Below are 72,089 nucleotides of genomic sequence, written 5' to 3'. Positions count from 1 at the left end.
TCCACACTATTACCCAGAGTTTCAAGGTTCATATCTCCAGAAATACATTGATATATCACACAGGTGTCCCTGTTATGAGAAGAGACTCACAGGAGTGAACCAGTATTCTCTGGATAACAAAGAATCGAGAGGGAACATGATTCAGGTCTTTACACAAATAGGTGCATTAATAATGTTGATGTAAGCAGGTTGTATAATAGGAGACCATGACTGCAGAATTTGAGGACACAAGTATATTTCCCACAGAAAATTAAATTTGTGGGATACATTCCAAGCAGAAGAAGATAATGGGGCCGAAATTCAGTGTAGCCAGAAAGCTGGTCGTGTTAAGGCCATTTTTTCCCAATTAGCGCCACAAAATTTGCGGCGGCCATTGGATCCAAATTCAGCTTTTTGACTACAAAATGTGTTCCAGTCTTATTAGCCTTGCAAAGCTGAAATTTGCAGTATTAATTGGGGTGTTATTCCCACGGGAAATTCACCCTAAGGGTGATGTGGCAGCTGCCATTGCAACATAGGCGCGAGGGAACAAGCATATCAGTGCTGTTTTGGAGAGGATGGCTGCAGCTCTGCAAGAGTCGACGGAGCATCTAAGCGCTGTCATAGCTGGTGGCTTTCAGACTGTGGCTGTTCACATGTAGTCTCAGCTGGATGCCCCCCGAGACCTTAGTGCTGCTTTCGCGGCTGGGTCCATCACAGGGTCCACGGGGGACCTTCTGGTGTGGCGCCATGGCACTGACCTGAGCTCCCTCAGATTGGTGGCGATGGTATTGTGACTTACTCAGGCTCCTCAGGCCAGGATACGAATGATGCTCTCCCCCCGGCTCGCAGCATTCCTGGCCCCAGACCTGTCACTCCACTAGTGCCTCCACGCATGACTCACCCAAGCCAAGCCAGACTGAACCCTCCCAGGAGGGCTTTGACCAATCTCCAGCCAGCCTTTCCAGGCCCAAAGCTGCTCGAAGGTGTCCCAAGGATATCTGCAGCTTCCAATAAGGGAATTGAGGGTTATGGTGAGCGGGCGGGTAAGTGGAGTTGAGTCCACGGCCAGATCAGCCATGATCTTGTTGAATGGTGGAGCAGGCTCGAGGGGCGAGATGGCCTACTCCTGTTCCTAATTCTTCTGTTCTTATGTTCACACAAGGAAGACAGCAGCCTTCCCAGACCCATGAGTCAGCCACAGGGGAGACACTGAGGTGAAGTTACAGTTTAGACACGCGTAAAAGGGGTTAAAAGGAAATGCACAAGGGTGGTAAATGATGTTTATATGTTATTTTTCTGCACTATTTATTGTTCTGGTAGTTGTTTGGATATATATTGATTATGTGTTAAATCTTTATTTTTCGCACCTATATCTGGGCTGCTGAAGAATGTGAGTTGGGCATCATCATCATCATCATCATAGGCAGTCCCTCGGAGTCGAGGATGACTTGCTTCCACTCTAAAAGTGAGTTCTCAGGTGACTGAAGAGTCTAAAGTGGGAATTACAGTCTCTGTCACAGGTGGGCAAACAGTGGTTGAAGGACAGGGTGGTTGGGGAGCCTGGGTTGACACACGCTCCTTCTGCTGTCTGCGCTAGGTTTCTGGTTGCTCTCGCCAATGAGACTCAAGGTGCTAAGTGCCCTCCCGGAAGCTTTTCCTCCACTTCGGGCGGTCTTGGGCCAGAGATTCCGAGGTGCCGGTGAGGATGTTGCACTTTATCAAGGAGGCTTTGTGGGTGTCCTCGAAGCATTTCCTCTGCCCACCTGGGGCTCGCTTGCCGTGTCGAGACTCTGAGGAGCGATTGCTTTCAGAGTCTCGTGTCAGGCCCGCAGACGATGTAGCTATCCCCATGTCGAGCTGATTGAGCAGGGTCAGTGCTTCGATGCTGGAGATGTTGGCCTGGGCGAGAACACTGACGTTGGTGCATCTGTCCTCCCAATGGATTGCAGGATCTTGTGGCAGAAGCGCTGGTGGTACTTCTCCAGTGCTTTGAGGTGTCTACTGGAAATAGTGGAGGCCCCGGCCTGCGAGAAACCGTCAGCGGCAGGTCGGGGCCATAAAAGGAGCGGCGTGCGGCCCAGGGAGCAGCGTGGAAGCAGGCCACTCACTACAAGGTACAGCGGGAGCTGGTGCAGGAAGTCAATGGCAGCGAAGAGTGACGTCAGCAAGGTCCAGGTGGTGATTGGAGCATGGGCAGATGCAGCAGGAGTGACAAGAGGGGCGAAGGAGCTGTGTGAGACTGTGAAGGGATGTGATCAGGGCCCAGGGGAGGCCTGAATTTGGGGCCAGGGGCCCAGGGGCAGCACGGGCCAGCCCACTCTGTGACATGTGTGCACACTAGTTCCGTGCAGCAGAGCAGGTCTCCAGTTGGGTAATCCTTGTCACTGGGTCAAGAGCTAGCTCTGTCAAACCCATGTGGTGGCTGGTGTGCAGGCACCTTCCACCCTTGAGGATGTAGTTCGGGTTCTTCATTTGAAACACCTGTGAACTCATCCTTTTTTTGGGGTGGAAGCAAGTCATCCTCGTTTCGAGGGGCTGCCTATGATGATGATGGAAATAGTCCACGTCTCTGAGCCATATTGGAGGGTGGGTATCACTGCTGCCCTATAGACCATAAGCTTGGTGCCAGATTTGAGGTCCAGGTCTTCAAACACTCTCTTCCTCAGGTGACCGAAGGCTGCGCTGGCACAATGAAGGCAGTGTTGGACCTCGTCATCGATGCCTGCCCTTGCTGACAGTAGGCTCCCGAGGTATAGAAAATGATTCACGTTGTCCAAGGCCTCACCTTAGATTTTGATAACCATGGTGGGGGTTAGTGCTTTGTGGCAGGGTCAGTTTGGCAGAGGACCTTTGTCTTACGGATGTTTAGTATAAGCCCTATGTGTTCATATGCCTCGGTGAAGGTGTTGACGGTGGCTTGAAGTTTGGCTTCCAAATGTGCGCAGACAAGCGTTGTCTGCGTACTGTAGTTCGATGACAGAGGATGGGTTGACCTTGGATCTCGCCTGGAGGCTGCAGAGGTTGAACAGATTCCCATTTGTTACCGCACAGTATGCTGAGCTGGGACGACATTTCCAGTCTGAGCCCCTGAATTGAGATTTCTGTTTTCTCTCTGTGAATCTCGGGATCACTATTTCCCTCTCTCTCTCTAGTTTTTTCCCCTTTTCTCTTTCTCTATTCCTATTTCTCTCTCTCCCAATCAAATGTTCTCTTTCTGTTTCTCATTCCCTTTCCTCACCTATCCCTTTCTCCTTTCTATTTTTCTCCCTTCCTTCTCTCTCTCTCTCTCTCTCTCTCTCTCTCTCTCTCACCCTCTCACCTTTCCCTCCCTCTCCCTCTCCCTCCCTCTCTCTCTCTCCCTCTTTCTCTCCCTCTCTCCCTCTCTCACTCTCTCTCTTTTCCTCTTCCTCACCCTCTCTCTCACCTCCTCTCTTTTCCTCTTCCTCTCTCTCCCTCTCTCAACCTTTCTCTTTCCCCACCCTTTCTCCCTCCCCTTGAGTGCGGATTCTGTGCTGAACTCCTCCGGTCCATTGAAGAGGCTCGTGGACTTGTTGCTGAGCAATACCGAGATGGCTGCAGGATCTCACACCTTCCGGAGCTCCCTGATCTCCCCCTGATGATCTCTTACCGGACTTCTCAGTGGGACCAACTCAGCTGCTATTACTTCGAGTATTCTGGGGAGCTTCCAACCCATCCTCAGGTTTGGATCTTACCTTCTTGTCTCTCTCCGCTCCCATGTCTCTGAGATCTCTGCCACTCTGCACTAGCCCTGAAAGCTGACGGGGGCACCATCAGCTGAAGGGACGGTTTTTTTACACTGAAAATGGATCCTGGGGTAGAGCAGCAGCGGTGCGCACTTTTAACGTGTCACTACCACCGCAAGTCCCGCACCGCCTCGAGAGTCGGCGGTGGCCCTCAACGCTGCAAGATCTCCCGGGCCGAATTTACATCGGGGCGCCCAGCTGAGCCCAAAGCGATGGCCATTCGATTTTGACGAATGGCCGCCACAAACGGGCAGTAACGGTCCTTCCCGGGACCGTGAATTTCAGGGCCAATGCTTTTTAACTCCTTTTTAAAAGATCTGAATAAATATACGTTTAAGAACGGGTGCAATAGTTTATAAAAATAGACAAAGTTGACCAACTATAAAACATGCACTTCAGGGCCATGAATGAGTCATCTCTAAATTTTAGCCACTCAGTTTTGTCAACTTGGATTAATACAATTATTTTTTTTTTCCTGATTACATTTGGAGATCAGACAAAAATGTCATAGAGTGACTTCTTCTTGGAGATGCACCTGCAATTAGTTGCCTCCCTCAGATGATTGAGTAGGCTGCACAAGGCAATTAGTACGTGAGGCAAGGTGGGAGGTCGGGGGGGCGGGGGCGGTATTGAGCTTGATGAGTCGATTACAATTTTGTCATTCCATTCTTAATGATTTTATGTAAGACCTTTATGGCGATGTTTGCCCCCTTACAATACAATCAAGTGGCGTGGAGTACAATTCATAAGCCACAAGCTAATATTCTGATACCATTCAGAAATTAGCCTAAATGGTAAAGCTTCCCAATTTCAATCAGAAGAATTTTGTATGTTTCTGACTTCCATTCTTGATAAGTACAAACCTCTCGTATAAGCAGTAGATTTATGTCTCATTAACCATTTGCCAACAGCTGAAGCCTGTATTTTGGCAGGCTAGCTTCAGAATTATATATATATGTGTGGTGTCTGAGATTCCTGATGGATGTAGGGGCATTCTCCCTGACACAGTCTCAAAATTCTGTTGCAAATGTGTCTTTTTTCTTTTTTTTCTTATTTATTTATTTTCAGAAATCAAAAAGATTTGTTTGAAATATAGGTTAATGAGCATCTGAAATAAAAAAGATAGGTTAATGTTTTAGTTGGGACCGTTTATCAAAACTAGATATTTTGACAAAGGGTCCCAGCCAAAACAGCAACCTATCTTTCTCTTTCTCTTTCAAAATCTGACCAAACCTATCTCCAGCTTTATTTTTATTTCAGATTTCTGGCACACATATTTTATTTCTTCTTTTTATCTATTTTATTGTCTTACCTGTATGAGAAATAGATGACAGCTTGATCAATACTTATCAATGGAATAGTATGCTTGCTGTGAATCTATTCTCCATTACTGGTTTACAATTATACTACAAATTTATTTTACAAAATGATTCCAAAAATAACTGTTTCCATTCATAATTTTTTTTATTATAGCTCCCCATTTTTCTTTGACCTCTCTCAGAATGTTTATCTTTATTGACTCTCTGTAACTCAACATGGCGACAGACAAGAATCCGACAGATTAATAAATATTGTTTGTGTGCAAAACTGCCACATTATTAGCCAATCAGTACCTGAGAACATGTGCATGCTTTAACAACTGCAGTGAACAGTCTAGATTCTCTTTTCTGATGTTATCCATTGCACAATATTGTGGAAAAATTGTGTCCTGTATAATTAATAACCAGAATATAGGAAACAGCTACAGACAGAACAAGTCATTTTTAACAGTAATCTGTCACTAAAATGAAAAATGTTAACCTTGTCATACTCACCAGTACAGAGGAGAGAAATGCTCCTTCATAACTCACCCTTGGTTACCCACGGTTATGGTTACCCATAAATCCTTAACAGAATAGCCAAGACACATTGCCCATAAATTATTCATACTGTATCAAAGGACATTTTCCACAGAATAAATCGAGCTTCAGACTGTAACAATTGAAAGTACATATATGTTAACATAGGCTAATATATTGACATTTAGACAAACTCTTTTTTAATAATAAATTTCTTTCTTTCAGAATAACCCATTTAATCGATGGGGCAGAAATTCTGAGGAGGGCTTCCCATGGGCAAATCAAGAAAAAATAGAAATAAAATGCGTACTTACCAGAAGCTGCTGTGCCCGCTGGAACTCCCGATCCACAGGCTTCCTCGCCCTGCGTCGCGCAGCGTGTGCACGTCGGGACATCTGCAGGACGTGAATGAGAAAAACCCCAAAATGCACAAACACTATATAAAACATTTAAAAAACACATCACACAATAAACTAATAGAAATTAAAAATGTTACACATGTTTTTTGAAGAAAAAAAATTCCCGATTTTAAAAAAAAGTTAGGGTTAGGGTTTAAAATAACATAAATGTGTGTTTTTATTTTTATTTTAATCATGTTTTTTCTATGTTTTTAAATGCTTACACCTGTAAAAGTAGGCTTTTGCCTGCTTTTTCAGGCGCAAGAGTTTTGAGGACAATTAGCCAATCGATATCTAAGAACAGCTTCAGTGAACAGAATCCTTTCCTTGATGTTGATATTCAGTGCCAAAATTGAACAAAATATTCTGTTCCTGAGCACTGACATTTCTTGCAAACATTTCAAAAATCTGCCCTCTCCCAACAAACCCATATTGTGTTGCTAAGCTTGCAGTTTATTTGCTTCATGGGATCTTTGCTTAAGAATTCACAGCTAAATATTTGCTGTAAAGAACTAGCTAGCTTATTAGAAAAGGTTTAACAATCAAACTGAACCCTACCAGTTCATTCACCAGCTTCACAGCTGCATGCCTCCTTCTGGAGAACGTGGACTCAATTAACTGGGGTTTTATTGGGCCTGAAATCCCAGTTCTGGTCTTCCCGCGGGCATTCGTCTGTAAAAAAGAAAAGAGAACCGCATCTACCTTTTGCTCCTCTGCACTCCAGCGATCCCTATCTGACCCTTTTCTTCCCGTGCTTCGCAGCGTGTTCACATCTTCAAGATGTGGAGGGAGAAACTGGAGTCACATGGCACTGGACAGCCAATGAAGGTAAAGTATTCACATTCATAATAATGGGAACTCCGTAAGTAGGAGTTCTCATTATTATGAATGAGAACCCCCATTAAAAAAGCACCTCACATATTTAACATTCATTTAAATTAAAGTTAATGAGATGTGTTAGAAAAAATATATATATTTGGATTTTGTTTTAAGTGTTGTAATTCAGGTTTAAAATAAACTTACTTTAGAGGACAGGGTTTTTAACATAAAAATGTGTTTTTAAATGTTATTTTTAGATGTTTTTATATATGTTTTAAAACTATTACACTGGTAAAAGTAGGCTATGTGCCTGCTTTTACCAGGCGCAAGAGTCTGAAAGACATTCGCTGGGCAAGAGATGGGAAAATAGCCCAATCTCCCTTGCGTGAATGTCCTTCTCCCAGAGATGCGGAAGATCTATCAAGCTAAAACTTGACGGATCAGAAAAGCCCGTTTTCGGTGCATGCGCATTGCTGCCGAAAACTGGCTTAATGCCTTCCCGGGTCCGTGTGCATTCCATACAGACCCAGTGAGGCCGCAATTTCAGGGCCATTGAGTCTTGTGACCATCATATGACTGGCTAAGCTAATCACAGTGCAACAGCTCCACAAACCTGTGTGCATGCTTACAGGTGCATACATTACAATACTGTTTTTCAAAGCAAAACAACAGAAGGTATGACTAAAACAGTATAAGTGATTTTCCAATTCATTGATTTAGATATGAGATTGGTTGTTAAATCTCGCAATTGCACAATCTTGTACCAGCTTTGCTTGTTGAGAATAGTCCAGTTGTACAATTCCTCATGGACCAAGGACCATTTATTGAAACAAGCCAATTCTTCTAGAGGCTTATTCATAATACCTTATCTCATTTAATAGCACTATTGAGGCAGTGTTTGCAACGTATCAAAATGCTTGGTTCAAATACATTTCCAACCTATTTATTAGTCCTGTATGCTGTTACATTGAAAAATAAATTTGTTTTATTACAACTATGCTATTCCCCCAGATCATTAAAAAAGATCTATCTTATGATTATCTATCTTCTAATAACTAGTTTGAACTTTATCAAACTACTAAGATAAATTAAAAATGGCACAGATTTTATTTTTATTGCCTTCAATATCCAGTCTCTGTAGGCCTATTTATCTAAGTATAGTGTTTACTGCAAGAACTATGACAAACTTCATTACTGCTCAAGAATAGAATAACATTATTGAGGCAGGCTTAAACGACAATGAGGATTTATTGAGGGAATGACTTCACCTACTGTGATATGGAAAACATATTTTGTTTTGAATACTAATGATCAATAGGTGTACATTTATCATGCAGCTATTGTCTTAATTAAATTGAGTTGATTTGATTGCTTATAAATCAAATTACAGAAAGCCATTGCTGCCATAAAAAATAGATTGTGCCTACATATGTAATGTCATGTGAGCCTGTTCCTTTCGGGGAAATGAGTTTTTGCACTACAGCAATAAATAACAATAAACTAGGTACAGAATATAAAGTCAAGCACATCAGTGAAAAAAAAGTAACTATTTACATTCAGATACTCTGGATATGTAGATTTGCAGATTTTCAGCTTCCTAATATAATAACTACTTTTTTTTTTAATTGCTGGATCGTTACTCTTCCTTTTCTCCCTGTGCTACTCATCGCTGTCCCTCTTCCTTCAGCTAGAATTGCAGAACAGTTCAGACTACGAAGTTTTACACTTCCCTCACAATCTGAAGGAATTGGAGAATTCTCTCCACAATATTGAGTCATGCTGAAAGTTCATCGACTTGAAATGTTAACTTTGTTTCTCTCATAACAGATGCTGTCTGACCTGCTGAGTATTTCCAGCATTTTCTGCTTTTATTTCAGATTGCCAGCATCAGCATTATTTTGTTTTTGTTCCCTCACAAACGCTGTTGCTACTGCTCCGTAAGCAGCCAGCAAGGTACAACAAGGCCTCAGGAGCAAATGGAATCCCCGCCGAAGCAATAAAACATGGCAGAGAAGCACTATTGGTGCGAATACACAAATACAGACACCTTGGGATATTTTACTACATTAAAGGTGATATATAAATAAAAATTATTATTTTGTTATTATTATTAACCCATTGCTCTTATTTAGAAGGAGGAGAGCATGCTAGGGATCTCAGAGATGCCGTGACCATCATCAATGAAGGGGACAAGTCCGATGGTGGTAATTACAGAGGAGTTACCCTGTTGTCTGCCACAGGGAAAGGCATTGCAAGAATTCTCCTCAATCATCTTCTCCCTGTGGCTGAAGAGCTCCTCCCAGAGTCACAATGCGGATTCCGCCCACTAAGGGGCATAATGGACATGATCTTCACCGCGCGTCAAATTCCACAGAAATGCAGGGAGCAGCATCAACCTCTGTACATGGCCTTCTTTGACCTCACAAAGGCCTTCGACACTGTCAACTGTGAGGGATTATGGAGCACCTTCCTCAAGTCCAGCTGCCCTGAAAAGTTTGTCACCATCCTTCACCTGCTTCAGGATGACATGCAAGACATGATCCTGACCAATGGATCCACCACAGACCCAATTCATGTACGGACTGGGGTCAAGCAAGGCTGTGTCATTGCACCAATGCTCTTCTAAATCTTCCTTGCTGCAATGCTCCATCTCACCCTCAGTAAGCTCCCTGCTGGAGTGGAGCTAATTTACAGAACAAAAGGGAAACTGTTCAACCTCCATTGCAGATCCAAGGTTGCCCATCCTCTTGTCATTGAATTACAGTATGCAGATGACACTTGCATCTACACACACTCGGAGGCCAAATTCCAAACCACTGTCTTACAGATGTTTGCTGTAAGGCCCATGCTCTCGTGCCAAGTGTACGAGAGCATGGGCCTTACACTAAACATCTGTAAGACAAAGGTCCTCTACCAACCTGCCCTTGCCACACAGTACTGCCCCCCGATTATTAAAATCCACGACGAGCCCTTGGACAACTTAGACCATTTTCCATACCTCGGGAGCTTACTGTCAACAAGGGCAGACATCGATGACGAAGTCCAATATCACCTTCAGTGTGCCAGTTCAACCTTCAGTCACCTGAGGGGGAAAGTGTTTGAAGATCAGGACCTCAAAACCGGCACCAAGCTCATGGCCTATAGAGCAATAGTGATACCCACCCTCCTATATGCTTCAGGGACATGGAATGTACAGCAGGCACTTCAAATCACTGGAGAAATACCAAGATCCTGCAAACCCATTGGCAGGATAGGCGCACCAATGTCAGTGTTCTCGCTCAGGCCAATATCTCCAGCATCGAAGCATTGTCCACACTCGATCAGCTACGCTGCATGGGCCACATCATCCCCATGCCCGATACGAGACTCCCAAAATAAGTGCTCTACTCGGAGCTCCGACACGGCAAGCAAGCCCCAGGTGGGCAAAGGAAATGCTTCAAGGACATCCTCAAAGCCTCCTTGAAAAAGTGCAACATCATCACTGACACCTGGGAATCCCTGACCCAAGAACACTCAAAGTGGAGCAGAAACATCCGGGAAGGCGCCGAACACCTCGAGTCTGTTTGCCAGGAGCAAGCGGAGGCCAAGAGCAAACAGTGGAAGGAGGGCATCATAACCCAAGCACCCAACCAAACCGTCCCTTCAACCAACATCCCTTCAACCACCATCTGCCCCACCTGTAACAGAGACTGTAGGTCCCACATCAGACTCATCAGTCACCTGAGAACTCATTTTTAATGTGGAAGCAAGTCATCCTCGACTCCGAGGGATTGCCTAAGAAGGACACAATTCAGGGGGGGAGGCCATAGTGACAACATCTGTTTTTCTTCGCCCCATCCCCCTCGTCCCTCAGAAGAACACCACTTTTGTATGTGACAACCCACCTGCTGGCCTGACACAACTTATCCAGTTGATTCAAACAGACTGAGCGAGATGCAAATCTGGCACTCCAAATTAATGATCTTCCAACCAGAAGTCAAGCATTCACTTCCTTGAACCATCATGCTGCATGTTCTACACACCAGTTTTAGTATGTTTCAGGACCAAGGAGGAACAAAGGGATTTGGGCATCCAGGTACATAAGTGACTAAAAGCTAACGTGCAGGTACAAAAACCAATCAAAAAGGCTATTGGAATGTTGCCTTTATCTCAAGAAGGTTGGAATACAAAAGTGAAGAAGTTGTATTTCGATTGTGCAGAGCCTTGGTCAGACCCAATCTGGAGTACTGTGTTCAATTTTGGGCACCGCATCTCAGGAATGGTATATTGGCCTTGGAAGGGGTACAGTAGATTCACCAAAATTATGGGAGGGGTTAAAGGTTAAATCATGACTACAGGTTGCATCAATTTGGCTTGTATTCCCTTAAGTTCAGAAAGTTGGGGTGATCTTATTGTGCTGTTTGAAATAATAAAGGGATTCAATAGGATAGATGCAGAAAAAATATTTCTTCTGGTGGGAGATTCCAGAATAAAAGGGCATAATCTTATAATTAGAACTAGGCCATTCAGGAGTGAAATTTGGAAGCACTTTTTTGCAAAAAAGGTAGTGGAATTTTACAATTCTGTACCTCACAAAAGGTAGTGGATGTTGAATCAATTGATATTTTCAAGACTGAGATTGACTGATTTTTATTAAGAAGATCAAGGGATATGGATCAATGACAGGAAAATGGAGTTGAGGTAGAGACCAAAATTGAGTTGGTTGAATAGTGGAACAGGCTCGAGAGACTGAATGGACTACTCCTGTTCCTATGTTCCTAAGGTTGTGGAATAACTGTTGATATTAGAAACATGGTTAGAATAATTTTAATTTAGCCATAACTATAATTTTATATATAAAATGATTAATGAAAAATTATATTTAAAACATTTTAATGTGGAAAATGGTATATTTCCCCCCCCCCCCCCCAATTTGTTCCACTTCTGTCCTGAAAGGTGCTGATTCTGTTTTCCAGCACACCACTGAAGTAAGTATTTTTATGTTGAGTTTGTCAGGCTATTACACCATGAAGAACAGCATAGACCAGTCTGATTCTGTTCTCACCTGATACTCACACATATACAATTTACAGCAAGAATCCCTGGATAGCAATCAGGAGCAGAAACAATTTGTAACACTTGTAACAACATACAGGTAGCAATGGCACCAAATCCTTTGTGGGTTCCACCAGCCTCTCACTGTTGCTCTGGCAGGAGATCAGGGGAACGTTCAAGAAAGTGCATGGAATTTCAATGCCTTCCTCTGTAAATTTGGTAGGAGATCGACAGAGTTCCCCAAAAATGGTGTGAATGGCTGCTACTGCCCAATTGCACCATTTCTCTGGGATTTCAACTGGTCTCTCACTGCAGTTACAGCAGGAGACCAGAAGAACACCTATATAATTTCCAGGCACTTTAATGCAAAGAACAAGCTAACAAGAGATAGGAAGATTATGTGAGAACAGGAAACTTTAATGGGAAACTTCAATCAACCTAATAAAAACATGGGAATATCCAACTGATTTAGAGTCAGAGTTTGTAAATGTAATACATGACTACTTCATGACCCAATGCATCAAGGAGCACATGAATCGAATGCTTATCTTGATCTACAATTTATAAAAGACTCAGAAAATGTACACAAAATGGAAGTCATGGCACTTCTTGGAGACAGCAACCACAGAATGATAAATTAAGCATGAACTGTACGGCATAAATACCTAATACCAGAAGCTAGGTATATAACTTTAAAATGAAATAAAATGAGGGAACTATTAAAGTGAATAGATTGTGAGAGATTGTTGAACAACACTTCAGTAGAAGACAAGTGGATTATCTTTAAAGGCTCCTGGTTAAGCAACGCCTCAATTTCAAAATTTGCATCCTTGTTTTCAATTCCCTCCATGGCCTTGCCCCTCCCTATCTTTATAATCTCCTCCAGCCCCACAACCCACTGAGATGTCTGTGCTCCTCTAGTTCTGCCCTCTTGAACATTCCTGATTATAATTGCTCAACCATTGGTGACCATGCCTTCGGCCCTAAGCTCTGGAATTCCTGCCTAAACCTCTCCACCTTTCTCCCTCTCATTCCTTCTTCAAGACGCTCGTTAAAACCTACCTCTTTGACCAAGCTTTTGTCACCTGCCCTAGTTTCTCTATGTGGTTCGGTATCAAATTATTTGTCTCATAATACTCCTTTGAAATGCCTTGGGACATTTCACTATGTTAAATGCACTATATAAATACAAGTTGTTGTTGTTGTATAATGTTATGCATGCAGGATAAATACATTCTCAAAACCGACAAGCTCAGACTAAACAAAAATGACCCTAAACAGATAAACAAAGTAAATGTAAAATAAAGATGGAAAACTGTTCAAATCCTGCAAGGAAAGAGGAGACCACTGGGATGAATAGGTTAAAAAGGTGCTCAGAGTGGCAAAAAGAGACATAGTTAAAAGCATAAAAGCTGAGGTTAAGAATGACATTATATTATTTTTCAGTACCACAACAGTAAGAGGGCAGTCAGAGAAGTGAAATAGAACAGATACAAATGGGCTCAGAATTCAGGATACGCACAAAATAGTAAATATTCTGAATGAATACTTTCTCCAAGTATTCACAAGGGAAGAAAGTGTAACCTCAAACAAAGGTATCTCAAGTAAAATCAATGACTTCATTATAAATAAATAGGAAGTCCTAGAAAGGCTAAAGGGGCTCAAAATAAACAAATCCCCATGGATAAATGGTACTTATCCAAGAGTGCTGAGAGAGACTAGAGAACCGATTTATGAGTCACTGACAATCATTATTAAGGAGTCAATAGACCAATGGATTGAAAACAGGCTAATTTGGTGCCCATATTCAAATAAGGTGACAAAAAGACAACTACAAAACCATTAGTCTTACTCCCATTCCATGTGAAATAATAGAATCAATTATCAAGAGTAAACTTGAAGATCATCTAACAATCTAGTAAACAGCAGTCAACAAAGGGAAGATTCTGCCTGACCAATCTCCTAGTTTTCTTTGAGGAACTAATAATCCAAGTGGACTGTAGTAAGTCCAATGATGTGGTGTACCTCGACATCTACAAAGTCTTTGATAAAGTTCCACACAAAAGGCTATTGATTAAATTTAAAGTTGTGATGATTCAGGGAAATCGCTAAGTGTTTAAAAAAAACTGGCTGAAGGGTAATAAACAATGTGTACCCATTATAGGAGATATATAGGGATGTTGGGAACTACTGAGTAAGGTAGCCCAAGGTTCAGTATCAGGAACCTTACAATTTCTAATGTACATCAATTACTTAAACTTCTGTAAAATTTATAGAGGATACCAAACTAGGAGGGCAGTGGAATTAGAAGAGGCAATGCAGAAATTAAATAAGTTGGAAAAGATACATAAGTGGTTGGAACAATAGTTGATGAAATTTAATACAAACAACTTTAAAGCGCTACACATAGAAAGAAAAATAAATATGCATTATCCATGAATGCTTTTGATGTAGCTAAGGTTGAAGTTGAGAAAGGCCAAGGAGTTTTGTAGACTCAATGCTGAACATGTCGAACCAAGGAGCAATCAACAAAGCCAACAGGATATTCAACCACATAGTCAGAACAGTAGAGCATAGGTCAGAGGAGGTAATGATCTAATGTTATAGTGTGTGGTCAGACTGTACTGTGAATATTGCATCCAGTTCTGGTTGCAAAGAAACAGCAGAGATATTCAAGTAATGGAGGCGGTGCAGTAAAGAGCCTTGAGGTTGATCCCTGGTGTCAGGTGTCTGAGTAATGAAGAAAAACTGGAAATACTTGGGCTTTTCAAACTAGAGATGTCTGAAAGGTGATCTTGCAGCAGTGCCCTAAGCTCTGGAATTCCCTCCGTAAATTTCTCCACCTCTTTACCTCCTTTAAGACGCACCTTAAAACCTACTTCTTTGACCAAGCTTTTGGTCATCTACCCATATTTCTCCTTATGTGGCTCAGTTTCAAATTTTGTTTAATAATAATCCTGTGAAGTGCCTTGGGACATTTTACTATTATATAAATACAAGTTGTTGTTGTATAAAAGATAGTTGATGATATAGAAAATAGTTAACCCCAAATAATTTTATAACTGATATCAGGAAGTCATTCATACAAAGGGGCCGAATTTGATCAAGACCTCTGCCCGCCCAAATGCGCCCAAAGTGCCGCCGATGGCCGCCGAGGTACCGGATGGTACTTTGGACGGGATATTCATCACTGAGGTCCCTCGAAGGTCGGCGGGCGGCAAGTGAATGACGTACCTCGCCAATCTGGGCGGCAGCGGGCGTGAGGTCTCATTCTCGGCAGAAAAGGCAGCAAGCACTGCCGAGGATGGCATCGGGCCCATAGAGGGTCGACCAGCTGAAAAAAAAACATCAGGAAGAAAATTTAAAAACTATCGGAAGACCTTCAGAGGACCCCATCCAGGTAAGTCGCTGTGGAAAAAAAATATATAAAATGTTCACTAACCTTTTCTTCAGGATCTTCATACTTACTGTAAGGGGACAGACCAGCCTCCAGCCAGCGGTCGACCCTCCGTTCTAGCACCGACTCCTGCCGACTCCCGCCTGCATCAATATGGGAGTTCGGCGGACGGGAGGTCAGTTGTGCCACTCGGCCGTCCGCTGATGTCAGCGGGTGGTTCCCGGTGGCTCTCCCCGCCCGCCCGCCCGCTCCAGGCCACAAGGCCACATCAAAAGTGGCACTAGGTGGATCTTGCAGAGGAATGTCGGCGGCAGTGGACGGCTGTCAACGGCAGTGGGCGGAGAGTTGATCAATTTCGGCCCCAAAGTTTGATTAATATGTAGAACAGACTTGCAGGTGGAGTAGTGGAGGCATATATCGTGGACTCAGATGGACCAAATGATCTTGCTCATCCATAATTAGCTTGTGAACTTGAGATTTTCTATTTTCATTAGATATATTTTTTCACAGTTTTGTGGTGCTTTGCACTGTCATCATATAAGAAATCAAATGATACAAACAGGAGCAGATCCAAATTTGGAACATTAATCCCAATAGGCTCTATATTAAAAAAAATGTCAGTCAGAATCAGTAACCACTGACACCTGTTTCAAGAGAACCTTCACAGAAGAAGTCTCATCATATAATTCAATCCACTCACTGTTGATGCATTTCTAATGTCTTCATTACATGTCACAAATTATCACCAGATTACATAAAATACCAGAGCACAATTAGGTGACAATTTTGAAAACCCAATAGGAAGCAGGGAGAGACTTGAAGCGTGAATTGAACACCCGAGGAAAATTCACCCCTAAAACAGAAGACAGGAATAGGGTAGGCACTCGATTTATTAGACAGGGTTTTCCAACAGCTAACATCACTGATACAACGGATGGTTTATTCACATTTTTTAACTGTTAATATTGATGACAGAAAACCACATGTAATAAAGCCACAAACTTCTGTTAGGGTGCCACTGCATGCAAGCAATTTGTAACCTCATGGCCCGGCATATTCCTCACTCTACCATTACCAACAAGCAAGGGGATCAACCCTGGTTCAATGAGGAGTGCAGACCATGCCTGGAGCAGCACCAGGCATATTTAAAAATGAGGTGCCAACCTGGGGAAGCTGCAACACAGGACTACATGCATGCTAAACAGTGAAGCAGCATGCTATAGGCAGAGCAAAGCGATCCCAAGAACAACGGATCAGATCAAAGTTCTGCAGTCCTGCCACATCCAGTAGTGAATGGCGGTGGACAATTAAACAATTAATAGAAGGAGGAGGTTCCATGAACAGCCCCATCCGCAATGATGGTGGAATGGCATGTGAGAGCAAACGACAAGGCCAGAAGTGCCGAGTGGATGATCGAGCTCTGCATTCTCCTCAGTTTGCCACCATCACAGAAGCCAGTCAGCAGTCAATTCGATTCACTCTACATGATATCAAGAAACAGCTGAGCATGCTGGATACAGCAAAAGCTATGGGCCCTGATAACATCCCGGCTGTTGTGCTGAAGACTTGTGCTCCAGAACATGCCTTGCCTCTAGCCAAGCTGTTCCAGTACAGCAGCAACATTGGCATTTACCCGGCAATGTGGAAAACAGGTATGTCCTGTTCACAAAAAGCAGGACAAATCCAATCCAGCCACTTACTGCCCCATCAGTCTACTCTCAATTATCAGCAAAGTGATGGAAGGTGTCATCAACAATGTTATCAAGTGACACTTACTCACCAATAACCTGCTCACTGATGCTCAGTTTGGGTTCCTCCAGGATAACTCGGCTTCAGACCTCATTACAGCCATGGTTCAAACATGGACAAAAGAGCTGAATTCCAGCGGTGAGGTGAGAGTGACTGCCCTTGACATCAAGGCAGCATTTGACTAAGTGTGGCATCAAGGAGCCCTAGTAAAATTGAAGTCAATAGGAATAAGGGGGATAATTCTCCACTTGCTTGACTCATATCTAGCATAAAGGAATATGATTGTGGTTGTTGGAGGCCCCAGGACATCGTTGCAGAAGTCCCTCAGGCAGTGTCCTCGGCACAACCAACTTCAGCTGCTTCAGCAATGACCTTCCCTCCATAATAAGGTCAGAAGTGGGGATGTCCGCTGATGATTGCACAGTGTTCAGTTCCATTCGCAGCTCCTCAGATAATGAAGCAGTCCATGCCCAAATTCAGCACAACCTGGATGGATTTCAAGCTTGGACATTCGTGCCACACAAGTGCCAGGCAATGATTATCTCCAACAAGTGAGAGTCTAACCACTGCCCCTTCACATTCAATGGCATGACAATCGCCGAATCCCTCACCATCAACCTCCTGGGGGTCATATTGCCCAGAAATTTAACTGGACCAGCCACGTAAATACTGTAGTTACAAGAGTGGGTCTGAGGCTGGATATTCTGCGATGAGTGTCTCACCTCCTGACTCCCCAAAGCCTTTCCACTGTCTACAAGGCACAAATCAGGAGTTAGATGGAATACTCTCCAATTGTCTGAATGAGTGCAATTCGAACAGCACTCAAAAAGCTCAACACCATCCAAGGCAAAGCAGCCTGCTTGATTGAAATCTGATCCACCATCTTAAACATTCACTCCCTCCACCACCAGCGTACTGTGTCAGCAGTGTGTACCATCTACGAGATGCACTGCAGCACCTCCAGGCTTCTTTGACAGCACCTCCCATACCCACAACCTCTATCACCTAGAAGGACAAGGGTAGCAGGCGCATGGGAACATCATCACCTGCAAACTCCCCTCCAAGTCACATACCATCCTGACTTGGAAGTATAACATTGTTTCTTCATCGTCGGTTCAAAATCCTGGAATTCCCTCCCTAACAGCATTGTGGGAGTACCTTCACCGCACAGACTGCAGCGGTTCAAGAAGGCTGCCCAACGCCACCTTCTCAAGGGCAATTAGGGATGAATAATAAATGCTGACCAGCAACGGCCACATCCATTGTCGAATATTGGGGGAAAATTTCAGTACATTAGCCCCTCCAGTTAGCGCCAGGCAGTAGCACCACAGCGAGGTGAATCCAGCCATACACACCAAATCCGCCCCTTAGCACCACCGCTACAAGTTGGTGCTGGAAATATCAGTACCAGGCAGATCATGACATCAGTTAGTGTGCAATGCTCACTGGGAGCCCGATCTGCAAAATTAATTGCCACCCCATGCCTTTACGCCTCGCCCCGACAGCGACAGGTAGAGGAGGCATCAAGCCGACGGATGCTGGCTCCGGGACCCTACTTAAAGGGATCCTGAGTAATGATTCGCAGCTGCCATTGTGCAACAGTTGAATTCAGTCATTTAAAGGTTGTTTAGTCTCCGGAGTGTTGTGGCTACTAAAAATTAGTGACATTTTTATTCTCACAACAAATCAAAGTGCTACACTAGAATTAAGTTCTGCAGCATCAATGAACCTCCCCTTTAAGAACTAGAAAGAGCCTGTGGCAATGACGACTTGTGATTAGACTACACCTGTTATTGCTTAGTGCTTTGAGTCTAATGTGACTGAGCTGGGCCATTAGTGCTTGATTTGGCGCTCCAATCCTTTCTTTGAGCAATTAGACTTTTGCGTGCAACGTGATTCATTAGCGCCTGGCGTTAAGTCTCAAGCTTTTCTAAAGTTACCGCCATTTCTGGGTTGTAATGAATTTCTCCCCCTTTAAAAAGAAATTAGGTCGGAGGGATGTCCGTGGCCTCTCATCTCATTTTCCTGTGACTGGGTAAGCTGGTTGCCCTCCCAAATGACCATGTTTTATGTTGAACCTTAATGATAAGTGTTGGCATGGTAATTGATTATCAAAGGATCACAATCCTATCCTCATCCAATATTCAGGCATTTATACTTCATGCAAAAGCAATTGCAAAGAGATCAGGAGCAGGAACCCTGGAAATCCTTCCCTCTTTAAGTGAGGAGTCCTTAAGAAAATTATAGCAGTCTTGAGTGCCCTGGTATACAATCAGCCATCTAAGTACAGACTGGGGATTGAACCTGGAATTTGCTTGGTTACTGTCGCTCAGCTACTCACTAGATGGACTCAGAGGCAAAGAAAGAAAGACTTGCATTTATATAGTGCCTTTCACGACCACTGGATGTTCCAAAGCTCTTTACAGGTAATGAAGTACTTTATGAAGTGCAGTCATTCAATTTTCTCCAATTTAATATTGGGAAGACCGAAAGCACTGTTTTCAGTCCCTGCCACAAACTCCGTTCCCTAGTCACTGACTCCACCTGTCTCTCCAACTTCTGTCTGACCCTGAACCAGACTCTTCGTAACCTTGGTGTCATATTTGACCCTGAAATGAGCTTTCAACCACATATCCACAGCATAACTAAGACTGCCTATTTCCACCTCCATAATATCGCCTGTCTCCGACCTTGCCTCAGCTCATCCACTGCTCATCCATGCCTTTATTATTTCTAGACTTGACTATTCCAATGCACTCCTGGCTGGTCTCCCACATTCTACCCTATGTAAACTAGAGGTGATCCAAAACTCAGCTGCCCGTGTCCTAACTCACACCAAGTCTTGCTCACCCATCACCCCTGTGTTTGCTGACCTACATTGGCTTCCGGTTAAGCAAAGCCTCGATACCAAAATTCTCATTCTTATTTTCAAATCCTTCCATGGTCTCACCCCTCCCTATATCTGTAATCTCCTCCAGCCCCTCAATCCCCCGAGATGTCTGCGCTCCTCTAATTCTGCCCTCCTGAACATTCCTGATTATAATCACTCAACCATTGGTGACCGTGCCTTCTGTTGCCTTGGCCCCAAGCTCTGGAACTCCCTGCCTAAAGCGCTCCACCTCTCTACCTCTCTTTCTTCTTTCAAGATGCTCCTTAAAACACACCTCTTTGACCAAGCTTTTGGTCACCTGCGCTAATTTCTACTTATGCGGCTCGGTGTCAAATTTTTATTGCAATATACTCCTGTGAAGCGCCTTGGGACATTTCACTATTTTAAATGTGCTATATAAATACAAGTTGTTGTTGTTGCAATGTAGGAAACGTGGCAGCCAATTTGCGCACAGCAAGCTCCCACATCAACAATGTGATAATGACCAGCTAATCTGTTTTTCAGAAAATGAATTCCAAAGAATATATATTTAAAACATACCTGGCATGAGGTGGGAATTTGAGGGCAACCCTAAAATGCAATATCACAAGGAATAAAATGCTTGGGAGGGATGAGGCACAAGCAGGGGGTGGAGGACATTACCTGTTATGGTTTGAAAAGTTAATTTTACTGAATAATTGTAACTCAGATACTACAAAAATAGGTGAAGTACTGGAGAATTTTCTGACATAATTGATGCTCCAGCACATTATGATGAAATAGATAATGGAGTTTGCCTCATGCTTTAATTGACTTGAGGTACCTTATTGGACTATAACATTCATTACAATTATTCATGGACAGGTAAAAATGTAATTGTGATGTGCCTGGTGAGCTCTGCTAGTTACACTCAGTCAAATAAATTGGGGTCTTATCAGAAAGTAATCCCTCCCATGCCATAAGAAAACTTACTTCTCTGGTGTGGCAGACTTACAAAGTGTTCGAAAATGTGTAAGTTTTGTTTCCCTTGCGGCAGCAAGTTGGCCTTTGTCAAGCCATAAGCAAACTATGGGTGTGGAAATACAAATATATTTTAAAGTTATTGCCTTGCAGGCTTTAAGAACTTACAATTTGGGTCATTGCATTAATGCGTTTCCTGTCAATAAGCACATTAGTAGTAAACGTTTCATCCCTGAGACAGACTTTCCTGAGAGGGAAAGAAAAGTAACTGATGTCTGATCATTTACTGCGACCAACCTATGCACACTTTGTTGTATAGCAATCTTCAACATTGTGCTCAGTAATGCATTGTAAACCAGAAATGTGAATGCAGTTAATGCTGTTCAGAAACCTCTTTATAACCCACTGAAATAAAACACTCAGACCTGATTTAAGACCACAACTTATGATTTATGATGGTAAATGGATTAGTTTCTTTATTGGGATTAAGGGAAGAAGAGGTAATGCATGAGACAAGCAGGATTCCTTGAGGAGGCAAGTTATCTGATGCAGCTATCGAAATGTGGCTACCACTGAATTTGAAGAGATAGTTATCCAATACTCCTCAAAAAAAAACTGGGAGTTTATGCAAACAGTTATCTAATTGGAGTAAAAAGTTCCACTGTGCTGTTCATGGCACATATCAAGACCACATTGAAAAATTGTAATGGACGCAAAATCGTCTGCTGGAGATGTGCACTTTTGCGGTATGGGCTCCTGGGATTTGCCAGGTGTGGGACAGGAAAATTTTTACCTGACCTTTACAGAAAATCTCACTGTGATGTAAGTTGGCTTACTATTTTGGAAAGGCATTTGCTGCTGGCCCCGAAGTATGCTTCGCACAACGATCTCGTGATCCTTGCATCGAGAACTTTGGGATTTCCGACCTTCAATTCAAATCAACCGAGTATAATAGGGATCGCCTTGTGCAAGCTGATGTGACATCAACAGGCTGGCTGAGCAGCCAATCAAAAGGCAGAATTCTCACAGTCAGCAAACAAGGAAGTGAGTACACTCTTAAATTTCTAACTTTTTAAAAATGTTCAGTAACACCGGCCTCACCAGTGGCAAAGTTGACATAATTGGCCTACTTGTGAAACATGGCATCGGTCATCTGGGTGATGCATCTGTGGGCGGCCGACTGCGAGATCCCGCAAATATCTGCTGCATATCCCTGGAAGGAGCCTGAGGCGAAGAATTTGAGGGCAGTGATGACTTTGACAGCCTCTGGTAAGGAGTGTCCACCAGGACCTCAGGGCAGCAGGTCTTGTTCCAGCAAGCTACGAATGTCTGCGACAACCTGCATGATAGCCTGAGCCTCCTGAAGCACTGCTGCTCAGGCATGTTGAGGAAGCTCATCCTCTGCCTGTACACCCTGTGTTGGGGGTATTGCCCCCTGCGCGTTGCAGCCCGCTGGCGTCCTTCTCTCTCATGTGGAGCATTAGGTCATTGAGGAGAAGGCTGCTGTTATGGTTGCTGCTGCTTCTGCTGTTGTGGCTGCTGTTGTTGCGGTTGCTGCTGGTGGTGGTGATGGTGCTTATCTTGGCCTGATTCTGACGACAAGGTCAGACAGTATAAGTGGCACCCATGCTGATGTAGTAGATGGCAGGTAAAATGGAGATCAGAGGGCCAGTCCCTCAATGTTGTGGTACTGAGTAGCAATGTGGTGAGAGTGGCTTCGGCGGTTACAGAAATGACCTGTGGATAAAATGGAGCGAGCAACAGCCTTTCCATGAGGCAAGTAATGAGGTGTAATGTTGCAGTATTTATGTGTTTTTACCAGCTCTCAATCAATGAACTCGCGCAATGACCACTGAGTCTCCGCCTCTCCTTCACAGGCAAGGTTCCCAAGTTGCATGAATCCCATACTCCTGAAGTTAAAGCTAAACATTGCTGCTAAAAACCCTCTTAGTTGAATGAGGTTGCCCGCCTCTGCCAATCGGGTCCGTGTTGCACCTTCAAAGCTGCCTGAATTAAGTGCACGATGTGGCGGGATGACAGCAAGTTCCCGCCATGTTGGCAATTTCGGGGATTTTTACTGCTGACCCACCCCCAAACCCGCACGCTCAGCCAAATACCACTGGATTTACATAGGTTGTTTTTTGGGTCATCTATACCCACAACAGTCAATACAAAATGGGTGGGAGCAATATTTGGAGTACATACAATTCTAAAAATCATGCCGACACCCCTGCTTTATTTGCTGATTTAAATGGAGATTTGAATTAATGCATAGTAAATGTTAATATTCAATTGCCTTAGTGTCCCAAGGTTAGGAACCAGGAAATTCTGTTGCGGTTTCTTGCTCGTGATTGCTGTTGTTCCTGTGACCTCGGCTGGAACTTAGGCAGCTTTGAAGGTGCAACATGGACCCAATTGGCAGAGGCGGGCGACCTCATTCAACTAAGAGGGTTTTTAGCAGCAGAGTTTGGCTTTAACTTCCGGAGTATGGGATTCATGCAACTTGGGAACCTTGCCTGTGAAGGGGAGGCGGAGGCTCAGTGGTCATTGCGCGAGTTCATTGATTGAGAGCTGGTAAAAACACATAAATACTGCAACATTACACCTCATTACTTGCTTCATGGAAAGGCTGTTGCTCGCTCCATTTTGTCCACAGGTCATTTCTGTAACCGCCGAAGCCACTCTCACCACATTGACTTTTGGGTTAGAATGAGGTCATGCTCAACTCTGATGCCCTGTGCTGGCATAACCTACCATCACTCACTGTCTGGACTTGCACATAAAGAATTGACTCTTGAGCTGCCGAAGAAAGACCTGCAATTATCTGTAGAATTAGATTTCAGCATTAGTCACCATCTTCTGGAGAGAAGAAAGAAAGATAAGTTTGGAAGGAAAAAAAAGTGCTCAAGCTTACACGCTTTGTAGATCAGTATGCAACTTTTAAATGATCCGTTTGTACAAAAGAATCAGCAAGCCTATATAGCTTTACAACAACATCTTGCATTTTTCTCTCACATTTAACATAGTAAAATGTCCCAAGGCAATTCACAGGAGCATAATCAGACAAAAATTAACCCTGAGCCAAAGAAGGAAACATTAGGACAGTTGACCAAACACTTGATCAAAGAGGTAGGTTTTAAGGAACATCTTAAAGGAGGAAAGAGTAATGGAGAGGCAGAAAGTTTTAGGGAGAGAATTTCAGAGCTTAGGGCCCAGTCGGCTGAAGGCACGGTCACCATATTTACATAATCATACTTGCATAAGATAATTAGGTCTTATTAGGTATTGCACTGCTTGATACATTGATACTATGAGGAGACACTTTAGAGACGGGTCACTGTTAAAACTGTTGTGACCAATTACTTTTCCAATAGTGTGGTGCCCTCATGCATCTAAATGCAGTTCCAATTATATGAGACAAAACAAATAGATGATTACAGATTTGAAATATAAACAACTACACATTTAAATTTAATTGAACGTATCAAAAGCCTAGCAGTACTGCGGGGACTAAATGGAATAGTCCTTTTCATCATTGTAGTCTGTGTTTACAATATTGGGTATCACTAACACACTCCAGAATACTGTATTCTTTGGACTGTAAAGATAAATAGGTTATTGTCAGAGAATGTGTCGTGGTGCCCAATACAACACTGACCTAGTGTAAATGTCAAGCTCTTGCTTTATAACTCCTGCTGCAATAAAGTAAATAATTGGATCCTTCTGTATGATGACAAGAGGTCGAGCAATAAATTATGAACATGATCGTTATGAAAATATTTCACAATAAAACTGACTTGAAAGGGGTTAGACACAGTGTCACGCAACATTTTATCACACTCATCAATTACGCCTCATGAGAAGTGAATTTAAAGTTAATTCTTACATATCTGATGTAAGCAAGCAACACTATCTGATATTTGTTTTATTGAAAACTGCTACACTAGCAAATTTTAAATTGGTTACTTTGAGGATATATGCTTTAGTTAAACTGATTAAAATTGTAATACAATTTGAAGCCCAACTCAGGCCAATATCCAGTATTCCTATAGGTTGAGTTCTTATTTATCTTCGAAAGGCTGCAATAATATTTCTGCACTGAAATCAAAACTGCAGTCGGATTACTTTGTTTTTTCATTCCATGAATGCAGTACTATTTCTGTCATATAGTGTTAGGATATAGGTTTGCATTAACAACTCTCTGCACAGTTACTACCAATATCAGTTGAGCACTGTTTGCGGGTGGGGGGAGGGGATGGAATAATAGTATTCAACTCAATTTGGACTGCTTCCACACCCCTCCTAGCAGCAGTTTCAAATGGTATTAGAAACTGGTCCCCGGATCTACCTTCTCAATCAGGGCTAATGCAGTTTTATCTCACAAGTTTCCCAGTTTATTCCGGAAGATTGTTGAGCTGGCTGATGGAAGAACTGATGTTCTGGCAAACATCCTGACTGCGCTGCTTAATTGCACTGTCTGAAGCAGTGCAGTTGGGAGATCTGCTTGTTGGAGGTTAGCACAGGTGACCAGGAATCTTTCCTAATGACTTGTAATGTATAAATTCACATTTGTCTAATTTTACTTTACAATAATTAGAATTAGAAATTTCTACTCAACTTTTGAGAAGAAACATTATGGGAGCAAAGTTTCCTCACGCCCAATCAGTGGCCGGGGGGAGGGGGGTGTCAGGTAACCTTCCGGGGGCCGGACTTTTATTGCCCAGCCCGGAAGTCCCGCCCCCGACGCGGAATTGTGCCATATGTCCCTCAAAGGAAGCGAAGCGCTGTCTCCAGGTCTCCACTTATTTTAAGGTGTATTTCAGGGGCAGTAGTGCAGCGCTGTGCCCAGCGCTACAATGCCACTCCCCTTCAATTAAAGGGGAGGTCTGCTACGCACCACTGGGCCACCAGGGATGCGTGAGACCGGGCCAGCAGCCTGACACAAGACTGAGGGCCGGGCTGCACGGTGGTGGCCCAACCCACACTAGGGCCACCATGGTCGGACCGACCCAAGAGTCGACTGACCAACAAAGATGGTGGCCCAAGGCACTGCAGGCCTTCCCTTTAAAGAGCATTATGGGAGTGGATGTCCACCAGCTTCCCGACCCGTGAAGAGAGCATTGACATCCGCCCGCACTAGCCTCACGGCTCGTGGGGCAATTTCCCCTTCAGGGTGTTAAGGGGTCACCGCAGTGAGGGGTTGCTGCGCATGGTGATGATGACATTACCGGTTGTGCGGTGGCCTGGGGGTGTTAAACGCGGGACGCGACACTGCCGGGACAGCGCCTCCCAACCCCCCGGGCGAAAACTGCAGACACGCTAATGGGGCTGTAAAAAGGGGAAAATTTGGCTCCATATATTTTGAAAGTTGCAAAGATATTTTTTTATGTTAAATATTTCCAATTACCATCAATGCTAACAACACAGAAAGGGACCAATTGTTCCAGTGGCAGGAATGTTTACCTTGGAGTCGGATCGAGTGCATGCTGGTCATATAGCGGGTCGCCATCACGAAGATTTCAACATCATGTTCTGCACTGCGTGTTCAAATCAATGGCACCAATTGAAAGAGTCATGCGCATTTCCCGGCCCAATGAAATGGAGCGGGTCTGATGATGTCACCGATGACTCGTTTTCAGCAAAGATATTTAAAGCAGCTTTGCACACATCTCATTTGAAGGTTGATCCAGGGAGTAAGAGCATGCAGGGAGGTCCTCTTCCTTGTGGATGGCAGAAAAGACCAGCCAAAGGCACTAAGAGGGCATGGCTAGAGATGGTGATGGAGGTCAGCATTCAAAATGCAGTGAGGTGAACATGGATCCAGTGCCGTAAAAGATTCAACAATCTCATGAGGTCAGGAAAGGCAAATGCAATGCCACTCTCAGCGATATCCTGATGTGCGTGTCACCCCAACCCCATCACTCTGTCTTCCCAAGCCTACTCCTGCACATCACTTATCACACCAACCCACCTTGCAGGTCCATCCATCCTTCTCTGTCGATGCACCTACTCACATCCCCATCTGATTAACCACCACTGACACTCACAATTGCCATTGAGCTTCCAACTCCCCTTGCCAGGCAAGGTTCCTAAGGTGTGTGAATCCTGTGTGCACTAAGTTAAAGCCAAAACCTGATGTTAAAAAGGCAGTTAAGAGTCTCTCAACAAGCAGTTAAGTACCTCAATGAAGTCACCCACCTCTCCTGAGAGGATCCATGACACGCCTTGAAACGCCCCCGAGTTAAAGGAGAAAATCGGCAGGATGATGGTGGGTTCCCGATGCACTGTCAATTTCTGCGCTTTTAACTGCCGACCCGCATGCTTGACAATTGGAAATTCTAGCCATTGTGTCTGTGCTGGCTTTGTGCTAGAATAATCCAAACCTAATCCCACTTCCCTGATCTCTACCAATAGTTCTGTATCTTCTTCTGCTTCAAATTATTTAAAAGAAGCCATGGTCTCTGCTTCTGGAAGAATTAGGAAGGCAACTGGTATGTTGGCCTTCATTGCAAGAGGATTTGAGTACAGGAGCAAGGATGTCTTACTACAGTTATGCAGGGCCTTGGTGAGACCACACCTGGAGTATTGTATGCAGTTTTGATCTCCTTACCTAAGCAAGGATATACTTGCCATAGAGGGAGTGCAGCGAAGGTTCACCAGACTGATTCCTGGGATGGCAGGACTGTCGTATGAGGAGAGATTGGGTCGACTAGGCCTGTATTCACTAGAGTTTAGAAGAATGAGAGGGAATATGACTGAAAAGTATAAAATTCTGACTGGATTGGATAGACTGGATGCCGGGAGGATGTTTCTCCTGGCTGGGAAATCTCAAACAAGGGGTCACAGTCTCAGGGTACAGGGTAGGAAATTTAGGACTGAGATGAAGAGAAACTTTTTCACTCAGAGGGTGGTGAACCTGTGGAATTCTCTACCGCAGAATATATTTAAGAAGGAGATAGATAGATTTATACAAACAAAAGGCATCAAGGGGTATGGGGAAAAAGCGGGAATATGATAAGATAGAGGATCAGCCATGATCATATTGAATGGCGGTGCAGACTTGAAGGGCCAAATGGCCTACTCCTGCTCCTATTTTCTATGTTTTATGTTTCTATGTTTGTATATGCCAAGCTCCAGCAGCTCTGAAAAGGAATTCCTCCTAAGCTCTCTCATCACTCTATTAATCACAATTTTGAATAGATTACTCTTTGTCATTCACTCACCAACCAGGGGAATTAACCTTTCACGTTCCTCCCAGTCTCTTCTGTCGTATGGCAGCTTGAAAAGCAACATGAAATGTTGAAGTCCGGGTTTGTCATCCATTGAAGACCTTTGGTAATACGGAATGAATAGAGGCTCTTAGATCAGGGAAGGATCTTAGTGCTCAAAAGTTCACAAGATGCCCCATAGTTTTCATAGTCTTACCACAGTAGCACATCAGACTATTCTTCATCTTCTGTTGGTGTAGCAAGTTCTGATGTAGTTTGCAGTGAGCCATATTTCATGTGGCATGGTGAAGCCAGGTGATTGATTTGCAGGGTCCATGATCAGGTCCTGATTCTTGACCTTGCTGGTTTCCTATATCCTCCACCATTTGTCTTTAGGTGAGAGTTGCAATCCTTTGAGAGTTTCAACCTCTGATCAAAAGGGTTTCCTGGACTTAAGATGGTATCTTGGGAGCTTCAGGATGTCTTTATTACTAGCAGGTCTGAGGTTACTAAGGCCAGTGTATCCTCTGATTATTGATGCTTCTCTTCTGAGAGGTGATAGTCAACAAGCTCCCCGCTGGAGTGGAACTGAACTACAGAACCAGTGGGAACCTGTTCAACCTTCGCCATCTCCAGGCCAGGTCCAAGACCAACCCAACCTCTGTTGTCAAGCTACAGTACACGGATGACGCCTGCATCTGTGCACATACAGAGGCTGAACTCCAGGCCATAGTCGACGTATTTACTGAGGCGTACGAAAGCATGGGCCTTACGCTAAACATCTGTAAGACAAAGGTCCTCCACCAGCCTGTCCTCAGCACAAAGCACTGCCCCCCAAACATCAAGATCCATGGCGTGGCCCTGGACAACGTGGACCATTTCCCATACCTCGGGAGCCTCTTACCAACAAGCGCAGACATTGACGACGAGATTTAACACCATCTCCAGTGTGCCAGCGCAGCCTTTGGCCACCTGAGGGAAAGAGTGTTTGAAGATCAGGCCCTCAAAACTGCCACCAAGCTCATGGTCTACAGGGCTGTAGTAATACCTGCCCTCCTGCATGGCTCAGGGACATGGACCATGTACAGTTGACACCTCAAGTCGCTGGAGAAATACCACCAACGATGCCTCCGCAAGATCCTATAAATCCCCTGGGAGGACAGACGCACCAACATTAGCGTCCTCGACCAGGCCAATATCCCCAGCATTGAAGCACTGATCACACTTGATCAGCTCCGCTGGGCAGGCCACATCGTTTGCATGCCAGGCATTCGACTTCCAAAGCAAGCGCTCAACTCGGAACTCCTTCACGGCAAACGAGCCAAAAGTGGGCAGAGGAAACATTACAGGGGCATCCTCAAAGCCTCCCAGAAAATGTGCAATATCCCCACTGACACCTGGGAGTCCCTGGCCAAAGATCGCCCTAAATGGAGGAAGTGCATCCGGGAGGGCGCTGAGCACCTCAAGTCTCATCGCCGCGAGCATGTAGAAATCAAGCGCAGGCAACGGAAAGAGCATGCGGCAAACTTGTCCCACCCACCCTTTCCATCAACGACTATCTATCCCATCTGTGACAGGGACTGTGACTCTCATATTGGACTGTTCAGCCACTTGAGGACTCATTTTAACAGTGGAAGTAAGTCTTCCTCGATTCCGAGGGACTGCCTATAATGATGATGGTAGCAAAAAATGTGTGAAGGCAGGGAGCCAGACTATGATTGTTGGTTTCAGCACTCCTGTTGATATGTATGTAACTACGTAATACCTGCCACCAGAGGGCGCAACTGTTGGAGTCCTAATGGTCACCTGCACACACGTGCAGGGCCAGTATAAAAGATTGGCTGCCATGTTGTTTAGGCACTCTGGAGTTGTAATAAAGAAAACTAAGTTCACACTAAGTTTAGCTCACATTACTCAGCCTCGTGGAGTTCATCTATACACAACACGAGTTATGATTGTTATGTTTTTTTCCAAACCCAGGCAATTCCACAAGTGTGCTGACAGGAATGCTCAATGGGAGCTGTAAATAACCTAGTGGGAGGTGGAGCAGGAAGTTGTGCACACCAGGTGGGGGCCAGGGAGAAGTGTTGGATTGATGAGGAGAGAATAATCCAGGAGATTGGGAGCAGAATGCAGTGAAGGTCGTGGGGAGCAGAGAACATTGGATGGGGGTTATAAAGCTTGGAGCATAGCCTTGAGGATTGGGGAGAGTAGCACAGCAGGGAAGTCTTTTTAACATTTTAAAATTAAACCTCTGGACCTTGAGTGAATCAAGCACCTACCTGCTTAATAGTGTCAGAGATGTACCAAACTGTTAAGGCATCTGTTCAGGAGTTTTTCATCCCCTGGATCTACTTTCCAATCAGAAGCATGTTTGTGGGACAAAAATATTTTACTTGTTCAATCGGACAGTTAGGTTGTGTCCTTAAAGCAGCAGATCTTTTTGGTATGAGAATGAGACAGTTCCCTTTTTGCTGTTCATCTCTACCTGTCCAGAACTGCATTAGAATGAGGAACAGACAGCTTTAACTGTATTCTGTGACTTGTAATCTATGAGAGTGCATGCATATTGACACTGAAACATTCTGAGAGTTGTAGTCAACCAGTGTAATGTGCTGAGAGTAATAGTGATATAGTCTGGGAATCTGCTGCCTTATCTTTTCACTCTGGGACCTGGGAATTTAACAGAACTGAAATACCAGGGGCGAGACTTTCCACTTCACATCGCCCATCTAAGGCCCATCTATCGCCCAAAATGGATATCTATCGCCCATTTTGAGCAAAAAGTGGAAACTAGGCCCAAAACATCACCGGAAAAATAGGCCCCCAAGTTTCCACTTTGATCGCCGAGATGATCGCCCAAATGATCGCCCACACAAGACCCATCCCAAGTTTCGGCACTTAGCATGCACTTCGCTGGGCTGATGCAAGGTCCAAAAGAGTGCTGAAAAATAGTTGCTTTTTCAGGGCCTAAGAGAAGGAAATGGGCACTACGGACGCCATTTTTAACTTCGGAGGAAGGGTGGAGAATTAGTTGTGAGTCATTTAGAGAGTAAAATTGAAGAAAATTATACTCAGAAATTTGGGAGAGGGAATATAAATAGGTATTAACTTATTTATGCTAAATAGATCTCATATATTGGAATTATTTAGTAAAGAGCTTTTACATAGTGAAGTTATTTAATGATATTGTTGGGGCCTATCAAAATGACTGCTATCAAGCTTAGAGAGTACAGAGTACAGTGATTAGAGAGTATAGAGTACAGAGATGATTAAAATTAGTGAAATTAATTATTGATATTGATTATGGGTCCTATGCTTTCTCTGCCTTTAATTGCAACTGCTCACACACTGGTTACTGAAAATGTTGTGTATCTGTAAAGCATGCACTCCCATGTTCCACCAACAGGGAGCGCATCCTCTGAAGTCTCAAGGGATCCCAGCATCCCTTTGGAGCACTGTATATAAGCCAGCCCCGAAGGCCTGTTCCTCACTCTGGAGTGTCTTAATAAAGACTGAGGTCACTGTTACTTTAACCTCCCTGTGTGTAGTCTCATCTGTGCTAGGAACACAATAACTGGCGATGAATATACGAATCCAACGCAAAGATGCAGCAAACTGTGGGCATCCTGGAGAAGTTCTCGGAGGGTGAGGACTGGGAAGCCTATGTTGAATGGCTAGACCAGTACTTTGTAGCCAACCAGCTGGATGGAGAAGGAAGCGCTGCAAAAAGGAGAGCGGTCCTCATCACGGTCTGCGGGGCACCGAACTATAGCCTCATGAAGACTCTTCTGGCTCTGGTGAAACCCACAGATAAGTTATATGAGGAGCTGTGTACACTGGTTCAGGAGCATTTTAACCCGAGGGAGAGCGTGCTGATGGCGAGGTATCGGTTCTACACTTGCCAGCGATCTGAAGGTCAGGAAGTGGCGAGCTACGTCGCCGAGCTAAGGCGACTTGCAGGACAATGTGAGTTTGATGGCTACCTGGAGCAGATGCTCAGGGACATTTTTGTACTGGGCATTGGCCATGGCACCATCCTACGAAAACTTTTGAATGTAGAGACAAACCCTCAGTAAGGCCATTGAGAGAGCACAGGCGTTTATGTCCACCAGTGATAACACCGCAATGTTCATAAATTAACTGGAACTGTATTTGCGAGCAGAAATGTACAGGGCAGAAACCACGAGTCTGCAACTGCCAGCAGGCCTCAGGTGACCCAGATGACTCAGAGTCTGCAACAAAGGATGAATGCAAGGCAATTCACATCTTGTTGGCGTTGTGGAGGCTTCCATTCAGCCTATTCATGCCGCTTCAAAGGGTATGTTTGCAAGAGCTGTGGAACAATGGGGCACTTCCAACGAGCTTGCAGACAAGCTGCAAGCTCTACAAAATCTGCTAACCACCACGCAGCAGAAGAAGATCGGTCCTTGGTGGATCAAAGCAATTTCGAGCCTCAGAGAGAGGATGCTAAAGTACACGGGGTGCACACATTTTCAACGAAATGTCCACCTATAATGCTAAATGTAAAATTGAATGGCTTACCCATACCCATGGAACTGGACACTGGTGCTAGCCATTCCATCATGAGTAAAAAGATGTTTGAGAGACTGTGGTGCAACAAGGCATTTAGACCAGCCCTGAGCCCCATTCACACGAAACTGAGAACATACACCAAAGAGCTCCTCACTGTCCTGGGCAGCACCATGGTCAAGTTCACCCACGAGGGCACGGTGCACAAACTGCCACTCTGCATTGTCCCGGGTGATGGCCCCACACTGCTTGGAAGGAGCTGGCTGGGCAAAATCCGCTGGAACTGGGATGACAACCGAGCGCTAACACATGTCGATGAGGCCTCATGTACCCAGGTCCTTAAAAATGTCCTTCCCTTTTTGAGCCAGTCAGTGGAAACTTTTCTGGGGCGAAGGTGCCGATCCACTTGGTCCCAGAGGCACGACTCATTCACCACAAGGCGCAAGCGGTACCTCACATTATGAGGGAGAGAGTGGAAATCGAGCTGGGCAGGCTGCAACATGAGGGCATCATCTCCCCAGTGGAATTCAGCGAGTGGGCCAGCCCAATTATTCCAGTACTCAAAAGTGATGGCATGGACAGGATTTGCGGCGATTATAAAGTAACTATTAATCGTTTCTCGTTACAGGACCGATACCCGCTACCTAAGGCAGACGACCTATTTGCAATGCTGGCAGAAGGCAAGACGTTCACCAAGCTCGACCTGACTTCTGCCTTCATGACGCAGGAGCTGGTGGAGTCTTCGAAGTAGCTCACATGCATCAACATGCACAAGGGACTGTTCATCTACAACAGATGCCCGTTTGGAATTCGGTCGGCTGCAGCGATCTTCCAGGGAAGCATGGAGAGCCTACTCAAGTCAGTGCCACGCACGGTAGTTTTTCAGGACGACATATTGGTCACGAGTCGGGAGACCGTCGAGCACCTACAAAACCTAGAGGAGGTCCTCCAGCGACTGGATCGCATAGGGCTGCGGCTGAAGAGGTCGAAATGCGTCTTCATGACAACAGAAGTGGAGTTTTTGGGGAGAAAGATCGCGGCGGACGGCAGTCGGCCCACAAATGCCAGGACAGAGGCTATCAGGAACGCGCCCAGGCCACAGAAAGTCACGGAGCTGTGGTCGTTCCTGGGACTCCTCAACTATTTTGGTAACTTCCTACTGGGGTTAAACACCCTCTTAGAGCCTCTACATGTGTTATTGCGTAAAGGTGAGAACTGGGTATGGGAAAAAAACAAGTAATTGCTTTTGAGAAAGCCAGAAACATATTTTGCTCCAACAAGTTGCTTGTATTGTATAACCCGTGTAAAAGACTTGTGTTAGCATGTGATGCATCGTCGTACGGAGTCAGGTGTGTATTACAACAAGCTAACATTGCGGAGAAGTTGAAACCTGTCGTCTATGCCTCCAGGAGCTTGTCGAAGGCCGAGAGGGCCTACAGCATGATTGAGAAAGAGGCATTTGCGCGTGTGTTCAGGGTAAAGAAAATGCATCAGTACCTGTTTGGCCTCAAATTTGAGCTGAAAACCGATCACAAGCCCCTCACATCCCCGTTCGCTTAAAACAAGGGGATAAATACTAATGTCTCAGCCCGCATACAAAGGTGGGCACTCGCGTTATCAGCATATAACTATACCATCCGCCACAGGCCAGGCAGAGAACTGTGCGGATGCTCTCAGTCGGCTACCATTGCCCACCACGGGGGTGGAAAAGGCGCAGCCTGCAAACTTGTTGATGGTGGCGCAGCCCGCAGACTTGTTGATGGTCATGGAAGCATTTGAAAATTATAAATCACCTGTCACGGCCCGCCAGATTAGGACTTGGACCAGCCAAGATCCTCTGCTGTCCCGAGTAAAAAACAGTGTACTGCATGGGAGCTGGGCCAGCATCCCCGTTGAAATGCAAGAGCTAATCAAGCCGTTCCAGCGGCGAAAGGACGAGCTGTGGGGTAACCGCGTAGTGCTACCCAAATAGGACAGGGAGACGTTCATCTCGGATCTCCACAGCACACACTCGGGTATAGTAATGATGAAAGCGATAGCCAGATCCCATGTGTGGTGGCCCGGTATCGACTCTGACTAAGAGTCCTGTGTACGGCAATGCAGCTAGTGTGCTCAGTTGAGCAACGCGCCCAGAGAGGCACCACTAAGTTTGTGGTCCTGGCCCTCCAGACCATGGTCGAGGATCCATGTCGACTATGCGGGCCCGTTCCTCGGTAAAATGTTCCTGGTGGTGGTGGATGATTTTTCAAAATGGATTGAATGTGTAATAATGTTGGGAAGCACCGCCACCACCACCATTGAAAGCCTGAGGGCCATGTTTGCCACCCACGGCCTCCCTGACATACTGGTCAGTGACAACGGGCCATGTTTCACCAGTGCCGAATTTAAAGAATTCATGACCCGCATTGGGATCAAACATGTCACCTTGGCCCCGTTTAAACCAGCCTCCAATGGCCAGGCAGAGCGGGCAGTAGAAACAATCAAACAGAGCCTTAAACGAGTCACAGAAGGCTCACTCCAAACCCGCCTGTCCCGAGTACTGCTCAGCTACCGCACGAGACCCCACTCACTCACAGAAGTGTCCCCGGCTGAGCTACTCATGAAAAGGACACTTAAAACCAGACTCTCTCTGGTTCACCCCAACCTGCATGATCAGGTAGAGAGCAGGCGGCAGCAACAAAATGTAAACGATGGTCGCGCCACTGTGTCACGGGAAATTGATTTGAATGACCCTGTGTATGTGCTAAACTATGGACATGGTCCCAAGTGGATCGCAGGCACGGTGATAACTACAGAAGGGAGTAGGGTGTTTGTACTCAAACTAGACAATAGACAAATTTGCAGAAAGCACCTGGACCAAACGAGGCTGCGGTTCAAGGACTGCCCTGAACAACCCACAGCAGACACCACATTTTTCGAGCCCACAATATACACCCAAAGGATCAACGACACCACCCCGGACCAAGAAATTGAACCCAACATCCCAGCAAGGCCAGGCTCACCCAGCAGCCCTGCTGGGTGAGCCTGGGCTAGCATGTTGTTGACCTGGGCTAGCATGTGGTCAACAACATGCTAGCCCAGTGAGGGCACAGCCAACACACCAGAACAGACATTTGAACCGAGGTGGTCCACCAGGGAAAGAAAGGCTCCCGACCGCCTCACCTTGTAAATAGTTTTCACTTTGACTTTGCGGGGGGCGGAGTGATGTTGTGTATCTGTAAAGCATGCACTCCCATGTTCCGCCACTAGGGAGCGTATCCCCTGAAGTCCCAAGGGATCCCAGCATCCCTTGGGAGCACTGTATATAAGCTGGCTCCTAAGGCCTGTTACTCACTCTGGAGTGTCTTAATAAAGACTGAGGTTACTGTTACTTTAACCTCCCTGTGTGCAGTCTCATCTGTGTTAGGAACACAAAAGAAAGGATCAATCGAAGATGTGGTAGAGAAATGCGTAGACGGAGACGAAGACAGAGGAGGAGACCGTACAGCCAACAAAGGTACTTGGAGAAGCAATCCTCTCTGAACTTGTCTGAAAATGCTTGTCTTAGGAGGCTGCGATTCCGGAAGGTGGTCATCGATGAGATATGTCAACTCGTCAAGGATGATCTGCAGCCTTCCAGCACCCTCAGAACCGCACTGTCTGTTGAGGTGAAGGTTACTGCTGCCCTTGCCTTTTACGCATCGGGATCTTTTCAGGCTTCATCTGGCGACATCTGCCATATCTCTCAGCACGTTACACACTGCTGCATTCGACAGGTGACTGAAGTCCTTTACGCTCGCAGGATGGACTTCATAAGCTTCCCAATAACCAGAGAGGCACAGACCGAGAGGGCTTTGGGTTTCTCGAGAATAGCAGACTTCCCCAAGGTGCAGGGAGCAATAGACTGCATGCACATTGCCCTGAAAGCACCCTTAAAGAACGCAGAGGTGTTTCGTAACAGAAAGGCGTTCCATTCACTAAGTGTGCAGCTTGTTGTCGACAACAATCAAACAATTATGACAGTAAATGTTACATTTCCTGGCAGCATCCATGATGCGCACATCTTACGAGAAAGTGCTATCCCTGACCTGTTTGCCAATCAGCCAGAAGGTCACGGTTGGATGCTGGGGGATAAAAGATATGGCTTTGCCAGTTGGCTCATGAACCCTCTGCGTAATCCTGTAACTGAAGCACAGAAACGGTATAATGAAAGTCACAAAGCGACTCACAACATCATTGAAAAGACAATTGGAGTCCTAAAACAGCGCTTCAGATGCCTGGATCATTCTGGAGGCAGACTGCAGTACCACCCTGATCAGGTAGCAGAGTTTATTGTGGTGTGTTGCATGCTGCTTAACCTAGCTATAAAGAGAGGACAAATAATGCCAGATCATGCTGCAGGTCCACCTCCAGAAGGAGATGAGACAGAAGAGGCAGCCAGCGAGGATGAAGAGGAGGAACAGGCGGGAGAGGATGAGGGCGAGGACATAGAGGAGCTTAATCAGCCTGGCGATCTAGCACCGGTATCACCACACCTTTCCCGAAGACCAGTAGCCAGTGGCAGTTACACGGCCGCTAAGCTTTTGTGTCAGCAGCTCATTAATGAATGCTTCGCATGAACTATTATTGTTGATATTCAAACTTTCAATTACAGTTACGGTTAATCAAAAGTTTCATTTCTGTGGGGAAACAGAATAAACAAACAAATATGCATGAAAAACTGTATGTTCAAAAACTTATGTAACTAAGAGAAAAGGTACAAAAGTTGTAGAACATTTTTTTTATTTAGAAACAAAATTTTTTTTAAGAACTAATGAACAACACCCTCCCTCCAACCCCCACCCCCCGCACCAACCCACCCTTCCCTCAAAACCCCCAAAACATTAGAAGAAGAAGAAATTGAACATTGAAGTTTTAAAGAACAAAAGAACAAGTAGCCATTTAAGTGATGATAACAAGTGACCATTTCAGTCATGCTAACAAGTGACCATTTCAGTGATGATAACAAGTGACCATTTAAGTCATGCTAACAAGTGACCATTTCAGTCATGATAACAAGTAACCATTTCAGTAACGATAACAAGTGACCATTTCAGAAAGAATGGAAAGTGAACAGTTAAGTAATGATAACAAGTGAAAATTTAAGTATTGAATACAAGTGCCCAATTTAGTACAATAACAAGAGAATAATAAAGTGATAATAACAAGTGAACATTTTAGAAACAAGTGAACTATTGAGAAGCACTCTTCCCTCCTTACCTGCGGCCACATTTCCCTCCAGATCCTGTCCCACCCCGTGTTCGCAACCCACCCGCCCGTTTTGGTCTCTGCAGCCCGACACCAAGACGTCATGCAGAGTGGGACGGCAAGACTTCCTGCCGTGGTGGAGGTGACGGAGTGGAAGCAGAAGCCTCAGGCTCTACTTCCGAGTCAGGAGGAACTGTGTCCTCTGTACTCGCTTGTGTGCTTGGGGTCTTGCTGCGAGTGGACACGACACCTTGAGGTGCAGCGCCGTGTCCAGCCAGCAACGCATGCCGTAGGGCATTTGTTGCAGCTGTCTGCTCCCTGATCACCTCCAACGTCTCCTGAGCAATCTGTGACCTGACCAGCTGGAGAAGCATGAGCAGAACTCGCTCCAGGTTGTGGAGAACTGGCTCCAATTGGCTGAGAAACCTGGGAACCCCTGGATAAGGTCGCGACCAATCACGACCGTCTCCCTGCACAGGGAAAGTAAGCTCTCCGTCTGGTCCTCCGTGGCAGGCGAGTGCATATCATGCTGACCGGACCGCCGTGGGGTCGGCGTGTGCAATGTCACGCGCCTTGGCGTCACCACTTGCACACTGCTTGGTCCCGGTGCCTCATCTATCGCAAAAGAGATGGCCGCAGGTTGTTCCCCCCTCCCACAAAAAAATCTCCTGTTCTTCCTCCTCTTCCTCCTCCTCCTCTTCCTGCTCACGCACAGCCGCAGCAGGAGTCTGCACTGGCTCCTCCTCTGGCTCTTCCTCCTGGGAGTTTCCTGATTGCTCAGTGGACGTGTCCGTTGACTCCAGCAAGATTTGTTGACCTTTGTAAGACAAATGGAAGTTATAAACAACGTTTAACAATGCAAATCAATTCATCTCAATTTTTCAAGAACTCAAAACATTACCATTAGTCCATATGCACAAGCACTCATCAGGCCTAACATGACCTCATTTGAAGATCAATAGTACATCTCAATAGTATAACTCAATTGTATATCAAATTAAAGTAACATTGCTTAAGATTACCCGTGTAACAAATATTTACTCTTGACTCACACATTACACAATGCACAGTTCTCATTACTCACGTGATTCTAGGGTGGATTCGGCCACACCACGGGTTGTGACCGAATGGCTTTCAGGCCCCACCAAGGCCACTGCAAGCTCCTCATAGGCAGTGAGCGACTGCAGCATGGCACAGCCCCCGCCCGTCCTGCGTTACTCTCGCTGGTTGATGGATATCTTCTTCTGTAATAGATAAGGTAACATTGCATGGCATAAGCAGATGGATTTCGCAATAAACATTTAGGACTGACAGATTTATAATTTCAATTACAAATTTGCACTACATTGCATAGGAATAAGATATTTCATACTGTAACATTCAAATTTATATTGGGGTGCATAAATGTAATCATAATTTAATCCTAATTTAGTTACTTAGTCATGCTTAAAGATTACGAGATAACATTGCAGATTCTAATTAGATTTTCCATACAACATTAAATAATAAATATGGATGATTTCAAATTTAAATTTCAACTTACTCTTGCAGCCGCCAGTAGACTGTTCCATCTTTTGCGGCATTGGTTCGGTGTCCGGGCTTCATTAGATGCTGACGTGACCACGTCGGCAATCTCTGCCCAAATCCTCCAATATGCACGAGGTGGAGGTTTCCCATGCCCACCTCGTGTTAGATCCTCCCACCTCGCGCTGACACTGTTCACTAGGGCCTCATTGGCCTCCTCGCTGAAGGGCTTGGCCCTTCGCTTTCCTGCAGCCCCCTCCATTCTTTAAATTTATCTGATTTAAGAGTTGTTCAAAATACCTGCTTCCTTTCCTTTCTCCTCTCTCTTTCTCTCTCTCTCTCCCAGACCCACACAGAGCTTCTGAGCATGTCTGAAGATCCTTGACCTCTCAAAACGCGTGAAGGAGCATCAACCTGAAAAAAAAATCAACTTGCACATGCACAGTAATGCGTTACTAGGGAAGCTTTTTTTTCATTCACTTCCGTTTTCTTTGAGCAATCATGAGATCGCCAAGAAATCACATCGCCCATTTGATATCGCTGGGCTAAGGCCAAGTGGAAAATCGCAACAAAAAAAAATGGGCCTTGAGTCGGCAATCAGCACAGGCTATACGCCCCGCATCGCTGGAACAGGCCCATTTTTTTCGACCTTAGCCACCAAGTGGAAAGTCTAGCCCCAGGCTTCTGAGACAGAAATAGGCCTCACAATACGAATGTTTATAGAGACATTTAAAGTCTGTAAAAGCCACTGGGTCAATTTTGTGGTAGTGAATTTGGGGACTGGTCTTTCAATTAAGAATACAGAATCAAACTGATCAGCCTCAGTGCTGAACTCTCCATTCCACAGGAGTAAAGATTTCAGCAGTTTTGAGGCAGAGCGTTTTGAGTGATCTGGCCTCATTGAACACAACAAAATTATGTTAATTATAAATTGGCCCCACTCTAGATTCCTGTTGAAGTTTTGCATTGCAGCTCTTGAGCGCTTTGATGAAACTGGTGCTGAGAAGTCCGCTGGTCAATTTAAAGCTTGGTCGCTATAACAATGAGGTTTGCCTCCTGACTGCTGTTTTTGATTTCACTAATGCAGTGTTGTCCAATAGAAATGGCTAACAAGCAACCGACAACTGTCTACAGCAACACCATTTTAGCCACCTGCACTAATTGTAGTAGAAATTACGTCTGTATTTACTTAACAAACTTCTCTCATCTTTAGTAACAAAGGAAGTAAGAAACTCACAAAGATCAAAAAATACTCGCCCACTCTGCTTTCCTTCTTACAATTTTACCAACAAACACAGAAAATGATTCAAGTATACATGCAAATATGCCATCCAACAAGTGTCTCTAACTCCTGTGCTACTAATCAGAAGCAATTAGTCACATCTGGATTCCCAATTAGCCACAAGAGGTTAGTGGCCAATGCATTGGGCAACACTGGATTAATGCAACTAGAGTTTTTAAAATGATTTTTGTCTGCTGCTTGCTGTTGTTTTCCCTCAATTGAGCACTCGTTTGGAGCACATCTCCATAAGCATCAATCCTGCTGCCACCATTTCATTCTGCAGTTCAAGCAGTGCTGACGATTGTTCTTCCCGCCCTGCACCTCTGGTGTTCCCCACCCCTGGAGTTAACCCTCTCCTATCTCTAACCTTCATCCTGCCCCTCAGTGAAATCATCTGTAGACATGAGGTCAGGTTCCATATGTATGCTGACGACACCTAGCCTAATCACACCACCACCTCTTTTGACCCCTCCACTGCCTCTTTATTGTCAGACAGCTTGTGTGACATCCAGTTCTGGATTAGCCAAACTAAAGCTGCGTGTCATGGGTGAGGTGGCAGCAGCTATTCCAACACAGGCCGAAGCCACGCAATGGATTAGTGCTGTAATGGGGTTGGTGGTTGGTGACATCCAATCTCAGTCTGCTCTCACGCAGACTCAGTCTGCTCTGATGCAGACTCAGATTGATGCCACTCAAGCACTGATTGCTGCCATCATTTCTGGGTTCCCCGCAACCCAAAGGGGAACTCACGGTGCCGCAGCAGGCCAGCAATCTGTTCTCCGTTAGATTGCTTCGGATGTTGAGGCGCTGCCCTGGGGGAGTGGCAGTGTGTCACTAGAAATGGAAGGTGCTGTCCTCTCTCAGGATGACAGAATTTCCGGCTCCCACCACTGCCACTTCGCCATTGCACTTGGCGCTGTCTGCACCCCAGCCATCCAACACTGCTGCTGCCCAGTCTGAGGTGGTGCAGTCTGCAGCCGGGCCTTCCAGACCCAGAGCTGGTCGAGGACATTCTGCAGTCTCTGTGTTGCAGAGTGAGCAGCCTGCTACCAGCCTTGCTGCCGGCACTGGGGCCACATTAAAGAGGAGCAGTAAGGCTGGGAGCGGGGAGAAAATACCAGAAAAGGGAAGTGACCCACTTTTGATGACATGACCAGATGATTACTTTGTAAACATTTTCTTAATACTGCTTATCAGTGATTATTTTTGAAAAGCAAATGGTTGTTTACAAATATATTGTTGTTGTTGGTGGTTGATGGTACTTATGGGTGATGTTGGGGGTTGTAATAAATGGGTCAGTTTAAAGTTCATATTTGCTCCTGTTTTTAATTTTCCATGTGCAGGATGATAGGTTCTGCGCTCTGCACATAGCCATTTGTGGTGCAGCGTAATCGCCATGTGATATGTGCTTTAGTGGAAGTGCTGCATAATGAGGCATTGATGCACAACCCTTCCAGAAGCAACATCAACCGCTCCCTCCACAATTGCTGCTGATCCCCCTCCTCATCCTCCTCCTGAGGTGGACCTGCAATCCCTGGTGGCAATGGCTGGGCCCTCTCAATGGCCAGGTTGTGCAGCATGCAGCACACAACAACGAACGGGAAACTTGATCAGGGGAGTACTGCAGGGCTCCACCAGAATGGTCAAGGCATCAGAACCATTGTTCCAGCACCTCGACAGTGTGCACAATGAGGTTCCTGGAGGCGGCATGGTTCTCATTATATGCGTGCTCAGCACGAGTGTTGGGGTTGCGAAGGGGTGTCATCAACCAGGTGGCGAGTGCATAATCCTTGTCCCCGAGCAACCATCCACGAGCTCCATGTGGAATCCTGGGACAGTGGTGATGTGATGAGTTGCCCGCAATGCCACGTGGGTACAGTCAATGGCACCCTGAACCATGGGGAAGCCCACTCTCTTGGCAAATCCGCATGAGCGTTCCTGCTGCTACTACCAGGACATTTTGAATGAGTTGTAGTCCCTTCTCCTGCTGTATAGAGCGTCTGTTACATCCCGGATACAGCAATGGACTGCGAACTGTGAAATGTTTGCTTTATGCCCTGCTTTAGCCTGGAAGGAGCCGTCAGCGTAGAAATTAAGAGCTACTGTGACCTTAACTGCCACTGATAGCGAAGTGGTCCTCCTGATATGAGGCTTGAGCTCTTGGTGCAGCAGGTGACATAACTCTGTCACCACCTTCTTGCTGAAGCGTTGCCTTCTAAGGCACTGGTCTTCTGACAGGTGACGGTATGAGAACTGCTCCTGGAAAACCCTGGGAGGGTAAGGCCTCCTGCTGCGATGTCTGTGGGCCCTCCCCTTGCCTCTAGACCCATTTGGCATGATCTGTCACTGGAGCCACCACCTTAAAAGTAGATGCCGGATTCCAAGATGCACTGCCAGGACAGCCCACATGACTGAGTGAAAGCAGCAGGTCCAAAGGTTGTGAGAAATTCTAATGAATAAACTGTAACATCAGCAACAAAGCAACTATATTCACTATCTGAAAGCATTCAAAGCAATCTCTGGGAAGGTAGCAATCAATCTGACCTCCCAATGACCTGGTTGCTCATTGCCTTATATATCACTGTGGTAGAGCCAATACCATTTGTGAATATTTGGTTTTGCTGGCATGATTCGCGGCAAGCAGTAAATGCAGCGAAAACAATCAACATTGCGATCGGGGCGCTAGCAGGACAATGCACATTCATTGACGTGATGGTCTCATTGGTTCAGGCTTCCTTGCCGCTAAGTTTTTGCAACGTCACTAAAACACTCTACAAGTTGGCGAACGGCGCTATTATTGCTGCGCCCGGGTGATAAACCTCTAGTGCCCCGGTAGCGCCCTTCGCCAGCGTTAACAGGTACGGCTAATCTATTCAATTTCTCGCCCCTTTTTATTTCCAGATTTTTAAAACTAAATTCAAATTCTCAATTTGAACTCAAATTCAGACATTCAGGATTTGGTGTCCAGTAACATAACCACTACATAACCGTGCCCAGAGATAGAAAGAAGTTGTCATGTATCTCGCACTACTGTACATAACTGTATCTTACCATGCTATACATGACTGTAACTAGAGATGACCTGTAACCACAAGCATACTTTACCACCAGGGGTGCACTTGCAGGAGACACTGGATACTTGTCCCAGATAGGTATATAAGGACAGGTCTTAGGCAAGTGTGGCATTCGAGAGCTGTGTAATAAAAGTGCAGGTCCTGAGTGACCTTGACTTCAGTATGTGCCTCATGTGAATCTGTGCTGCAGGCACAGTACTTTACAGTTGCGACGAGTTACGGGATTACAGAATCCACAGAATGGCGACCAACGGCTCAGATGAAAAATACAATGCTGGAGATAATTGGGAGGACTTCATAGAAAGGCTCCAGCAAAGCTTCATAACCAAAGACTAATTAGGCGACGATAAGGCAGACAAGAGAAGAGCCCATCTCTTGACTAGCTGTGGCTCGAAAACATATGCCTTAAAGAAGGACCTGCTGGCACCCGAGAAACCAGCAAGCAAGTAGTTTGAAGAGTTGAGCACACTGGTAAGAGACCACCTGAAGCCAGCGAGCAGCCTACACATGGCCAGACACAGGTTCTACAACTGCAGACGCTATGTGGGTCAGAGCATACCCGACTTCGTGGCGGAACTTCGGAGGTTGGCTAGCTTATGTGAGTTCTCCGATGAACTAAGGAGAGAGGTTCTGAGAGACTTTTTTATTGAGGGAATAGGCCACGCAGGCATATTCCGAAAGCTCATAGAGACCAACAACTTGACCCTAGAGGCAGCAGCACTGGTTGCACAGACGTTCTTGGCAGGAGAAGAAGAAACGAGGTTGATCTACACTGCGGGTACGACAACTAACGAAACATCGGAACAAGGGATTCACAGCGTGAAACGAGCGGCTACCCCCACACACAGACAAAGGCAGGAGAGCAGGCCCTCAACAGCAGGCAGTGGTGCCAGAAGCCATCAAGGGCCACATGAACGGCCATTCACACCTCATCAACCCACAATGCGAGCAATCAACTACAAACTGAGAGAAGCTCAAGAGAGATCAGCCAGACGCAGCTCATCCTTTGGAAACAATGGAAGTGGTCTGTGCTGGAGATGTGGGGGAAGGCACTCATCAAGGGGGTGTCGATTTCAGCATGCTGTTTGCAGAAACTGCAACTATACAGGGCATCTGGCCCGCATGTGCAGAAAAATGGCAGCTCGGCTGGTATACGAATCGGAAGGGTCGGAAAGCGGAACAGAAGACGGTGGGGATAGTACCCGGGACACCGAGGTACAGCGGGTGAACACGATCAATGGCCACTGCTCTTACAACAAGACGCCTCCAATAATGATGAGGGTCCTACTCAATGGGATACCTGTCAACATGGAGCTGGATACGGGAGCGAGTCAATCTCTCATGAGCGCTCAACAATTTGAACAGCTGTGGCCGCACAAAACAGACAGACCAAAGCTCACAAAGGTCGACACCAAACTAAGGACCTATACCAAAGAAATCGTCCCAGTCCTTGACAGCGCCATGATCTCAGTCACACACAAAGGGACAGTGAACCGACTTCCCCTCTGGATTGTCCCTGGAGATCTCCCAGCACTGCTGGGTAGAAGCTGGCTGACAAAACCAAACTAGAAATGGGATGATGTTCACGCCATGTCATCAGAGGAATGGACCTCCTGCTCAACAGTTCTAAGTCGATTTGAACATCTCTTTCAGGCAGGTGTGGGCACCTTCAAAGGGGCTAAAGTCAAAATCTACATCACACAGGATGCCAGACTGCTCCATCACAAGACTAGAGTTGTGCCTTCTGTGATGAGGGAAAAGATTGAACACGAACTGGACCAGCTTCTGCGGGAAGGCATTATCTCACCCGTGGAATTTAGCGACTGGGCAAGTCCCATCGTCCCAGTCATGAAGCCTGATGGATCCGTACGAATCTGTGGGGATTACAAGTCTACCATAAACAGAGTCTCCCTACAGGACCAATACCTGCTGCCCAGAGCGGAGGACTTATTTGCCACATTGGCTGGAGGAAAACTTTTCTCAAAACTAGATCTCACATCTGTGTATATGACGCAAAAATTGACCGATGAGTCTAAGCTACTCATCACCATCAACACACATCGAGGTTTTTTCATGTACAATCGATGCCCATTTGGCATCAGGTTGGCAGCTGCTATAATCCAGCGCAACATGGAGAGTCTGCTCAAGTCCATCCCGGGGACGGTTGTATTTCAAGACGACATATTTATCACAGGCAGGGACACCGACTCCCATCTCTGCAATTTGGAGAAAGTACTAAAGCGGTTGGATCGGGTAGGCCTAAGAGTTAAGAAATCCAAGTGCCTGTTTCTCATGCCCGAGGTTGAGTTTTTGGGCAGAAGGATTGCCGCTGATGGAATCCGCCCAACAGAGTCCAAAACAGAAGCAATTCGCCTGGCACCCAGGCCACGGAATGTCTCAGAACTGCACGCCTTTCTCGGGCTACTCAATTACTTTGGGAACTTTATGCAGAACTTAAGCACGCTGCTGGAGCCTTTCCACATGCTACTCAGAGAGGGGTGCAATTGGTTTTGGGGGGACGCCCAGGAATGCGCCTTCAATAAGGCACGCAACCTTCTGTGTTCTAACAGTGTTTTGGCTTTCTTTGATTCAGGTAAAAAGCTAGTTCTTACATGTGATGCGTCAGCGTATGGGGTCGGGTGCGTTTTACAACATATCAATAGTGCGAGTAAATTACAACCCATAGCTTATGCCTCCAGGTCTCTTTTGCAGGCGGAGCGCGGGTACGGAATGTTGGAGAAGGAGGCGCTCACGTGCGTGTACGGTGTCAAAAAGATGCACCAATACCTTTTCGGGGCAAAGTTCGCGTTAGAAACCTACCACAAGCCCCTCACATCCCTACTATCCGAGAGCAAGGCAATAAACGCCAACGCCTCAGCGCGCATTCAGCAGTGGGCACTCATGCTGGCCTCTTACGATTACACCATAAGGCACAGACCAGGCACAGACAACTGTGCCAACGCACTTAGCAGGCTACCCGTGGCGACCACAGAAGGGTCTGACGAACAGGACTGTGAGATAGTCATGGCAATCAATGCCTTTGAGTCCACAGGTTCACCCATGATGGCTCGCCAAATCAGAGCCTGGACAACCAGCGACCCCACGTTATCCCTAGTAAAAAGATGTGTCTTAACTGATGACTGGGCAGAGGCTCGCGATGCCTGCCCCGAGGAGATCAAACCTTTCCATAGGCGCATGCATGAGCTGTCACTACAAGCAGACTGCCTGATGTGGGGCAGCCGAGTAGTTATGCCTCTGCGAGGCAGGGAGGCATTTGTCCGGGAGCTCCACCGCGAGCACCCGGGGATCGTTCTCATGAAGGCCATAGCCAGATCCCACATCTGGTGGCCTGGCATTGACGCGGACTTGGAGCTCTGCGTCCGACGGTGCACCATTTGTGCCCAACTCAGTAATGCCCCCAGGGAGGCCCCCCTGAGCCCCTGGCCCTGGCCCACCAAACCGTGGTCGCAGGTGCACGTAGACTTTGCGGGCCCATTCATGGGCAAAATGTTCCTCATAGTTGTAGATACATTTTCAAAGTGGATTGAATGTACCATTTTAAACTCGAGCACCACCTCCACCACTGTGGGGAGCCTTGGAACCATATTCGCAAAGCACGGCATTCCTGACATATTGGTCAGTGATAATGGTCCGTGCTTCACCAGCGCAGAATTCCAAGATTTTATGAGTGACCACGGCATAAATCACGTTAGGACGGCACCGTTCAAGCCGGTCTCCAAAGGCCAGGTAGACCGAGCAGTGCAGATCATTAAACAAGGCATGCTCAAAATCCAAGGTCCCACGCTGCAGGGCCGCCTGTCGCAACTGCTGCTGGCATACAGATCTCGTCTGCATTCATTGACTGGAGTTACCCCCACGCAACTATTGATGAAATGGACCTTAAAGACAAGGCTCTCATTAATCCTCCCAGACATGCATGAAATCGTTGAGGCAAAACGCCGTAAGCTAACCGAGTACCATGACCGAAATTCGAGGAGGAGGTGGAATGAGATAGGGGACAAAGTGTTTGTGCTAAACTATGGCAGGGGTCCCAAATGGCTTGCAGGGACAGTAACAGGCAAGGCAGGAAACAGGCTACTGGTGGTACAAATGGACAATGGCCATACCTGCCGGAGTCATGTAGATCAAGTCAAAAGTAGATTTACCAACAACACTGTAGAACCAGAAGCAGACTACAATGTGGAACTCACACCACACCTGGTGGACAGACAGAGAGAACAACCTGAGGAAAGGGCAATCCCAACAGACAGCCCAGGCGAGACACCAACAATCATACTGAACGAAACAGACAGCCCAGGCGAGATACCAGCAATCACACCGAAAGAAAAACAGGCACCAAGGCAAACAACTGAACCACAACTAAGACGCTCCACGTGAGAGCGTAGACCACCTGAGAGACTGAACCTATAAAGACAATTAGACCTTGGGGGAGGGTGATGTCATGTATCTCACACTACTGTACATAACTGTATCTTACCATGCTATACATGACTGTAACTAGAGATGACCTGTAACCACTAGCTTACCTTACCACCAGGGGTGCACTTGCAGAAGACACTTGTTACCTTTTCCACACAGGTATATAAGGACAGGTCTCAGGCAAGTGTGGCATTCGAGAGCTGTGTAATAAAGGTGCAGGTCCTGAGTGACCTTGACTTCAGTATGTGCCTCTTATGAATCTGTGCTGCAGGGACAGGACTTTACAGAAGTGATGGAAGAAAGAGTGAAAAAAAGAAGTGAAGCAACAAAGAGTAACAGAAATGAAGAGATCCAGTAGTGAAAGAGAGAGACAGACAGAAGAGAAGCTGGAGAGTGAGAGAAGCAGCTGAAAAGAAGGATTTGGAGAACAAAAGTGATGGAGCACAGAGAGAGAAACCGTGAACAGAAGTGAAGATGGAGAGATAGAAGTAGAAAAGAAGGTCAAGAGGGAAAAATGGAAGTGAAGGAAGAGATAAAGAAAGAAGAGAGAAGAAAAAATGAAAGAGGAGAAGTAAATCGAGAAACAGAATTGAAGGTAGAAAAAGAGAAACAGAAGTGAAGGTGGAATGAGGAACAGAACTGAAGAGGGAAGCCTGTAGAAGTGAAGGGAGGCAACTTAAGTGATAGGAGGAGAAAGGAAAGAAAAGAAGACAAAGTAAAATGGTGAAGGAGCAGAGAAAATGAAACACAAATAAAGGGGAAGAGCAAGAATAATGACAACATTGCAGATAATGTTATAGACTTACCAGTACCAGTATGTATTGCCAGTGGGGCACAGGAGGCAATTAGGCCGTCCAAAATGTTTGAAACCCAGTACTGATTTACAATCGATGGATCGCAAAAAAGAACTGCTGGCATTTTATTTGGTATCAGATGGCCCAAGTTTCGGGCTGCGCCTAGAACGGCGCAGCCCCGACCTGGATGCCCGTTTTTCGCGCCACAAAGTGCGCCTAAAAAAAAACTTACAGATTCTCCGGCTCCCTGCTGGTCCTCTGGAGTCGGGCACAGCGCAGCACAAGCTGTAGGGGGTGGAGCTAGGTCCCTGCGCTGAAAACAGTGCCGGGACCTCTGCACATGCACGCTACAGTGGGCGCGCATGTGCAGTAACTCCAGGCGCCCAAAACTGTGTGGGAGGGGTCCGAAGCACGCAGCCCTAGCCCTGGCCGAATGTCCTCATTGGGGCTGCGTGCATAAGGCTGCCTCCCACGCCCAGCTCCTGCTTCCTCCCGACCCGACCTGACCCGACTCGACTCCCGCTCCCCCCCCCCGCCCCCGGACCGGACCCGACACCGACCCTGACACCGACCCGACTCCCGCTTCCCCCCCCCCTCTGACCTGACCTCCCTCTCCCTCCCTCCCTCCCCCCCCGACCCGAACCAACCCGACCTCCCTCCGCCCCCCCACGCTCCCCCCGACCCGACCCGCGCTCCCGACCCCGGACCCCGGACCCGACCCGACCCCCCGGACTGGACCCGACCCGCGTCCCCACCCCCCCCCCCCGACCTGACCTCCCTCTCTATCCCTTCCTCCCCCCACCCCCGACCCGAACCGACCTCCATCCCACCCCTCCGACCCGACCCACACTCCCTCCCTCCCTCCCTCCCCCTACCCCCACCCCCCACCTGAACCAACTCGACCACCCTCCACCCCCCCGCGCTCCCCCCGACCCGACCCGCGCTCCCGACCCCGACCCGCGCTTCCCCCGACCCGACCCGCGCTCCCGACCCTGGACTGCGGACCCGACCCGACCCAACGCCACCTCCCTGTCAATCTGGTGCTGGGGACGGGCCCTGCCCGAAGTCTTGGGCCCAGCCCGTTCAGCCTCCCTCCCCCTTCTCCTTCCCCCCCTCTCCTTTCCCCCCCTTTCCTTCCCCCCCTCTCCTTCCCCCCTCTCCTTTCCCCCCCACTCTCCTCCTCCTCCTCCTCTCCCCCCTTTCCCCTTCTCCTCTCCCCCCTTTCCCCTTCTCCCCTCCCCCCTTTCCCCTTCTCCTCTACCTCCCCTTCTCCCCTCCCCTCCTTTTCCATTCTTCTCCTCCCCCCTTCCCCTTCTCATCCTCCCCCCTTCTCCTTCTCCTCCTCCCCCCTTCCCCTTCTCCTCCTCTCCCCTTCCCCTTCTCCTCCCCCTCCCCTTCTCCTCCCCACCTCCCCTTCTCCTCCCCCCCCTTCCTATTCTCCTCCCCTCCCCTTCTCCTCCCCACCTCCCCTTCTCCTCCTCCCTTCCCTTCTCCTCCCCCCTTCCCCTTCTCCTCCCCCTTTCCCCTTCTCCTCCCCCCCTTCCCCTTCTCCTTCTCCTCCCCATCCCCTTTTCCTCCCCCTCCCCCTTCTCCCCCTTCTCCCCCATCCCTTCCTCCCTCCCCTCCCCCTGCCCCCCCCTCTCTCCCTCTACCCCCATCCTCCCCCTCCCCTCGTTGTCAGAAACACAGACACTGACAGACAGAGAGTGAGAGATACACACACAGACAGACAGAGAGATAGATACACTGACAGAGACACACTAGGGGGGGGGGGGGGCATCCCAGCACGCTGTTGGAGGGCTCCCGGTGCTGCAGTCGGTAAGTAGAAAATTTTTTATTTATTGATTTTTTTAAAAATTATTTCTTATTAATTTTTTTTGATTGATTTATTGGTTGATTTATTGATGTTTTTATCATTTATTATTGATGATGGCTCTTTATTTGTAAAACTGAAGTGTTTAATGTTTGTAAACTTCCCTTTTAACCGCCCCCCCCCCCATTCCCTACGCCTGATTTGTAACCTACGCCTGATTTTCTAAATTGTAGACAAGGTTTTTTCGAGCGTACAAAAATCTTCACTTACTCCATTCTAAGTTAGTTTGGAGTAAGTTTTCACTGCCGAAACTTTGAAAACCGGCGTAAGTGGCCGGACACGCCCCCTTTTGAAAAAAAAAATTCTGTTCCAAAGTGAAACTGTTCTAACTGACTGGAACTGGAGCAAACTAAATGCCGAGAATTTGAATTTCTAAGATACTCCGTTCTACACCAGTTGCTCCAAAAAATCAGGAGCAACTGGGGCCCAGAGATACTACTATTCCTTTAAATTGATACACTGACCTTTATAATGTTATTATTTGACAACTGTTGGACAAATTAAGACTCACCAAGTAACAATTCTATCTCACCATTAAATATTAATCAAACATACATGATACAAAGAATGTTGCGATGATTCATTTTTGGTGGATTCTTTCTCATTTACATAGTCACACTTGCTGAACTCCGAAAGGCAGTTTTTAAGCCCATCAAAAACAAACATAAAATCCTAATACGCATGCAAATAACAAACTAAGGGCTGGATTTTCGGCTCGCTTGCGCCTCGGTTTGCACCCCGGAAGGGCAGTAAAGGGTATTTCTAAGTATTACAGTGGGTGTCCAGTTTTAACCGCCAGGCCAGCAAATTCGGCTCATGGTGTGCAGCGGTACAAAGACTTACCGCCCCGTCCTTTAGTTTCACTGAGATCATGACGTCAATCATCGTGCAACGCTCTGCTAGCGCCCTGGATGCAAAATTCGTATCTAACACCCCATTATACACCCGCCCCAGGAAACATCTGTAAAACCAGCCATTCTCTGGGTGCAGTAAGCGGTATTGGCAGTGTATTTAAATAGAGGGAGGAGGCTTCTACATCGCAGGCCACATTGACTGAAACGTTTGTGCACAGAACGCTGTGTGAAGCTCTGATTTGAAAGTGGTACTTTTATGTGCCATTACAGTGTTCTTACACCTTCACTGAGAGAATTTAATGGGTGCATTACTAGTTTGCCAGCGTATCATCCTCCATGCTATTGCTAGGTGGCATCAGGATACAACAAGGGCTCTTGGCCATGTCGGGCCATGGATGAGGAGAGGCCGAAGACGTCTGGGGAGGAGGGTTTACACCCCCACGGGTTTACAGGCACCAATGCTCATTCCTCGAACTCTCTGAGGAGCAATGTGTGAAAAGGAGGTGCTTCCGAAAGGAAATGCTGACAGAGATATGCCATCTCCTACAGGCAGACCAATGTCTGGACCGCTCTGGAGGCAGCCTTCAAAGCTCCCCGCAACAGATATCCGAATTCATTGTGGTGTGCTGCATGTTGCACAGCTTGGCCATCATGTGGGGCCAGGCATTGCCAGTGGCAAATCAGGACATCTGCACAACCTTGTTCTGCACATTATTCTGACTTATTTAACGCTGCGATTTTCAGCTGGGGCGCAAAAACTTCCTTGCGTGACACCTGATTTTGCGCCCCCGATCATGGAACCTAATTTTTTGTCGAATTTTGCAGACGAGGATGCAAACCTTTTCCAGGCGGTATCAGGACCGCCCCGTCGCCATGACCGCCCCGAAATCTCAAAAGCCAAAAATACAGCCCTTGCAAGAGTAGAAAGACTGCAGTATTCACAAAAGAGAAACCGTGGCCCGAAATTTGCAGTCAGCAGCGAAGCAAAGGCATTCACCGCTGACCCCAAAGTAAGCTTCACACAAAAATCTCGCGATTTCTTTGTTGAGAAGTTTGGGTTTTCCGACGTGGAATTCAAATCAACAGAGTATTGTGGGATTCCCGTGTGCAAGCTGTTGTGATGGTAACAAGCTGGCTGAGCAGCCAATCAAAAGGCAGAATTCTCACAGACAGCAAACAAGGAAGTGAGTAAGCCCTTAAAATTTGAAGGGCTGGATTTTCGATCTTCTGCTGCCCCTGTTAGCGCCTTGGAGGAGTGGCAATGGTGGCCGTAAGGACTTCCGGGTGGGTGGCCAGCTTCTAGCGACCCTGGTGGCAACACCGGCTCGATTTTTGGCTGCCACCCAATCTGTAGCGCTCCGTAGAGCGCCCTGCTGGACCGTATGTGAAGGCTGGCGGTCCGAGCTGTAGCAGTTGCAGTGAGGCAAGTAATGTCGACCTCGGGCAAGTGTGACTGTTTTTTTAATTTTTTTGTTGTGATTTATGTTGTGGTGGCCTGAGTTATTTATTGGGAATGTTTTTGGTGTTTTTTTTCTCGGGTTTACCCCTGCCCATCCCAGACCTCCTTTACAGCGCTCCAAAGCCAGCTGCTTAGCTCGGGATTTTCAGTTGCTCAGTCAGCCCAGCGCCCTAAGAGAGGTAGCACCTCCCTTAGCTCTCCGCTCCACACTCAGGGCCCAGCTGATGAATTTTGCTGACCGAGGCGCAAACTGTTCCTGTGCGCAAACTTTACCGCCCTGCCGCCATTACCGCCCCAAAATGAGCAGAACTGAAAATCCAGCCCTTACTTTTAAAAAATATCAGAGAGAGCAATACAAAGACGGGCTCTCACATGGGGAAAAAGCAAACCTGAAATAAAGATGAACAAACTTTAAAAAAAATTGCATTTATTTTTACAAGTGTTTTAAAAATTTTAGTTTTTATTAAAATGGATAAATTTCGCACTGCACAAAATTAAAATTAGTTTCACAGGTCCATAACCTGTGTTTAGCAGTCAATGCAGTTAAAACCCCAGTTACACCTAATGCCTTTGGTCTAACTTTTAGTGAGGAATTTAAAAGCGTAATTACTGTGAAAGAGCTGAAGTTTCCATCAGTTCCACTGATTTGGTGATTACACAGATTGCCGGCTCTGTAACAGGGTGGGGGCCACAGCATAGTCTGACTTGGAGCAATGAAGGACAGACCACAACTTCAGGATATGCGGCAAATCCCGTAGTTGCGATCAGTTTGAAAGGTGGAATTATGCCAAACGCTGCCAGTTCATCGTCATCCAGACTGCACATTCTGGGCCAAGCTTGTGTGTTTCAAAAGTTGTGGAAGGATAAATTCATCATTTATTAAGAAGAAATTGTGATTTATATAACATCTTTCACAATCTCAGGATGCCCTAAAACGCACCACAGGATTCAGATGAGGACCTCGATGGAGCGACTTTCAGAAGAAGGGTGATGGACATGCACACCAAATTTCTAGGTGCAATGGCAAGCCTGTCAGAGAGCACCTTGGCAATGTCAAGGAGCATGGAAGAGTCTGCCTTCAACATTGGACAAGGTTTTGCCTAGAGCTTGGAGCTCAGAATTTCCAGGCTGGTAATAATGGACAACTCCCAGAGAGACCGTGTTGATCCAGCTATGTGATGGGTGATGTCGCGGCTGCTATTGCAGCACAGGCGGAAGCAAGCTAACATCTTTGTGCTGCACTAGAAGTGCAGACCACTCTCATGCAGTCTCTGCTTGCTGTTACCCAAGCTCAGACTGCTGCCATTGTGGCTGGATTTACCATTGTCATCTGTGGCTTGAACAGATTGCTAGGAGTGGCAGTGGGTCAGTGGAGAAGCACCCTGTTGTCCTCTCTCAGGATGACAGCATTCCTGTTCCCATCGCTGTCACTCCACCATTGCCCTTGCTCTGCCTGTCAGCCAGCCAGCCCAAAATGCTGCTACCCATGCCGAGATGGTGCAGTCTGCTGCCGAGCCTTCTAGGACCAGAGTTGCTCGAGGTTGTCCTGCGAGGCCATCTGCACTCTCCCTCATGGAAACTCAGCAGCCTTCTACCAGCCATGCTGCAGCATTTGGGGGAGCACTGTGTAGGAGCACTAGCTCAGGAAAGGGCACCTGAACGACAGGCACTAAGCAATTGCACAAGGGTGATTAGTTGATATCGTATGTGTAAATTGATTTTTCATAAATGTATTCATTTTGTTTGGAATATTTTGTGGTTTCTCAACTTTGTGCCAAGGAGGACACTGTGATATTCTGTGACATAGAGATGGTATGATGGGGATGTGCTGAGCAACGGGGATCTGGGGTTTAATTCATTGCAATCGGAGTCTGATGAGACATTCATGGACAGCTCATCCAAAAGGGAGATTAGCTCCCTGCCTCCTCCCTTCCTCCTTGTCCTCTTCCTCTTCCTCATCTTCTTCTTCCTCCTCCTCCTCCTCTCGCTCACCTCTTCCTGAGGTGATCCCCATGCCCTCATGTTGGCCAAATTGTGCAGCATGCGGCAGACTACCACGAAATGGGACACCACTCCACCGAGTACTGGAGGGCTCCTCCCGAATGGTCAAGGCAGTGGAACCATTATTTCAGAAGCCCAATGGTCTGTTCGATGATGTTCCTGGTGGAAGCATGGCTCTCATTATATGAATGCTGAGCATGAATGGTGGGGTTACGGAGGGGCGTCATCAGCCAGGTGCAGAACAGATAGCCCTTGTCACCAAACAGTCACCCTCGAGTTTCATGTGGTGGCTGGAAGATTGCTGGCATACCGGACTGACGCAGGATGAAGGCATCATGAGTGCTGCCAGAATAGCAGGCATTGACCTGCTTCACCAAGGTGGTGTTCACAGAAATCTGCCACCTCCGACAAACAGACCTTCAGCCTGAGAGCAGGGCGACTATGGCTCTCCCAGTGGCAGTCAAGGTCACCGTGGCCCTCAATTTCTTTGCCAGCTGATCCTTCCAGTCTGCAGCAGGCGACATAGCTAACATCTCCCAGTTCACCATCCTTGCTGCATCTGGGATGTCACTGAGGCTCTCTACACCAGGAAAAGGGACGACATTTTCTTCTCTCTGAGAAAAGAGAAGCAGGAGGATCTCGCATGTGGCTTTGGCAGAATATTGAGCTTCCCCATGGTGCAGGGCGCTCCCTCTCCCTAAGATAAGATACATGTCATGTATATACTTTTGGGATCATTTGCCACGAGATGGCGTCACTGTTGGAGGCAATTGGGCTGCACGTGTGTTCAGCCCAAGTATAAAAGGCCAGTCATTTTGTATATTAGTCACTTTGGGCCTGAATAAAGCAAAGCCAAGGTCATACCTCTTGGAGTTAAACAGTACTCAGTCGAACAGTTATTGCATACACAATATTTGGCGACGAGACAACAAGAACCTTTGCATGTAAAAATGAGCACAATTGGATTGTTGGAGCGATTCATGGAAGAAGAAGATTGAGAAGACTTTGTGAGCATTTTGAGCCAGTTCTTCATGGCCAACAAAATGGAGGAGGTCGGCGACGTAGATCGGCGCTGGCCGATGTTCCTCACAGTTTGCGGTCCAAAAATTTATGGTCTGATAAAGAATCTGCTCCTGCCTGTGAGTCCAACAGAGAAGAGTTATGAAGAATTGTGTACACTGGCACAGGATCATCTTAAGCCAGACGAAGGCATCATCAACTCGAGATACAGATTTTACGTGCACGTTCGCTCAGAGGGCCAGAATGCGGCGGAAATCGTTGCCGACCTGAGACGTCTAGCGGGACCATGTAAGTTCGGGGCTGTGTTGACAGACATGCTGCGAGACTTCTTTGTAATCGGCATCAACCACGAGGTGATCCTGCGTAAATTACTGGTGGTGGAGACGTTGGACTTGAACAAGGCCATCACGATCGCTCAGTCATGCATGACGACGGATAGAAGTCTGAAGCAGATATCAGTGAAAAATCAAAACTCGGCAAGTACTGTAAGTATGATTGATTCGGTGTTCGGCAGAGCGGCACATGTCAGGGCCTACCCAACTGCATGCGCAAAACCTGTGGCTGCCCAAAATCCGCCAGCGAGAATGCATCCGATTTCTCTGTGTTGGCGTTGTGGGGGAAATCACCGGCACCAGCAGTGTCGATTTAAGCAATATAGTTGCAAAGGCTGTCTGAGAGTGGGGCATCTCCAGCGCAAGTGTCCGCAGATGGACAAGTGTGCTGCGACACACCACGTGGAGGATGATGGTCAGACTAGTGCGGATCCGGATACACAATCCGAGATACCAGAGGAGGAAGTGCATGGACTGTACTCATTCCTAACTAAGAGCAAACCAATAATGATCAAAGTGAAATTTAATGGGGTGCCGGTATTATCAATGGAACTGGACAAGGGGGTGAGTCAATCGATAATGAGCCAGAGGGCATTCGACAAGCTGTGGGATACTAAGGCTGTGAGGCCCAGGCTGAGTCCAGTCAATGCCAAGTTGCGCACATACACCAAAGAACTCATAACTGTGATTGGCAGTGCCACAATTAAAGTGTCGTGTGACGGTGCGGTTCATGATTTACCGCTATGGATTGTCCCAGGCAATGGCCCAAAGCTGTTCGGCAGGAACTGGCTTGAAAAAATTGTCATCGGAGAAAGATACATGTGCCCACGTATTGAGCAAGTTCCCCTCGCTGTTCGAACCAGGCATCGGCATCTTCACGGGAGCCAAGGTGCAGATCCACGTGGACTTGGGGATGCAAGACTCATCCATCATAAAGCTCGGGCAGTTCCGTATATGATGAGGGTGTAGGTTGAAATCGAACTGGACAGATTCCAGCATGAAGGGATCATATCACCAGTTGAATTTAATGAATGGGCCAGCCCCATTGTTCCTGTGCTGAAAAGTGATGGCACAGTCAGAATCTATGGAGACTACAAGGCTACAATCAACAGGGTTTTGAAACAGGATCAGTACCCGTTAGCGAAGGCTGCTGAATTGTTTGCAACGCTAGCCGGGGGGAAGTCGTTCACCAAACTGGACTTGATGTTGGCCTACATGACACAGGAGCTGCTTGAGATGTCGAAGAGACTTATGTGCATTAACACGCATAAAGGACTGTATATTTATCACAGGTGCCCTTTGGGAATTCGCTCGGCTGCAGCAATATTTCAGAGGAAAATGGAGATTCTACTGAAGTCCGTTCCCAGAACCGTCGTGTTCCAAGATGACATCCTGATCACAGGTCGTGACTCCGAGGAACATCTGAACAACCGGGAAGAAGTTCTACATCGTCTGGACAAAGTGGGACTCAGACTAAAATGCTCGAAGTGTGTCTTCATGGCACCAGAGGTCAAATTCCTGGGGAGGAAAATTGCTGCTGACGGCATCAGGCCCATGGATGCAAAAACCAAGGCCATCAAGAATGCACCCATGCCGCAGAATGTGACGGAGCTGCGTTCGTTCCTGGGTCTACTCAACTACTTTGGTAACTTCCTACCTAAATTGAGCACCTTATTAGAACCACTGCACATGCTGCTAAGAAAAGGCGACAACTGAGTGTGGGGTGCGTCTCAAGACAGAGCTCTTGAGAAAGCCACTAATCTGCTTTGCTCTAACAAGCTGCTGGTACATTATGACCCATGTAAACGTTTAGTATTGGCCTGTGATGCTTCGTCATATGGAATTGGTTGTGTACTCCAACAAGCTAAGGAGTCGGGTAAACTTCAACCAGTCGCGTATGCTTCAAAAAGCTTGTCTAAAGCAGAAAGAGCCTTCTGCATGGTAGAGAAAGAAGCACTAGCCTGTGTGTATGGGGTTAAAAAGATGCATCAGTACCTGTTTGGTCTTCGGTTTGAACTGGAGACAGATCTCAAGCCGCTCACTTCACTGTTCTCTGAAAACAAAGGTATCAATACCAATGTCTCATCCCACATCTAGAGGTGACACCAGGCCAGTACACCACAAGGCCAGAGCGGTGCCGTACGTGATGCGGGAAAAGATAGAATGCGAATTGGACCGCCTGCTGAGGGAAGGCATCATCTCGCCAGTCGAATTCAGTAACTGGGCGAGCCCGTTCGTGCCGGTGCTCAAGGCGGATGGGTCAGTCAGAATATGTGGCAATTACAAGGCCACCATCAATCAGGTGTCACTCCAAGACCAGTACCTGCTACCGAGAGCGGAGGACCTCTTTGCAACGCTATCTGGTGGCAAACTTTTTTCAAAATTGGATCTGACCTAAGCTTACGTGACCCAGGAGCTGGCAAGTGAGTCGAAGAAGCTGACCACCATCACAACACACAAGGGGTTGTTTGAGTATAACAGATGTCCATTCGGGATTCGTTCGGCCGCCGCAATCTTTCAGTGAAATATGGAAAGCCTCCTCAAGTCGATGCCAAGGACGATAGTTTTTGCAAAACGACATCCTCATCATGGGTCGGGATACTGAAAACATCTCCACAACCTGAAGGAGGTGCTACGCAGACTGGACCGCATAGGACTGCGACTGAAAAAGGTGAAGTGCGTCTTCTTAGCTCCAGAGGTAGAATTCCTGGGGAGGAGGGTAGCAGCAGACGGGATCAGACCTACTGCGTCCAAAACGGAAGCGATCCAGAGAGCACCCAGACCCCGTAACACGACGGAGCTGCATTCGTTCCTGGGGCTCCTGAACTATTTTGGCAACTTTCTTCCCAAATTGAGCATGCTACATGTGCTCCTACGCAAAGGTCGCGAGTGGGTTTGGGGGGACAGCCAGGAAAGGGCTTTTAATACAGCACGCAATTTTTTATGCTCCAACAAACTGTTAATGTTATATGACCCGTGTAAGAAACTAGTTTTAATGTATGATGCGTCGTCCTATGGGGTCGGGTGTGTGTTGCAGCATGTGAATGCCAATGGTCAGTTACAGCCAGTAGCTTATACCTCCAGAAGTCTGTTCTGGGCAGAAAGGGGCTACGGGATGGTTGAAAAGGAAGTGCTAGCATGTGTATATGCAGTAAAAGAAAATGCACCAGTACCTGTTTGGCAGGAAATTTGAGCTGGAGTCAGATCACAAACCCCTAACGCCCTTTTGGCCGACAACAAGGCCATAAATGTGAATGCATCGGCCCGCATACAGAGGTGGGCACTTACGTTAGCCAGCTATGGCTACACAATTCGGCACAGACCGGGCACTGAAAACTGTGCAAATGCACTCAGCAGGCTACTACTAGCGACCACTGAGGGGGCAGCTGAGCATGATGCTGAGATGGTCATGGCTGTTGAAGCTTTCGAAAGCGAAGGCTCACCTGTGACAGCCCGTCAGATTAAAGGCTAGACAAATAAAGACCCGCTACTGTCTTTAGTTAAGAAATGTGTCCTGAATGGGGACTGGGCAGCCACATACAGGGCATGCCCTGAAGAGTTTAAACTGTTTCATTGGCGCAAGGATGAACTCTCGATTCAGGTTGATTGCCTACTGTGGGGAAACCGAGTAGTCATGCCCCAGAAGGGCAGAAAGATGTTTATCAGAGAACTTCACAATGAGCACCCGGTAATTGGCATGATGAAGGCAATTGCCAGGTCACACGTTTGGTGTTCGCAGGTGCAACATGTGTGCTCAACTGGGCAATGCACCCAGGGAAGCCCCCCTTAGCCCGTGGTCCTGGCCCACCAAGCCATGGTCAAGCATCCATGTGGACTATGCAGGTCCTTTCATGGGAAAAATGTTTTTGGTTGTAGTAGACGCCTACTCCAAATGGATTGAGTGTGCCATTTTAAATTCAAGCACATCCTCTGCCACGGTAGAAAGTCTACGCGCGATGTTCGCCGCCGATGGTCTACCGGATGTCTTGGTCAGCAACAATGGCCCGTGCTTCACAAGTACTGAATTCCAGGACTTCATGGCAGGCAATGGAATCAACCATGTCAGAACGGCACCGTTCAAGCCGGCCTCAAACGGTCAGGCGGAACGAGTAGTGCAGATAATCAAACAGGGGATGCTCAGAATCCAAGGAGGTTTCCTACAAAGCCGCTTATCACGCCTCCTGTTGGCCTATAGATCCCGACCACACTCACTCACAGGGGTTCCACCCGCAGAGTTGCTAATGAAAAGGACGCTCAAATCCAGGTTATCCCTTATACACCCTACTATGAAAGAAATTGTTCAGAGCAGGCATCAGTCACAATGTGACTACCATGATAGGAATGCGAGGGCATGATGTATTTATGTCAATGACCCTGTTTTTTGTCCTTAATTACGCTGCAGGGCCCAAATGACTTGCAGGCACTGTGATTGCCAAAGAGGGGAATAGGGTTTTGCTAGTTAAACTTACCAATGGACAAATCTGCCGCAAACACGTGGATCAAACTAAAAGCAGGTTCAGCAACCCCATAGAAGAAGCAGAGGACGAACACGACGAAGAGTTTGCTCCACCACAGGTGACCGAACACCGGAATCAAGTGGAGGAGAGTCCAGTCATAACGGTGATTGGCAGTGCTGGAATCATGTGTGCATCAGTGCAACACTTGCATGCAGCTCAGCAAAGCACCAGCAGAATCGCCGCTAAGTCTGTGGTCGTGGCCGTCCAAACCATGGTCCAGGATGCACATCGACTTTGCAGGTCCCTTCCTGAGGAAGATGTTTTTAGTTGTGGTGGATGCATATTCGAAGTGGATAGAGTATATAATCATGTCATCCAGTACATCCACAGCTACCATTGAGAATCTCAATGTCATGTTCGCAACACATGGTCTGCCTGACATCGTTGTAGCGACAACAGATCGTGCTTCACCAGTCAGGAGTTTGAAGAGTTTATGAAACTCAATGGTATCAAACATGTAAGGTCAGCACCGTTCAAACCTGCATCCAATGGGCAAGCAGAACGTGCTTTCTGTCATGTATTCAACTGTCATTGTAACCCATGTATAAGCTGGCCTAAGTTGGATACCTTGAGAACACTGACCACAGGGGGAGAACTTGTGGGAGACACTCCTAACCTGGACTTTCCAGTATAAAAGGGGAAGCTCCACCCACCGTCTGCCTCTTGAGGTCTTGGTAATAAAGGTAACTGGTTACAGAGTGGTCTTTTCTCAAGTATGGGCCTCGTGTGCATTTATACTGTGTAGTACGGACATATTATTGGCGATGAGAAACTGGGATTTAAACCACGCGAGCATGGCCACTAGCAGCACAGATGAGAGGTACTGTGTTGGTGATGATTGGGATGACTTTATTGAGAGACTACAGCAAAGTTTTGTCACGAAGGAATGGTTGGGACAGGATTCAGCTGACAAACGCAGGGCTCATCACCTGATGGTTTGTGGATCCAGAACGTACTCCCTGATGAAGGACCTTCTAGCGCCAGAGAAGCCGGCAGACAAAACTTTCGAAGAGCTCAGTAAGTTGATTGGGGAACACCTTAAACCGGCGAGCAGCATGCAGCTGGCGAGACGTCGGTTTTACATGCACCGGCGGCGAGAAGGGCAAAGCATTCCAGACTTCGTGGCAGATCTCAGGCGACTAGTGAGCCTATGTAAGTTCCCAGATGCATGCAGAGCGGAGATGCTGCGAGACTTTTTTATTGAGGTCTCCGGGCAAGCTGGGGTTTTCAGGAAACTGATTGAGACCAAAGACTTGACCTTGGAAGCGGCAGCTATGATAGCCCAGACAATTATCTCAGGGGAGGAAGAGACCAGAATGATTTATGGCAAAAATCTTGGCTCAAATGCGGCAAACGACCAGGGCGTCAACATTGTTAACGTGGCACACAGTTCTCTAGGCAGACAAGGGAAATCGGACATGCCGCAGCATGCAGTCAAACCCAAAGGGGTAATTCAACAGCTGAACGCCGATTCATGCTATCACAATGGATAATGCGACCAGTAATTAGGCCATTAACACCTGTTAATGGTGCGCTTACGGAAAGTTACAGAGACAGTCAGAGACGATTGACTGGTAATGGACCTTTTGTTTCCAACAACGGGGCCTCCAGTTCATGCTGGAGGTGTGGAGGCAAACACCCAGCCAGAGCTTGCAGGTATTAGCAATATACCTGCAGAAACTGCAACGTCAGCGATCACTTGCCGCATATGTGCAGGAAGCCTGCAGCCAGGTTGATGTACGAGGAGGACAGGCTCGATGTAAGCCCTACGAGGCCAAATGAATACTGGGGGAAATCGCTGGAAGCTGAAGTTCAGCGAGTTCATGTGGAGCAAATATACAGTTCATATCCCAGAACGTCAATGATAATGATGAAAGTGCTCCTCAATGGCATCCCAGTGTTAGTGGAGTTAGACACGGGGGCCAGCCAGTCCCTGATGAGTATCAACAGTTTGAAAGGTTGTGGGTGTCCAAGGCCAGGAGGCCAAAATTATTGCCGATTGACGCACAGCTACGGACATATACAAAGGAGATCATTCTGGTGCTCGGCAGCGCCATGGTAGTCGTGACCCACAAAGATTCGGAGAACAGGTTGCCACTCTGGACTGTCCCGGGGGATGGTCCCGCACTACTGGGGAGGATTTGGCTTGCTGTCATGAACTGGAAATGGGGCGATATCAATGCAATTTCTTCTGTGGAGCGAGTATCATGCTCACAGGTCCTGGACAAATTTGACTCACTATTTCAACCCGGCATCGGCACTTTCATGGGGACCAAGGTAGTAATTGGTCACAGAGTGATCTTTTCTCAAGTATGGGCCTTGTGTGCATTTATACTGTATAGTAAGGATATATTACTTTCCAAATCATAAAGCAGAGTATGAAGCGAGTAACCCAAGGGTCACTGCAGACCCGCCTGTCATGCATACTGCTGAGTTACAGGACAAGACCACGCACACTTACCGGGGTCTCGCCTGCTGAATTAATGATGAAGAGAGGTCTTAAGACCAAGCTATCTCTTGCACACCCTGTCTTGAATAATCACGTTGAATATCGAAGACAAAGTCAACAAGGGTATCACGATCGCGCAGCTGTGTCACGTGATATTTCTGTAAATACTCTTGTATATTTTCTGAATTATGGTCAGGGTCCTAAGTGGATTGCTGGTACTGTCATAGCCAAGGAGGGCAACAGAGTATTTATTGTCAAATGCAAAAATGGGCAAACATGCAGGAAACATATGGATCAGACAAAGCTGCGGCACACAGACGAACCGGAACAGTCGGATGAAGAGACAATCAACGACCAACCAACCTACCCCCAGTCATCAGAGGACTCTGTGGTCATCAGTGAATCGGGACTTTCAATCACTGACATGTTCAATGAAAACAGACTTTCAATCCCTGACATGGCCATTGCCACTCCCACCAGGTCAGCCACCCAGCACCAGTCACAACAGACTCTGAACACTCACCCAAGGCTGGGGTTGAACTGAGATGGTCAATCCGGGAGTGTAAAACACTGGACCGTCTCAATTTGTAAAAGCCTGTGTTAATATTTCTGAGGAGGATATTGTCATGTATGTACTTTTGGGATCACTAGCCACTAGATGGCATCACTGTTGGAAGCCATTGGGCTGCACGCACGTGTGTGCAGCCCAAGTATAAAAGGCCAGCCATTTTGTATATTAATCACTTTGGGCCTTAATAAAGCAGAGCCAAGGTCATACCTCTTGGAGTTAAACAGTACTCAGTCTAACAAGTTATTGCATACACAACAATACTCGAGCATGGGGTAGGGGGGACGGTGGTCTCAGTAGAGTCCCTACCATTATGAGCAAATGTTGTGAGCCTTTAAATAAGAATGAAGGAGTTCTCCCCTTGCAACAACACTCCCTGTTACCTTAGTACCTTGAAAAGAGTTAATAAAGCTGCTGAAATTGCAGAATGTTGCAGAGAGCCAGTCAAATTACAGAAACATGTCAGTTCAACTTGTTGTTGATGATCCCTTTAAATATCGTTGCTGGAACCTCCTTTCTGCTTGACAACGCTTGTTCAGCTGGTCGCACATAAATAGAGTGGTGAAGTCAAAACTTGCTGATCGGGCGTCAAGTGGGCATTTTCACTGACATCACGATCTGTATCATCTAGATAATTTTGGTGAGCGGCGACCTCAGGTGCACTGCTGGCCACCCGAATATGGTGGCCACTGCAGGAACCGCCGGCAGCGGACAGTAGAGCAGCCACCACCATTTTTTCCCCGAATCTATTGGTGCCGCTAAACCCCCGTATGTTTATCCTTGTGTGCTTAAGTCATTTGAATAGGTTTGAACCCACAACCTTCTGATGTACAGGTATGAACCCACAACCTTCTGATATGCTAGCGAGCCAAGGCTGACGCTGATCAAATATTTGCCAATATTCTGTACAATTATTCTCTATTAATATTTTGTCTGCATATTAGCATATTTTAGAAATCTGATTCTATACATTAGCGTGCAAATTAAAATGATTTTATTATTTTGCCTGCATTGTTGTTCCAATCTTATTTAAATGAATCCAAAATTGGCAATGTATGACTTTGTAAGAAATATTTAAAAAATGGACACTATCCTCAAGTGCTTTTGTTTCTGTCATCCTCCTTTGATAAATAGGAGTAGTTGAATCATGAAATAAAAAGCAGCTGGTTTAATTTTTTTTAAAAAAAGAGGCCAGCAGCATTTTGAGACTGTTAGTTGCTATGATGAAGCACTGCTGCTTCGTCAGAGAGAATGTTTGCTTACTATTTCACAAGTCCCGATACCCTGGAGGGGCAGAGAGAAAATAAGCACATCAGTTGCCATTATGACAGGATGAAAATGGAGCCATCATATTTCAATAACACAATGCAGTGAGCAGCCCATAGAGTGATGAATTATATACTTTCTATTTCACACTAGACTATAAGTTAATATTATCTCCTCAGGATAATTATAGTGAAGTTCAATTACTGTCCCAAAATTACAGTGGGGGCCGCACTATGGGTTTTTGACACAGCATTTTACACATTTATCTTTTCACCTAACATGCTAAATCTGCATTGTGGTGGTGATTAATCTTCCCAGGGCTGTCCAACTCATACCATTATTCTTTCATGGATTGGACAGTCCCAGGAGTCCCCTTGAGCATAATGTAAGCAGGTCTATTACACAGTGTTTTTCAACCAATTTGTGTCTTTGTCTCCTCGCTTCTGTTTTATTCCTTCATGAGTTTCCGAACAGATAGTACCAGTAACTAAAACCAGATAGATAGGTTAACAGCTGCTGGTCAATCAGTATTATAAGCAACATTAAAGGATTGGATCGGTTGGCGCGCTCAGGCTGATTTGGAGTAAAGAATGGGGTAAATTCAATCAGTTTTACAATGTGATGATGAGACCTGAAGAGCAGCTCCTTTTGGGGGGTGGGTAATTGATTGTGAAGATTAATGCACCCATAGTGCCTATCTCCCTACAAAGTAAGCAGGAAATATTTTTTGTCACTGGCACAGTTCTGTAGAGCTTCTGTCCATTAGCATTACATTGTCCACAGGAGAGCTGACTGGGTTTTCCTAAAGGTTTAAAAATGAGGAGAGCTTAGCACACTATGCTAAATTAATTAGTTCAAAAACAAAAAGTAGGAAATACAAGAAGAAACCACCATTGCATCAGTATTTTGACTGGATATACACCCTGCACCTGTAACTTTTTCTACAAGTGCTCCAACAGCTTTTGACATTTTGGCATCCACATCTCACCTGAAGCAGTTTGAAAACTAAAAATATATAAGTAAAATGTTAAATTATTGGGATGAGCGAGTGTAACCTCTAGACTATTGAAAATAAATGGGTTAATGGCTGTAGTGAAATATCACACAAATGCTATACAGACCAGTTAAATGTTCATCAGCTGATGATGTCAACAGTAACATCTTGGTATGCTATGTGACCAATAAGCCACAATTGTGCACTCACTGAACTGCTGACTGTGTGTTCGAAGACTCTGGCTGCTTTCTTCCTGATCCAAAAAAATGTCTGCAAATGAAACACATCACAGAATAGTCCACAAAGTTAAAGAAGGTCATTCGTTAATCAAAATAAAAGCTTAGTTAGTCTCCTATATATTTTAATACAGAGGTTTTTTTGGCTTATAGGGAATGTTCTAATTTGTGACTGTCTCTTCTGAATGATAGTCAATCACAAACCTACCTCTAAACACCTGTTCTGATGAGGGGCACAAACCTAAAAGGGCATAACTTGTCTTTCTTTTTACAGATGCTGGCCTACCTGCTGTCTGTTTCCAGCATTTTTTGTTTGTGTTTCGAATTATCTGCTGCTTGTTGAATTTAACCTGTCAATCTTGTTAAATTTAGTCTGAACTTGTTCAACTTTCTTTTATCTTGTTTTTTGTCTCATCAAGATGTGGTTAAAAATGTCTTATTGTTATCAACTTTCCTGAATGACTGACATGAATTGGGGAATCCCAGGAATCCCCTGAAGCAATGTTTTCAAGTGTTTTGTATCTGTCTCTTTAATACTGTTTAATCTCTTCAATGAGGTTCTGTGCAGACTGTACCAGGAACTGAACTAAGATAATAATCTTTCCCGTTGTTTTCAATGGACTTTGCTTAGAAGGGATAGTTATACAAAAGGAAGCTCGGTCCTCCATACAATTATTACTGCTGTTTTAGCCCCTATTGCATCAGTCTCAGGCAACCTGTACTGAATGTGGACTGTGAGGCTTTACGCACCTAGACTCATTTGTAGCAATGATTATTCCACACATCTTCATTATTTTGGATCAAAAAGTATTAATATTATATATAGTGGATTATTTTCTGTGTCATTATTATGGATTAAGGTATCATTAACAAAAACACTAAGCCATCAACCATCATTAACAAGACATTAAATAATTGAATGACCAAAAAGAAAGGTTCTACAACATAAAAACTATTTTAATAGAATTTGAATCGAATTAATTAATTTTCCCTCAATGACTTAAAAAATTCTGAGCATTTTTATTTCAAAAGTAGGAAAGTACAATTCTTTATGAACCTGAGCTGAATTTGATCTTTGCATGCCTGTCTGCTCCTCCTCTCCAAATGTGAATCTGATATCGTATGACCTTCAGTACATGCTTATATTTTTCAGGCCATTTCAGATTGACATGCAATAACTTCCAGGGCACATACTCTGAGTTTGATGCCATTTTGTTCTTTTGTGAAGCAAATTCCTCTGCTGCCATATTGGATTTTATTGGGTTTAACTGATGACCTCAAGGTCTGACTTCACATTGACCTGGTATGTACATCTTTTGTTCAGCAAAACAATTTGACCTGGAATTTGTGTTCTTCTTCTTCCATTATATGTTAGCTTTAATATTAATCATTTCTATCATCCTGCTTACCAAGTGCTTTACTCCAACAATTAATGGTTACATCAAATTATTTTGTAGGCAAGTTCCAAAACATATCTGTAAATGTTCTACTAGCTAGAAATAATTGCAAAAGATGTTGTCACTCATAAGTAAAATTAAAACCAAAATTTTACTTTGAGATGGGATACAGTAAATGGCAGTCTACTTTGTCACATTAAAATAGCAAATCCAATTCCATTTTTATGAAACACATGTTAAGAGGCCATACACTTTTAATAATTGTTCAAGGTTTATGCAGAAACTAACTAGATATTACATTTGTTTAAAACTCAATCATACAAAATGAAGACTTGATTTTAAAATTTTAATAAAGATAACTTGTGTATCATTAAATCTTCAAATGCTAATCAGTACTTTCATTCTCCAGCTGTAGATAATGTCATGCTTGCTGGAGGCTCTTTATTTTGCAATAAAACATTTACATTCTAATGATTTTATTAAAACTATAGTAGCTGTCAGCAGACTGACGATTCCTGGCAAATTGTATCAGTTATCAGCTCATATTGCCTTTATCAAAACCACCCAGTGGCGAGCTAGGCCTGCCACAATGTGATGTCTATTGCTTGAAGAGTCAGTATTTAATCATTTTTTTCAGTATTGTTCTGCTTACAGTGCATAAATAAGTGCCTCAAATAACTCAGAGTGCCACTGACAATGAAACAAAGTATCTGTCCTATTTATCTTTTCACATTCTTTGGTCCCCCTTTGCTGCAGGCGCTGTTTATATTCAGTAACCTATCATCATTCAACAGCTCTGTATTTCTCGATGATGAGCATTAGGCCTCTCAGGTAGTCATTTTCAAATGAAAGGCTGCACGGCCAGTGATAATGTTGGCTCGGGGAAGTGACAAAATAAAATTGCCAAACTAGTGGTGCAAGCAATGAAAGTTGAACTGTAAAACAACCTTGACCTCTTCTGATGAGAAAAAAGTATAAGCTGGCTTTTACCATTAACCCCTCTTTCTTGATAGACACTTTCTGCAGGGCAGTCAGATCAGTCTTCTTGTTTTTCATTGTCTGCAGTTATTTCCTTGCTCTGTGTTCTTTCAGATCTAATTCTTTGTTCGGTGCTTATTATTAGCCAAACATTTGCTAGAGGGGAAAGGAATACGTCTACTGTGCAAGTGATTTTTAACTCGCATTGTTTTTTTCTTTTAACTGCAAGCTACTGTATGAAACGTTCAAAGCCATTTTCTGCTAATGCTTTGTACTTTAGAAGATGCACATAATTTATGAATTGATTATGATTTATGAATTGATTACAAATGATGGCTTAACAATTTGGTGCGGTTAATTAATCTGTGTTTAAAACTTAATTGGGGGAGTTGGTGGGCCCATCTGCAGCACCCAGATGCAGTGTTAAATGTGGCTGAAAAAAATGTTTCCATCATTTTATGTTCTGTCTCTCTTTGAACATTGGGTCCAATGTTAGTATTAATAGAAAGAAAGCAGCATATAAATTATAAAAACAAAGTCCCATATTAAAGTGGACATTTTAATGAACTGCTCACTGCTCAATTTGGTTTATTTGACAGAAGAAGTGGAGATTTATTGCTGCTGGACAATATGTAATTCTCCTTACATGGGAACTGGACTAATTTGACTCTGCAGTTTGCGAATTAACAGAGATTGTCTTCAAACTGTTCAACATAAGAGCACTCTGTTCTGTATCCCTTTTATTGCATCCCTTTGCACCATCCCTGAGGAGCGGCTTTATTTAATCCATCTGGAGCCCCAGTAACCGAGTCCCTGCTCTCCGCGACCCTGGCGATTTATGCTTCATATTTCATGCTGTGGTTGGTCTTTAACCACTTACATTTTTCCCCTTTGGTCACATTTTTTGAGAAAATATTTGACAAGTGGACTGTTTATCATGCAGGCCTAAACACTGTTATGGGGGTAATTCAATCTGCCAGCCTAACCACAGATAGATCATTGGCTGCTGAGAGACTGGGGGTTGTGCCACTCATAATTTTTCCACTGATACAAGTCTTTTATAGAATATGACATACATCTTTAGGCACTAAATCATCCCTGTATAATTCATCTGTCAGGCATTGGAGTTAAAGAAAATAAATACCACTGTGGAGTCATATTGATAAGCTTTATATTCTACTGCGACCGTTCCAGCCCTGAGTATTTCAAAAATCAGTTTATTGGAGGAAATTTACATTCACAACATCAGTCTTGCAATCATTTTTACCTTCATTCATTACATTACCCATGCTGTGTTCATATGCCGCTTATCAGATTTCATGTTTTATGTATTCTTCGACTCGACACAATAGCAGTGATAAAATGAAGGCAAATTTCTTCTATTAGTGACAGCCAGCTATTTGAGCTAAATTAAGTTGTACCCTGATATTCTGAAATACAAGGTGCAAATAACCTACTTTGAATAATCACTGCAAATATGCCTCTGTCCATTTAAATTATATTTCCTTTATGGTAGTGACTAAACCTTTGATATGATAATATTTAATACCCTTGCAAGCTCAAAAGGATTGAAAGCAGCAATTATAACAGTGTGACTTTGTGTCTGTATATCTTTAAAAAAAACTCTTATTAAAAACTAATGATTTTGTCATAACCGTTCAGTATTGTTAAAGAATTTGTTAATGAAGCATGCTAATGACATTGAACCGTTAAAGGGGAGAACTAAAACAAATATCATGATCGCTGTTGAAGGAAGTGTTCATACAAAGGTTATGGAGCATATCATTCTGCTCATATTAATTGTATCACGCATATGTTAAAGTAATTCCTGTTCTTGTACCTTTTCCAAATGTAGTGTGGTGTGCCATGTTTCTTAGGTCTTCCTCAAGTTTACACTATGAGATTGTATCCAGCTTGAACCAGACAGGATCTGAAGTGAATGCACTCTTGCAACCCTTACACTGCCTCCTGCCCTAAGTCAATGTGTGCACTAAGCGGTATTAAATTACCAGCCTGACACACGTGCTGAGCTTCTTCTTTGCAGCAGAACCTGCCAGGAGATTGACATTAGGTCATTTACCTCAGCCTGATGCGAATCTGATTGATTTACAGTTTGACTTTAATCCAGTAGGTGCAAGTTTATACTCCAAACAAAGATGGGTGTAAAAATAACTCCTCACCATTTCCAATACTGCTTTTACTCAGACACAGCTACAAGTATGCAACAAATGTAAGGTTTCTCCTGTGATTTAAACACGGCTTCAGGTCTCAACTATAACTAGAAACAAGCTGTGATAGTTTCGACTAATTATATACATTTTATTCGATAAGTAAAAGTATTGATTCTGCAACTAGTAAGCCCAAAAAATAATTCTGAAACTCTGAAATACTACCATTTTACATTTTAATATAATGTGATTGTGTAAAGTAGTTCAACTTTAACCAAATCCCTCCTTTCAGAAACATCCCTCAACGGCTTCTTCCTTCCCCAATCATGGTTAACCATGTTCCCATGACAACCATTTTTATATTTTTACCTTTTTAATTGTTATCTCAATTTTCTTCCCCCTCTTATCTCCTGAGGCACTGATTCCCTCACTGTGGTATAGTTCCACAGGCATTGACAACCAGACTCCAAATTGCAGGCCGATCACTTTGGTTCACAGAAACTGACCTCAGATCACCTATTCAAATGTATTGCTAATTTTTTAAAAAAAGAAAAAGAAATTGAAATAAATGATTGATTTTTTGAAATGCATTTCCCTTTTTAACTTTTATAATTAATAAATTAGGTTGATCCCTTTAAAAACCTTGGGGGAATTTTACTTATGACGTAAATACATCTTATACAAAGTCTTTGAGCATAAGCCCTATTGATTACAGCACCTTTAATTGCTTTATGAGGCACCTCAAATCATCGTATCTGATTCCTTTCTGTCAACTAAATTTCTTTACAATCTCGTAAACACAATAACAGTACAGTAACAGCATATATTCCAGTTTTACTGATCACATCACCTTTAATTTAGTTAACCATTTATTTTAATTTCAAATAAATACTACAGCAACAAAGAACTGGAAATTCAGTATCACCCACTTTGAGGTGGTGATGCTGCCGGGGTGCTACTATTAGCGTGGGTGATGTCTACTATTTCAAAGTGGGATATTCAGTTGTATCACCCCAAGAGGAGAGCGAAGCGCTAAGAGACGCGTTCCACTCTCCTCTTTGGGTGCTAATGGAGCGACAGTGCAAG

The sequence above is a fragment of the Pristiophorus japonicus genome, chromosome 5 (assembly GCF_044704955.1).
Source record: "Pristiophorus japonicus isolate sPriJap1 chromosome 5, sPriJap1.hap1, whole genome shotgun sequence".
NCBI lineage: Eukaryota > Metazoa > Chordata > Chondrichthyes > Pristiophoridae > Pristiophorus > Pristiophorus japonicus.
This window is presented reverse-complemented; position numbering follows the sequence as displayed.